The sequence below is a fragment of the Chiloscyllium punctatum genome, chromosome 16, assembly GCF_047496795.1.
Source record: "Chiloscyllium punctatum isolate Juve2018m chromosome 16, sChiPun1.3, whole genome shotgun sequence".
NCBI classification, from domain to species: Eukaryota; Metazoa; Chordata; class Chondrichthyes; order Orectolobiformes; family Hemiscylliidae; genus Chiloscyllium; species Chiloscyllium punctatum.
In genome coordinates this window covers 93868556-93940644 of record NC_092754.1, presented here as the reverse complement: position 1 = coordinate 93940644, position 72089 = coordinate 93868556, and the positions used below count along the sequence as shown (strand labels likewise).

At 44.6% G+C, this 72089-nt stretch overlaps 1 long non-coding RNA gene across 5 annotated transcripts; it reads left to right on the top strand.

Annotated features, from left to right (window-relative positions):
• The first annotated feature begins 30719 nt into the window (after positions 1-30719).
• Positions 30720-70367, top strand: LOC140487230 (uncharacterized). Of its 5 annotated transcripts, XR_011962810.1 has the most exons (11): positions 30720-30783; positions 31414-31520; positions 34255-34337; positions 37489-37575; positions 41203-41307; positions 46253-46359; positions 49150-49232; positions 54963-55071; positions 58150-58256; positions 66157-66249; positions 67948-70367. It is a non-coding gene; the product is annotated as an uncharacterized lncRNA (long non-coding RNA). The 5 variants fall into 5 exon arrangements; XR_011962813.1 differs by lacking the exon at positions 37489-37575; XR_011962812.1 differs by lacking the exon at positions 41203-41307.
• Positions 70368-72089: the final 1722 nt, after the last annotated feature.

Sequence of the window (72089 nt, the reverse complement as noted above, 5' to 3'; positions counted from 1 at the left end):
TTAGGATGTTCCAACTGGAACTGAGCTTGGACCAGTTTCCTGTACCCCTGGATATCCGGAATAGAAAACTTGGTCTTGGTGGCTGATGTATTTTCCCCTAAATGGTCAATCGGCCCTCTCGTATTCAGAGTCCCAAACTCCTGCCAAACTAGTTTAGACCCTTCCAGAGTAACACTCGCAAATGTCCCTCCAGGGATATTGATACCCCTCTGGTTCAAGTCCAATCCATCCATCTTTTACAGGTCACCTCTACCCAAGAAGAGATCCCAATGATCCAAGAACTGAAATCCCTGTCCCATCTACCTGTTCCTCAGCCATACATCCATTCGGCCTAACTTTCTATGTCTATCCTCACTCGCACGTGGCACTGGGAGTAATCCAGAGATCACTATCCGTGAGGACCTGCTTTTTAAATTCTTCCTGAAATTCCTGTACTAATTTCACAGGACACCATCCCTTTGTCTATCTTGGTCAATCGTACAAATGTGCAAAATGGCCTCTGGCTGTTCACCCTCTCCGTTCCAAATGTCCTTCAACTGTTCAGATACATCATTGACTCTGGCACACAGGAGGCAACACACAATCCTGGGTTCTCTTCTGCAGCCGCTCGGTCTCCTGTCTGTCCTCCTCACAACTGAATCTCCTATCAGTATCACGATCATTGGACAAGATGTGGCAAACATGGGCGAGGAAGAACCATCTGCGTTTGGGTCTATTTTTGTAAAATGGGAGCATTTTAAAGTGATAGAGTGAAATATCTGGGCCAGAGTGTTCATGAAGATGGAATAGCAAAGGCAGCAATTCCAGCAAATACTGATCAAACAATATTGTGAGTTTGATAAAGAAAATACAGTGCAATAACAACAGGTGAATCCCTTCACAAATATGGAGTGTGCAAGGGGGTCTTTAAAAATGAGGATCAAACAATGGTCACAAAATATCCTTGGCAGATACTGTTAAGGAAAAGACACAAGGTATTTTACAAGTAAAGTTAGAGTAAGATGATTACTGGGGAAAGAGTTGCGCCTGTTAGAAAACAAAGGGAAAATATGTGCCTGGAGCCAGAGGAAGTCGGGGAGGTCTTCAGTGAATACTTCCCATCTGTATTCACACAGGAGAAAGACATTGTTGCCAGGCGTTTGAGTCGGAATCGTGAAGTTCGAGAACATGATAAGATCAATTACCAGATGTTAAATGCTTTCGCTGGCATAAAGGAGGGGAAATCCCCAGTGCCCAATCAAATGTATCCTAGACTGCTATTGGAGGTAAAGAAGGAGATTGCTGGGGCCCTGGTGGAGATATGGAATACTTTTCTGGCCACAGGTCAAGTGCCAAATGACTGGAGGATCGCTAATGTGGTTCCATTATTCAAAAAGGGCAGCAGGGATAGGCCAGGTAATTACAGAGCAGATAGTCTGACAGCAGGGGGAGGGAAATTATTATGAACAATCCTGGGGACAAGATGTATTAACATTTGGAAAGGCAGCAATCGAATATGGAATGTCATCACGAATTTGGTAGAGGAAGATACTGTCTGAGGAATTCAGATTAGCTATTTGGAATGGTGTCTGAAAATATCGATAAGTGCAGTGCAGATAATGTGGGTTCCATGGAGTTCATTAAGGCATTTGACAAGATCACACATGGAAGGCTGGTCCAAAAGGGAAGAGCCCATGGGGTCCAAGGAAAGTTGCAAACTTGGATACAAAATTGGAGGGTTGTTTTTGTGATCAGAAGCCTTTTACCAGTGGGTACATTAATGAGTTGGATGTGAAAGCAGAAGGTATCATTATCAGGTCTGCAGATGACATGGAAGGTGAGGGCGGTGTCCACAGTAAGGGGATGGTCTCAGGCTATAGTCTGAAGATTGAGGCTGGGACAGAGTTTCAAGACAGTCATTTCAATCGACAAGGCAGGCAAGAACACAGCAGGCAATCAGGGGAAACTGATGAACTAAGCTACATTTATTTTGATGGAAAAGACCTGACAGTATAAGCACATGAACCCAACGCATGCATTAGAACATGGGACTGGGATACCATAGGTATTACAGAAACACAGCTGAGGGAGGGACAGGACTGGCAACTCAATGGTCCAGGTCGACAGGAAGGATAAACGGTGGCACAGTAGTTAGCACTGCTGCCTCACAGCGCCAGAGACCTGGGTTCAATTCCTGCCTCAGGCGACTGACTGTGTGGAGTTTGCACATTCTCCCCGTGTCTGCGTGGGTTTCCTCCGGGTGCTCCGGTTTCCTCCCACAGTCCAAAGATGTGCAGGTCAGGTGAATTGGCCATGCTAAATTGCCCGTAGTGTTCGGTTAGGGGTATGGGTGGGTTGCGCTTCGGCGGGGTGGTGTGGACTTGTTGGGCCGAAGGGCCTGTTTCCACACTGTAAGTAATCTAATCTAATCTAATCATAAAAGGGGAGGCAAGTGATGAGGGGGAGTGGAGGTTTAGATTCGTGAAAACATGACTGCAGCACTTAGAGAAGATATTCCTGGGGATCACCCAACGAAGATATACGAGTGGAACTGAGAAATAAGAATGGGTCAACAGTTTGATATGACTGAATTACAGGCCCCCAACAGTCAGCGGGAAATTGAGCAGCAATTTTTTTTCCGGACATCTCAGATATTTGTAAGAATGATAGGGCTGTTAAGGTCAGGGATTTTAACTTTCTAAACCGAGACTGAGACTAATAAAAAGCTCTGAGCTTGGATGGGAGGGATTTTTTCAGTATGTTCAAGAAAAATGGCTCAGTCAGCATGTAAATGACCCAACTGGAGAAAGAGGTGAAACCTGACCTCCCTTTTGGAAGCAAGGTCGGGAAAAGTGCTTGAGCTGTTAGTGGGGGAGAATTTTCGAAAAGTGACCACAATTATATTAGTTTGAAAATAGCTATGGATAATTGGTAGGCCTAGTCCACAAGTTAAAGTTCAAAATTGGCCTCACCCCAATTCAGAAGTTATTAATCAAGAGACTTTAAAAGTTGATATTTAAAGGCTATGTAAAGGGATCTCAGACATGTGGGAAGCTTGCAAAAGAGAGAAAATAAGAGTTCAGGGCCATCATATTCCTGTTAGTGTGAAGCACAATGCTGATCAGAAGTAGGAAACACTGGATAACTGGGAATATTGAGGTTATGGTCAAGACAAAAGTGGGCACGTCATTATATAGCCAGCTGGGTTAAGGGAATCTCTTGAAGGACATTGAGGGTGTGGTAATACACTTAGGAGGGAAATTAGGAGAGCCCAAAGGTGACCCAACAAAGCGTTGGCAAACAAGGTTCAGGAAAATCCATAGATGTTCTCCAAGAATATTCTTAAAAAATATTAACTCAGGACAAAATTTGGCCCCTTAAAGATCAATGGCGCCATCAATGTGTGGAATCACAGGAGTTGGGTGACACCTTAAACAAAAAATTCACATTACAACTTACTGTGGACAAAGGCTAGGGAAGTAAGGGAAATAAACAGTGATATTTTCAAAAGAGTCCACCTTACAGAGCAGGAGGTGCTGGGGGATTTAAAATCCATAAAAACAAGACAATTTCTGGGAACAAATCAAGTTTGTCCCTTGATATTGGAAGATGTTAGGAACGAAATTAAGGAGTCCCTCACACCAATATTTCTGTCACTGACATGCATAGGTGATGAGCTGGGAGCCTGGAGGGTGGCTAATGTTGTGCCAGTATTTAGGAAAGGAAGCAACTGAAAGGCATGGACCTAAAGACCAATTAGCTTGATGTCAATGGTTCAAATGTTGCTGCAAGTGATTCCACGGGACAGAAGTTAAATACATTTCAGAAAGTAAGGATTGATTTCAAATAGTCAGGACAGCTTTGTGTATACAAAGTCGTGCTCACAAATGAATTGAATTTGCTGATGAGGTGACCAAGAAGACAGACAGAATGTAGGAGTCATTGTTAGTAGGTTTGTGGATAATAGCATCTGTGTTATAGTAGGCAGGGAATACAGTTATCAAAGGGGCTCTTGAATAACAGGGACAGTGGGACAAGGAATAAAAGATGGCGTTTAATTCAGGTGTTGGACTTTGTTAAGACAAACCAGGAAGGACTAACACTTTTAATGGTAGGGCCCTGGGCTGTGTTGTCAAACAGAGAGAGACCAAGGGGTGCAGTTACACTGTTCCTTGGAAGTGTCATTACAGGTGGACAGGGTGGGAAAAGCAGCATTTGGCACACTTGCCCTCATGGGTCAGAGCATTGAGTACATGAGTTGGTACATCATGATCCGGCTATCCGAGACATTGCTGCGTCCCCAGTTGGAGTATTGCGTAGAATTCTGATCCTCCTGCTTTAGGAAGCATTTTCCAAAACTGCAAATGGAGCAAAGAATGATCGCGATGTTACTAATCCTGGAGGGTTTGACTTACAAGGAGAGGCTGGATAAGCTGGAAAGCGAAACAGGGAGAAAAGAGATAAATTCTCTGAAAAGGTTAAGGAGCATCCAAAGAGATCCTACAGCATACAAGTACAATAAAGCAACTAGAGAAACAATAGGGCCCCTCCTGTGTGGAACCACAGGAGATGGGTGAGATCCAAAACGAATATTTCATGTCAAAGGGAAAGAAAACGTGATGTCTTGAAAAGTGTTCCCCATTACAGAAGAGCTGGTACTAGATGTCTTAAAACACAAAGGTAGATAAAAACCCAGGTTCTGAACAAGTGTATCCCAGCACATTGTGGCAAAGTAGTAGCACTTACCATGGCAGAACACTTACCAAATGCCTGCAGAACACCACTGGTCACCGAGCTCCAGGCTGAATGCTTTCCATCTTTCATCACCTTCTCTCTTTTGTGAGCCAAGAATTCTTTAGCCATACAGACAGTTTTCCCTGTGTCCCATGCCTCTGTATTTTCTGAATGAGCCATAAACGTGTTGTGTCACATTCTCAAAGGATTTAATAAGATTTGTAACGCATGACCTGCCCCTTACAAAGCCATGCCTACTATCTCTAATCAAACTATAAATCACAAATCCTATCTCTCAGAGTCCTCCCCAATAATCTGCACACCACAAACATAAGACTGACAAGTCTGTAATTCCAAAGATTGTCCCTATTCCTTTTTCCTGAACAAGGAAATACCATTTCCCTGCCTCCACCATCTGGTAAGACTCCAGGGGATTTTGACGACGCAAAGATAATCGCCAAAGGCGCAACAATCTCTTCCCTCGCTTCCTGTAGTAACTTTGGACATATCCCTTAGGGTGCAGGAGATTTATCTATTCTTATGTTTTACAAAATTCTCAGCACATCCTCCTTCTTAACATCAACCTGTAAACATGCATCAGTCCGTTTCATGTTGTCCTCTCAAATGTAAACGTCCCTCTCAGTAGTAAATACTGAGGCATAGTATTAATTAAGGACCTCCCCTACCTCCTGTAACTCCAGACACAAGCTCCATCCACTATCCCTAATCGGCCCAACCCTCAGTCTGGCTATCCTCTTGGTCCACATATCAGTGGAGAATGCCTTACAGTTTTCCTTAATCCTTCCCAACAAAGCTTTTTCATGCCCCCTTCGACCTGTCCTAAGTACATTCTTCAGTTCCTTCCTGGTACCTTCAGAGAATCCCTACAGTGTGTAAACAGGCCATTTGGCCCAACAACTCCATACCGGCCCTCCAAAGAGTATCCCAACTAGACCCATTCTCCCCCATATTACTCTACATTTTCCCTGACTAAACTGCCAAACCTACACATCCTTGAACACTCTGGGTAATTTAGTATGGCTGAGTTACCTAACCTGCACATTTTTGGGCTGTCGGTGGAAAGCGGAGCACCGGGAGGGAGCACACACAGACGATTGGAGAATATGCAAACTCCACATACAGTTGCCAGGGGCTGGAATTAAAATCAGGTCCCTGGTGCTATGAGGCAGCAGTGTTAACCACGGAGACACCGTGCTTCCCCATGTAACCCTCCAGAGGTCTATTTGATTCTTGCTTCCTTAACCTTAAGACAGCATCCTTCTTCCTCTTGACTAGATGTACTATATCCCTTGGAACCTTATCAAATGTTTTGTTGAAGTCCATGTGGATAACATTGACAGCTCTGCCTTCATCTATCTCTTGGCAACCTCCTCATTCCTGATGAAGGGCTCCGGCCTGAAATGTCATTTTTCCTGCTTCTCGGATGCTGCCCTATCTGCTGTTCTTTTCCAGGAACATCCTGTCAAGTCTGATCACTGGCATCGGCAGGCCTCACTGTCTCCACCCCCTTGAAGAGTCAATCCGGTTTGAGAAAAACTGTAAACCACTCACAAAGCCATGCTTACTATCTCTAATCAGCCATTGCTCTTCCGAATATACTTAGATCCTTTCTCTCAGAAGCTCCTCCAACAACTTACCCATCACTGGGTAATTTCCTGGCGTTTCCCTGCAGCCTGAAATGATGGAACAGCTGTAGCCGCCTTCCAGTCTTGCGACACCTCACTGTGTCTGTTGATATTGTAATATCTCTCTTAGGGACACTGCAATCTCTTCCCTAGCTTCCCACAATGTTCTAGGATCGACCTAATGAGCCACTGAGGATTGATCTACCTTTATTTGTTTTAAGATTCCAGCACTTTCTATTCTCTGATGAGCATTCTTTCCAAGACATCACTATTTATTTCCCTAAGTTCCTGAGCTTCCGTGTCTTTCTCCACAGTAAATTCTGACATCACTATTTTGTCTAATATCTCACCCAACTCCTGTGGTTCCACACATAGTTGACTTCATTGATCTTTAACGGACCCTATTGTCTACAGGTTACTCATTAGCCCTTCTTGAAACTTGTGCAAAGGTTTCTGAAAATTCAGATTACCCTTAACCTCCGTACCACCACTCATCTCCGATACCCTTATCTACTCTGCCATTTATATTCACACCTCCAAATAAAATCCAACAGGCTCAATAACAAATTATCTCGTATAAAATGTGTTACTAAGGGTACAGTTATTGTTTATTGACATTTACTTTCTAACACGTTTCAGCACATTCCTGACTTACTGTCAGGCTAACACTATTTGGTTTCAGACTGACAGCAGAAAGGGTTGTGGGAGTTCTTGCTCATCTATCTGAAGAAGAGAGCTTACAGGGTCATCAGGGAATAGAGAAGACAAATCAAATACTGATTCCTGAAGAAGGGCTCATGCCCGAAAAGTCGATTCTCCTGCTCCTTGGATGCTGCCTGACCTGCTGCGCATTTCCAGCAACACATTTTCAGCACTGGTGTTTACTACAAAGGGAATGCGTCTACAAAAGAGGGAGATCTAGGGTAAGGTACAATCAGACCACATCTGGAATATTATGAGCCATCTGAGTGCGCTAAGGAACAACATTGTCACACTGGAGGCAGTCCAGAGAAGGGTCACTCGGCTCATCCTGCAAATAGAGGGATTTCTAATGGGAAGAGGTGGAGTAGACTGAGGTTGAACCCATTGACGTTTAGAAAACATGAGAGAGAAGTTGAATGAAACATTCAAGATTCTGAGAGGCTTTGACAGGTTAGATGATGGGAAGTTAGAAAACAGAAAAAGTACAGCACAGTAATAGGCCCTTTGGCTTACCATGGCTCTGCTGTCCATGATGCTATTCTAAAGTAGTCCCATCTGCCTCCACATGGTCCATATCCCTCTATTTTCTACCTGTTCATGTTTCTGTCCTAATGCCACTTCAATGATTTGCTCATATTTCTGCTTCTCCGACCTCCCTCAGTATCTTCTGCACTCTACGTTTAAAAAAGTGCCTCAAACATCTCGTTTAAACTTCCTCTTCTCACCTTAAAACTCAGCGCTCCACTGTTTGAACTGACACAGTGGAAAAGAGATTCTAACTATCCATATGAACTGTCCCTGTCCTAATTTTATTTTCCTGTATCTGGTCGCCTGTTAGCTTCTGATACTCTCACAAAACAATCCAACTTTGTTTAATTTCCTCTTATACCTAACACTCTCTTCAAAAACCTAACACAGGCAACGTGCTGATAAACTCCTTTCTCACCCTCTCAAAAGCCTCCACATTTTCCTATTGCATGGAGATGAGAACTGCACACAGTACTCCGAATGTTGCCAAACAAACATTTGATACAATTACAACATCAGATGCAAACCACTATACCCAACGTTGTGACCGAAGAAGGCCAGTTTTCCATTTGCTTTCTATCCCATCCGAAACACTTCTGTTGCCATTTTCAGGGAGTTACTGACTTGCACCAAGATCCGTCTGTATACCAATGTCCCTCAGGATGCTAACATTCTTCCTGAATTTGACATGACTTCAGACTTGTCCAGATTAAACTCTATTTGTCATTTCTCTGCAAGTCTTTCCTACTGATCTGTAACTTCCTGAAACCTTGGATCTCATGCTTATTAACCCCAACTCCATCAATTTTCACGTCAACTGGAATAAGTATCGCTGTCACTTCCTTTCCTTTCAATGGTGTGAGAATCTGTAATCAGAGGGCATACCTGAATGGCTCACCCATTTAAGATGGAGATGAGGAGGAATGTCTTCATTCAGATGGTAGTGACTCTGTGGGTATTCCTGACTGCAGGGGGCTGTCGAGGTTGGGTCATTAAGAATACTTACAACAGTCTTGGTCAGATTTTAATTAATCAGGGAAACAAGGGTTTTGTGGAAAAGGCAGGTAAATAGAGTGAAGTATCATCAGATCAGCCATGATCTGACTGAAGGGCAGAGCATCCTCAATGGGCCAGATGGCCTAATTCCGCTCCTCCATCTCATGGTCTGAACTCAAACTCAATATGTCCTGTATAACATTATGAGTCTCTATTCACAAAACACCTTTATACTGGGATTATTAAATATGTATTGTTACACAGCATTTGATGTGTAACAGACAATTTAGTTGATGGCTCCCTGATATGGCGTTATGGAAAACCATCTCCTTTACAGTCCATCCATTACAGCCCTCATACTCATTAGTTATCCAGTCGGGGTGGAGACCACTGCCACACACAGTTACTGTACTGCCCTTGCTGCAAGTACATTCAGTATCCTGACTGTAACCATATTGACATTACCATCACTGGTCAGCTCCTATAAAATAATTCCTGCTAATGGTTGCTGCTGCTTGCTTATTCTCAGTTCCACTCAAATAAGACTCCAAATTTTGATCTTCACTCCCAAATAAATGTCGCGTTAATACGTTCACCTCAACCTTTCTTCACAACTAGTTGAATTTTTGCCTAGCCTGCCTCGATCCCACAAAACCCTTCAGTATTCACTTCCCTGCGATGGCCATTCTGCAGCCACATCTCCGGAATGACAGTTTTATCATATCTGTTCTCTGTCATTCCATCTCTCTTATGGCGAATGCAGGGAGTCTTTCCTCAGTCGTGGGGGCTGAACAGATGGATAGAGGTTACAGAGATAGGGAGGCTTACAGGGGCTCGAGGATGTTAGAGTTAAACAGAGTTACATCTGGTCATGAATGTCAGTGGGACAAAGGGGTTTGGGGATTGGAGGAATTTACAGAGTTAGGAATAGGGATAGTTATAGGGTAGAGGCAGACAGACTGATAGGCACAGACAGAGGGCCATACAGGCATGGTCATAGAATGTACAGAATGGAAACAGACCCTTCGGTCCAACTCGTCCATGCTGAACACATACCCCAACCCAATCTAGTCCAACCTGACAGCACCTGGCCCATATCACTCCAAACGCCTCCAATTCATATACCCATTCAAATGCCTTTTAAATGTTGCAATTGTTCCACCCTACACCACTTCCTCTGGCAACTCATTCCATACACTTATCACCCTCTTTGAGAAATAGTTGCCCCTTAGGTCTCTTTTATATCTTTCCCCTCTCACCTAAACCTATGCCCTCTACTTCTGGACTCCCTGACCCCAGGGAAAAGATGTTGTCTATTTACCCTGTCCATGCCCCTCATAATTTTGTAAACCTCTATAAGGTCACCCCTCAGCCACCGACGCTCCAGGGAAAATAGCCTCATCCTGTTCAGCCTCTCCCTACAGCTCAAATCCTCCAACACTGGAAACATCCTTGTAAATCTTTCCTGAACCCTTTCAAGTTTCACAACATCTTTCGGATAGGAAGTAGACCAGAATTACACGCAATATTCCAACAGTGGCCTAACCAATGTCCTGCGCAGTCACAACAAGACCTCCCAACTCCTGTACCCATTCTCTGACCAATAAACGAAAGCATACAAAACACCTTCTTCACTATCCTATCTACCTGCAACTCTACTTTCAAAGAGCAATGAACCTGCACCCCAAGGTCTATTTGTTCAGCAACACACCCTAGGATCTTACCATGAAGTGTATCAGTCCTGCTAAGATTTGCTTTCCCATAATGCAGTATCTCGCATTTATCTCAATTAAACTCGTCTGCCACTTCTCTGCCCATTGGCCTATCTGGTCAAGATCTTGTTGTAATCTGAAGTAACCTTCTTTGCTGTCCATTACACCTCCAAATTTGGTATCATCTACGAACTTACTAACTGTACTTCTGATGCTTGCATCCAAATAATTGATGTAAATGACAAAATCTAGAGGACCCAGCACCGACCCTTGTGGCACTCCACTGGTCATAGCCTACAGACCGAAAAACAACTCTCCACCACTACCAAAGGAAGCCTTCTTCCTTTGAGCCAGCTCTGCATCCAGTGGAAATTTCTCCCTGTATTCCATGAGATCTAACCTTGCTCATCAATCTACCATGGAAACCTTGCCGAACGCCTTACTGAAATCCATATAGATCACATCTACTGCTCTGCCTTCATCAATCCTCTTTGTTCCTTCCTCAAAAAACTCAATCAAGTTTGTGAGACATGATGTTCCACGCACAAAGCCATGTTGACTATCCCAAATCAGTACTTGCCTTTCCAAATACATGTACAACCTCCCCCTCGGAACTCCCTCCAACAACGTGCCCACCACTGACGTCAGGCTCACTGGTTTATAGTTGTCTGGGAGTTTCAATGTGTTTCAGGGAGAAGAGCATTGTATATACTAACAGAGATATGGAAAGTTGTAGTGACTGAAAACATTTAAAGATGTAAGCCAACGTCTAGGCTCTAGAGGCGACGTAGATAGTAAATTAATGGAGAATGCCAGGTTGCGGGGTTGGAGACAGTTACACAGATGGGGACGGTTGCACAAACTAAAAGAGGTTCCGTTGGTCGGGAGGGTTGGTGGGGGGAGGGGGGCGGGGATGAGGGTGAAGTCTAAATAGATTAAGATCGAAGAATTGGAGAAGGATGAGGAGATTACAATGAGGAAGGATTGTATGGGCTGGAGAAGTTTTCACAGATGGGGACAGGCGAAGAGGGTAAAGTCAAATACATTGACATGGAGGGTGGTGTTGGTAGGAGGAGCTTACAGGGGTAAACAGCACTGTCAGGGTTTACAGCGATGAAGGAATTTAGTATCTACTGAAAGAAAATTAGGGATTAAGGTGTTAGGGATTGGACAACCTGACAGAGACAGAGAGCATTGCGTGGATGAGAGGAGATTCCAAACAGAGGAATTATTATTGGGACTGGAGGATATTTCACAGATCACTAATACAGCATGGGCCAGGATTGATGCCTGAGATCCTCTGTGCTGTCTTAGTGAGGACCAGTACAGCAGAGGTGAGAGCAGGACTCTCACTAGATGGTGGGGATGACGCCTAGAATGTTGAGGCTCTTTGTCCAGCACTGTGTCTATGTCCTTTCTTCCGGGTCTGAACACAGAAGGCCACTAACTCCTCCCTGTGCTGTTTACTGTGAGTGATCTTACCGGCTGCAGCATTTTCAGAAGACTCCAGATCTCACTCACCATCTCTCTCTTGCTAATCAATTGACTTCAATGAGACGAGAATTATGAATTCGGCTCAGTCAGGAACATTCAGATTACCTTTAGGAGACAGAGAAACAGATAGAATGGGAAGTTAGACTGAGGCAGTGAGGACGACTCGTGTCGAGTAGCACTGAGTCCAATCGAGACCTGGAAAATCCCAGTCTCAATCCCTAGCCTTTGCTCCTGTGTCTCTCTGGAGAGGAGGATTCTGTTGGTTTAGAGTGTCAGACCAACTGCAGGATTGAGACGCGCTGACAGAGGCAGCAATTAGACCCTCACAGTAAAGGAGAGATCACCTCGAGAGATACTGAGTGATATCACCAGAGTGCAGCAGGTTTTCAGAATCAAAAGATGGTGTCAGAAGAAGTGGGTCTGATGCAGTGCGAACTGCTACCCGCTCTCAGGGAGAAGTCAGATATTTTATTGGGATGGTACAGTGGTGGAGACAGTGACCTGGTCAATCATATGACCAGGATTATGCAGAGTGCTTTAAACTGACAGACATGAGGAGGGACAGGGCTCAGATGAAAGGAAATCCCAATTCCACGGGGAAAGGTTAAAATATTGAAACATGGGGACGTGGCTGAGGAGAAACAGAAAGAAACATTAAGGAAGTGAGTTTTACTAAAATTGTACATCAGCAAATATGTTTGTGGCAGTAAATTGTGATAAAAAGCAAATTACTGTTTCTAAATTTGAATGCACGAAGTATTTGCAAGAAAGGATATGCACGTGTGACTTGTGAATTCTATCTAATCACCATCAGGGGGACATGGTCACAGAGTGAACAAAAAGGTAGGGCATTAGTATTCACAGCTGCACAACATTGTAGAAAGTCAAGCAGGATGGGGATCTCTTATCGTTAGGGATAACAATAGGATGATGAAGAAAATATGTGGCCTTAGGTTATCAATCAGTCGTAGACCAAATTCTGGGTAATAAGGGTCATCACACAGAAGTGGAAGGACAGTGTTAAGGCTCCTTTGTAGCATTACATTGTGAGACACTGCATTAACAGGGAATTATTTGAATTTGTAACAAAGGCATTGGGATAATTGAGAGGGGATTCAACTATCCTCTCTCATCATCGCATTGGTGATGGGTCACAGATGAGGCTGACTCTCTCCCATTCTCAGCGGGAGTTTGTCGGTGGCTGTACAGACCGATGTGGCCTTCCACAGACTCTGTTACACTTGGGGCAGAAGGTGGTCGTGTGAATGGGGTGGGTGGGGCTTTGGGCTGAAAGCGCGCTCCTTGTGCTGTTTTCTCCTAGATTCCCCAAAGTAAATCCTAACACTTTCTTTTTTCAGGTCTCCCCCATCAACTGTGATTCCACATAGGTGGCCTCATTGACCTTTGAGGGGCTCTATTCTCTTCCCTCGTTGTACTTTAGCCCCTGTTGAAGCTTGTCAAATGCCTCTGAAATTTCAAATATTCCCCACCACCAATAGCCTCCCACACCCTTATCTATTCTGCCACTTACGCTCACAACAAAATAAAGAATCCAACATATTTTAAAATATTCTGCTTTTATAAAACCATGTTTCTCCCATTGTTTCTAAGCATCCAGTTATCATTTATTGTCATATCCTTTATCACACAGTCCAGCATGTTCCTGACCTACTGTCCGGCTAACACTGTTTGGTTTCAGGCTGAGTGCAGAAAGGGTTTTGGACGGCATGTTCATCAAAACATCATGGGCCTGTTCCTGTGCTGCATTGTTCCATGTTCTATGTAACTCTTTAAAAATTATGCATGAAGGAAGGATCTCGACCGAGAAAAGACTAGGGCCTCTCAGGGATGAAAGAGAAATAAAGGGGTTGTGGGGGAGGTGGATCGGTAAGAACAGGGAAGGGGACGTGGGGAGGTAAAAAAAGGGAAGGGAAGGGAATACAGTGTGTAGGAGGGACATGAAGAATAAAAGCAAGCAGGAGCATAGGGAAGTCTGAATGATGTTTGTGAGGGAGGCTACATAAACGAGTGGAATAAATTAACAGCACATAGCTTAGGGACATGAAGTGATGAAACCCTCACTTGAACATGACTGGGAGGAACAACAATAAACTATCACATCGGGTAAAAATCCACATGACTAAAGGTGGCGCAGGTTGGACAATGGAAAAGAGATTGTCATGGAGGACAGGGATGATACAGAGCAATTCATGGACATGGATTCAGATCCACAGTAAAGAGATCACACCAAGGCCTGGCCCAATGAACCACAGCAAAGCATGTTCAGTATGGAAATATAGATGAATGCTCAATAATATTCATCTCTGAAACAATTTCATCATCCTTCAATGTAAACTCTCGGCTGGACCTTATAGCAGAGAAGATAGCACAAAACTGGAATCAGAGAAACACTTCAATTTTCATTACTTCCACTTCTTGCAAAATGAGAAGAAAAAAGACACATGTTGAGAGACATTCAGAATAAACAAACGTATCTCTTGGTTTGAGTGCTAAACAGCCACCTGTTAAAGGAGTTTCCAAAATCCACCACCATCAATTCAGGACAGGAATTTACAAAATGATTCGAAAGATCTTGTACTTCAATGACAAGGTTACGTTGTGGAGACGATTTGAGAAATTTGATAAATGCATCCCATTTTAAGATGTTCTTCTAACCGCCAATTTTGTTCTTCCAAAGATTATTTGGAAAACAAAACGTTGGAATACAGGGGGAAAAAATCATGAACAGAAACTATCTTCTGTAATAACTAAATTCAATGGCGGGTGTAACTACCCTGCATGCCCTGCGGTGATGACTGCCCTCTATATGCACGACAGTCGAGGGCAACACATTGCCAGTTGTTGTGGTTCTGTTCGCCGAGCTGGGAATTTGTCTTGCAAACGTTTCGTCCCCTGTCTAGGTGACATCCTCAGTGCTTGGGATCCTCCTGTGAAGCGCTTCTGTGCTGTTTCCTCCGGCATTTATAGTGGCCTGTCTCTGCCGCTTCCGGTTGTCAGTTCGAGCTGTCCGCTGTAGTGGCCGGGAAATTGGGTCCAGGTCGATGTGTTTGTTGATAGAGTCTGTGGATGAGTGCCATACCTCTAGGAATTCCCTGGTTGTTCTCTGTTTGGCTTGCCCTATAATAGTCGTGTTGTCCCAGTCGAATTCATGTTGCTTGTCATCTGTGTGTGTGGCTACTAAGGATAGCTGGTCTTGTCGTTTCCTGGCTAGTTGGTGTTCGTGTATACGGATAGTTAACTGTCTTCCTGTTTGTCCGATGTAGTGTTTTGTGCAGTCCTTGCATGGGATTTTGTATACTACATTAGTTTTGCTCATGTTGGGTATCGGGTCCTTTGTTCTGGTGAGTTTTTGTCTGAGCGTGGCTGTTGGTTTTTGTGCTGTTATGAGTCCTAGTGGTCGCAGTAGTCTGGCTGTCAGTTCAGAAATGCTCCTGATGTATGGTAGTGTGGCTAGTCCTTTGGGTAGCGGCATATCCTCGTTCCGTTGTCTCTCCCTTAGGCATCTGTTGATGAATTTGCGAGGGTATCCGTTTTTGCCAAAGGGAGAGACAACGGAACGAGGATATGCCGCTACCCAAAGGACTAGCCACACTACCATACATCAGGAGCATTTCTGAACTGACAGCCAGACTACTGCGACCACTAGGACTCATAGCACACAAACCAACAGCCACGCTCAGACAACAACTCGCCAGAACAAAGGACCCGATACCCAACATGAGAAAAACTAATGTAGTGTACAAAATCCCATGCAAGGACTGCACAAAACACTACATTGGACAAACAGGAAGACAGTTAACTATCCGTATACACGAACACCAACTAGCCACGAAACGACACGACCAGCTATCCTTAGTAGCCACACACACAGATGACAAGCAACATGAATTCGACTGGGACAACACTACCATTATAGGGTAAGCCAAACAGAGAACAGCCAGGGAATTTCTAGAGACATGGCACTCATCCACAGACTCTATCAACAAATACATCGACCTGGACCCAATATACCAGCCACTACAGCGGACAGCTCGAACTGACAACCGGAAGCGGCAGAGACAGGCCACTATAAATGCCGGAGGAAACAGCACAGAAGCGCTTCACAGGAGGCTCTCAAGCACTGAGGATGTCACCTAGACAGGGGACGAAACGTTTGCAAGACAAATTCCCAGCTCGGTGAACAGAACCACAACAACAACCACCTGAGCTACAAATCTTCTACCAAACTTTGAACATTGCCAGTGCCGACTTTATTTTCGTGGGAAATGGGAAGAGATGCGCTTTTCCACCTGGTAAGGCTGCAGGAGTTGGAGAGCGTTTATAAACCCTTTCAGCGAGATGCGAGCACCTTGACAAATAACTTGCGGTTAAATGTATCGTGGCTCCAAGTTGAACAGTAACCATCTTGGCTGGAGACCTGGACGCATGCGCAGACGGGTCCGTGACTTCACAGTGCGAGGCGGGGCCTGATAGTGACTAATGCAGATGCTGAAAATCTGAGAGAAAATCAGAAGGTGCGAGAGGAGGTCAGCAGGAGATATGGACAGAAAAACCAAGTAAACAATTCCAGTCCTGTGTGCATCTTCTTCAGAACCCATTACCCTGGTCCTGCAGTGTCCTCAGCGATAGCTTTATAACAGCTTCACTCTCAGATGATCTTTGAAATAAACAGCAGTCTACCTGAATCTCTGGATTTTTCTGCAGGTGACATTTTTAACCAACCTGTTCAGACGTGTAATGTCCCAGTTGTGAATCAGATGGGGGCTAGAGAATCGAGGCCTTCTTAGTTAATTCCTCAGGGTCGAGTCTTTGGCCCAACCATCTTCAGCTGCTTTTCCAATCACTTTCCCTTCAGAACTAGGGATGTTGGTTGACGATTGGACAATATTCAGCATCATTTTCAACTGCTCAGATACTGATGTAGTGCATATCCATATGTTCATGTTGTAAGTTTGGTTTCTGAGCTGGTAGGTTTGTTCTCATTGAGAACAATCTTACAACCTGAACCACAGCCTAAGCTAAAAATGTTCTCAAAGATCGCATACTCACATGCAGCAAGACCTGGTCAGCATTGAAAATCTGCACAAGTGGCAAGTAACGGCTGTATCACATTTGTGCCTGGCAAAGACCATCTTCAACAAGAGAAAATTTGAGTATCCCTTGTTGACATTCAACAGCAATATCATTCTTGAATCCTCCATGAGCAGCATTCCGGGGTGTAATATTGATGAGAAACTGAACAGGACAGACCATACAACTGTTGATACAGGATCAGGGCAGAGGCAAAATGTCTTGCAGCGCTCAACTCACCTCCTGACTCCTCACCTTACAAGATGTAAGTCAGGTGTGATATGCAATCCTCTTCACTTGCCTGGTTGAATGCTGCTTCAACGAAGCAAGAAGCAGCACGGTGGCACAGTGGCTAGCACTGCTGCCTCACAGCGTCACAGACCCAGGTACAATTCCAGCCTCAGGTGATTATCTATGTGGAGTTTGCACATTCCCCCAGTGTCTGTGTGGGTTTTCTCCGAGTGCTCCAGTTTCCTCCCACATCTAAAAATGTGCAGGATAGGTGAATTGGCCAAGTTCAGTTGCCCATAGTGTTAGGTGTCAGGGAATGGGTCTGAGTGGGTTTTGCTTCGGCAGGGCAGTGTGGACTTGTTGGGCCGAAGGGTCTGTTTCCACCCTGTAAGTAATCTAAGGTTGTCAACATCTGGGACAAAACATCACTTTTGATTGTCAACAACCTTCACCATTGCCTTTCGTCACCATTGATGTCCAGTAGTAGTAAAGGGTATCATCTCTTGTGTAACATCGTTCTGTATAGGGGGTTGTGCTATCCACCAGTTGGCGAGGTACATTCTGGGCACACTATGTCTCAGGTTACTTTTTGCATTTGATGGTGCTTTTTGTATCTTTCGAGATGATTGGACCATGTGTTTGGGAGGAGGTGTGGAATGGAGAAAGGATGTCTTTCTGAAATTGGATTTGTTTGATCTGAGATTTTACACTGTATGGGCCGCGAAAATATTTGAAAATTATTTCACAGAGAAATAGTTGGAAAGAACCGAAGATCAGTGAGACAAATCAAACATGATATAAAGATCCAACAGAGTCACTAAATTCATTTGGACATGAAGGGAACATGATTATCTGGTATGTCAGTGAGCAAAGGTTTCAAACAACATTGTGTGAAGTCAAGCACCAACACAGACAGACAGAAAGACACACACACATACACGCACACACTCACACATATAAGAATGTGAGTGTTCCAGTGAACTGACTGCAGAAATTATTTAACATTATCCAGTTAACAATCTAAAAACATTCACAGACAGGCAAGCCACAAATCTGTTGTGTTTATGGGAAAGGATTCACCAGATCATCCAACTTGGAGATATGTGTGGAGATGAGCGCCATGTAAATGTCTGGACTGTGAGAAGAATTGCAAATTCGCAGACCAACTGGAGACTCATTGACACAGACATTCTGTGTGATGAGACTTATTTTGTCATCCAGCTTCATGTCACACCAGTGGCTTTACATTGACAAGAGACCTTACCCCTGACTGTGGAGAAAAAAAACTTTAAGATCTGTAAAGGTCTTAAATTCAATAGTCTTTATTTAACATCACCCTGTTCACATGGGGGAGAAGTCATTCAGCTGTTCCATATGTGGGAAAGTATTCACTTGAGGATCGAACAATGCCTTGCTCTTTTATCCTTGATAAGAGACTCATGAATTTTCCCCACCACGGATGTTACACTAACTGATCTATACTTATCCATCTTTTGTCTACCTTCCTTTTTAAACAGCAGTACCACTGTATTTCAATCTGCTGGAACTGCCACAGCGTCCAGCAAATTTGGAAAATTACTGACAGTGCACCTGTTCTATACCCCGCCGTCTCTTTTAGCACCATGGGTGCACTACACCAGGACCGGGAGACTTGTCTGTCCTTAGCTCCATGAGCTTGCACAACACTAGCGCTCCGTAATAATGTTTGTTTCCAGGTCCTCACCGACTCCACCTCTTTGTCAATCACTGGCATGTTATTAGTGCCTTCCACTGTGAAGACCGATACAAAATACCTGTTCAGTGCCTCAGCCATTTCATCACATCCCATAACTAAATGGCCCTTCTCATCCTCTGAAGGACCAACATTTACCTTACCCACTCTTTTTCATTAAAGTTTTCATAGAAACATTTGCTATCTGTCTTTAAATTCTGTGATACATCCTTTCTCTCCTGTTCTTTCTTACTGTTCTTTATTGCTCATTTTGTGGCTTTCTTTTGACCTTTAAAGCTTTCCCAAGCTTCCAGTTTCATGCTGTTTTTGAACATTTTGTATGCCTTATCTTTCAATGTGATCGCCTCCCATATTTCCTGAGACATCCAGGGCAGATTTCCCCTGTTCTGCGTGTCTTTCTTTTGAAGTGTAACATACTTTTGCTGAGCACATTGAATCATTTCTTTGGAAGTCCTCCACTGCTCATCAGCTGTATACCATATTTTTTTTGTTTTCAGTCTCCATTAGCCAGGTCCTCCTCATTGTGTTGTTGTCCCCGCTGTACATGCACAGAGCCCTGGTATTGGATTTTAACTTTACACCCTCCATCTGTATTCGAAATCTAACCCTATTGTGATCATTCCTTCCAAGACAATCCCGAACGATGAGGTCATTCATTATTCTTGCCTCATTACACAGGGCCAGATCAAGGAGAGGTTTCTCCCTGTCGCTTCCATTACATACTGTTCAAGAAAACTATCGCGGATACACTCAACGAACTCCTCCTCAAGGCTACCCTGACTGACCTGATTCGACCATTCAGCATGTAGATCGAAATCCCCCATGATAAGAGCTGGCCCATTTTGACAGCCATTAGTTATTTCTTTGTTTATTGCCCGCCCCAGGGTAAAATTATTATTTGGTGGCCGAGAGACTATACCGAGCAGTGACTGTTTTTCTTACCAGGCGTCCCGATTTCCCTAAAGCAGGAACGTTCAGGGGATCTGAAGGGCAGTGGAACAGCTGGAGCAATCACTGTTTTCAGAGTCTGTCACCAATTTTCCTACTTTCACCACCAAGAGTATCAGAGAGCTTGAGGGGTCTGCAAACACCGAGAGGAAAAGGAACCATCAGAAATTGGAAGATTCCCTGGCCCTTCAATGTGACTACCTGAGCTACATCACTATGACTCTGGGACTGGGATAATTCAAGACCATAGCTTGACAGAATCTGGTAATTAAATACAGCACTTCAGGTTGTTCAGTACAAATGTATACCATTAAGATATGGTGGGTATTGAATCCCTTCCATATAACCACTTCATCAAATCCTCCCTGTCAGTATATCCAAAATCTTAACTTTTGTTTATCATCGCCCATTTCCCCAGCTAATATGAACATCTTAATTTCATCTTAGTTATCTAAACCAATTATAAGCCAATAAGCTCCGTCGCATCTCACTTCAACTGCAATTGCTCCATTGCATCATAAATCACTCATTAAATTTTCTGGTAAATGAATCAGCCTATCCTCTCTCAGGACCCTCCCATCCTGCACAATGTGTGATGATCTCTGTTGTGAGTATGCTGATAACACTCGGCCAGGAGGAGGGATAATGTGAGTTTCTGAAATAAAAAGAGAGGGTGCAGGAGGAACCCAATTGACTGGCATGTTTTGGGAGATAGAAATAATGCTCATGTTTAAAGACAATTTCTTACTTTATTTTGATTATTCTTTTCTCTCTGCCTAATAGTGATGGATTTTGGAAGCTTCTTTCTCTGAGGATTGCAAGGAAGGATATACACACAAAAACAGCAAACAAAAGGGAATTATTTGTCTGCCTGATTTCTCTCCTAGACTGACACTGCCTTTATTAAACTTCTTTGAATATTTGAAGACGTTTCACAGACAGGAAACGCCAAACAAACATTTAATCAAAATCTGACATGATCAATCGATTAAGCAGAAGCTGAAAATAATTGGCGTTTGAGTGTTGCATCCTCAGTCATTACCAATCACTGCATATAATTTCGCCATCATATCCTCCCTGACGATCTGTACCAAGGTCTTAGGTGATTGCTGGTGTGTCCCATACCTGGGTGAGGTGTGTTCCAGGTAAAGGAATTTGGGATCTGACAGGATGAACTGGGTTGGGGAGGAGATGGGGTTTGAGTGACAGACCCTGGGAGTATTTGAACCTAGCTCAGTCAGCCATTACACTCACGCCATGCGGGCTGACCGGGGGAGTATCGACCTGTTACTGTTTCTGTCTTCCTGTGAAAGTGTGTGAGTTGGGGTTCACTTTTCCCTTTTTGCCTTTTCTGTCTCTCTCTCTCTCTCTAGCTCTCTCTTTCTCTGCTCTCTCCTCTCTCTCCCTCTCTTGTTTTCTCTCTCACACTCTCATTCTCCTGCTCTCTCTTCTCCACCTCTTCTTCACCTCTCTTCTCCCCAACCCTCTTCTCCCTCTCTCTCCTCCCCCCTTCTCTCTCCCCTCACTCTTCTCTCTCCCCTCTTTCTCTTCGCTCTCCCCTCTCCCCGTTCTCTCCTCCCACTCTCTCTTAATCTCTCTCTCATTAGGGTGGCATGGTGGCTCAGTGGTTACCACTGTGCCAGGGATCCTGTTCAAATCTTGCCCCAGGCGACTGTCTGTGTGGAGTGTGCACATTCTCCCCAGTGTCAGCGTGTGTTTCCTCACCCGGTCCAATGGCGTGCAGGTCAGGGTGGACTGGTCATGGGGGAGTTGCCTATAGGGTTAGGTGAACTGGTCAGATGGAGAAAGGTCTGGGTGGGTTAGTCTCCTACCCATCTTCCCACCCCTCTCTATCCCCCAGTCTCCTACTCCCCTCTCCTCTGCCACCCTGCCCGCACCCTTCTTCCAGATTCTCTCCTCACTTTCCTCCCCCTCTTTGCCCGTCCTACCCATCTGCCCTTCTGTCTTTCACCCGATCTCCTCCTCACCCTCCTCCAACTGCTCTGTCCTCCCGAAATCTCCTCGCCACCTCCTTCTGCTCACACCCCTCCTGCTGTCGACTCCTTATCTCCACGCCACCACCTTCTTCCCTCACCTCTTCTCTCCCGGCTAATATCCACCCCACCTCTCCTCCTCCTCGCCCCCACACTTCACCCACTCTCCTCCTCAGCGCTCTGTCACCTTCCGTTGCCCCTGCTGCTCTCTGCCTCATCCTCCCCTCTCTCCTCCCACTCTCACTCATCCCTCTCTCTCTCCTCTCCCTGTCTCTCATCCGCCCCACTCCTTCCTCCCCCTCTCTCCTCCCCCTCTCCTCCCCTCTCTCTCCTCCCCTTTCTGTCCTTCCCACTCTCCTCCCACTCTCTCTCCTCGTTCCTCGCTCTCCTCCCCCTCTCTGTCCTCCCCATCCTCCCCTCTCTCTACTCCATCTCTCTGTCCTCCCCTCTCTCCTCCCACTCTCTCCTACCCCTCGATCTCATCCCCTTGTCTCAATCCACAGATGGATGATAATCACCTGGGAAATATGTGCAGTTTTACGGTTAATAATTGATATTTTCCCAAAGACTGAACAATCCCACCAATCACAAATTGGAGTTTTAGAATAAATACTACTTTATTCGAAATTATTCTTCAATTACGCTTCAGTCTGATGCTTCAATAATTCCTGATCAACGTCAGTAAAAGCAGCTTTAGATAAGGATTGAAATTACAACTTCGGCGTTTTTACACACTGTTAAGTGCCATGCGCTGATCAGTTGCTCCACTGGAGCCGCAGGCAGCAAGCCTATAAAGTGCCCTACTCGTACCTCTGGGACCTTCGACCCGTCTGTTGTACTTTTGCTGTGGTTCTGAAATTAAAGCTAAGGCAGAGAAAAAGGAACTGATATGGACCTGTGACTTTTCCAGCATCAGGTTCAGGAAATGGGTCACAGAAAAATGTTGCGCAGAATAGACTTGATTGAAAACTGGGTTTCCGTGGGTCGCTGCATTGTTTATCTCTGTCACAGGGCTTCTCAATCTGACGGCTTCAATTTGTCACAGAATTCGATTCAACGACACTTCCTTCCGCAAGTTCCTACAGACAACATGAAACATATTGCACTCATCATCAATTTCACCATGGCTACATTCAAGGACATGTTGCACAGTTTTCATGAATACTGAAGATAGAAGAATGTCATGCAAGAGTAATTTGAATTTCATTTTAAATTGTAAAGTGATAAGAATCCAAAGTAAGATAGAAAATGCCCGAAATTCATGCTTATTGCCAGAACTCTCGCCAGGAAAAGGGGAAATCTGTTTCTGAATCGGTAATGTCCACACCGCCGTTAGCTCCATGTGTCCAGCTGTAAATCTGTGTGAAGGAGCATGCAGTCTGACAGAGCGCCGGGGAGAATTCTCCACTGTCTGATCTAAAGCTGCAACAAGAGCTATATATTCCCGCTGTGAGAGCGGTGGGATAAAGGGGAGAACCTTGATATACCGTGTTGTCGATTCACAGAGTCCTCATCATGTTATTGTTTAAAACCCTCTGTCAGAAACAGCACAGACAGAGAGGAATAGGAGGGGCCATTTCACCCGCCCGCGCTACCCCGCCATTTGACATCATTATGGCTGACCGAACACGTCAATGTCTTTTCCCAGCCCAAACTCATCAACCTGTCGCCCAAAGGGAAATAGACACAGAATAAACCGAACAACTCTGTGCAACTATGATCGGGAAATGTGTTTAGAGGCAGTGGGCTTCTGTAATGGGATTTGTGAATGAGCAGATGATTCTTGGCTGATCATGTTTCAAATGATACGATTCCCTCAAAACTCACCACCAAGAAGGTGAGGAATCTTCTCTGGTCAGGGACGAGAACTCCAGACGATGGGAACTGATGATGTGTCAGCAGAACAATCATTCATTCAGCTGAAATCTGTACTAAACTCCGATTCCGGTGGGACTCAAACCCACAAACATTGAATCGCTATCTTAACAATGCAGTAGAAGTCGAACACGTCTTTCATTGGGCTGCAGAGCTGTACCAGCCTCCAATTTTTCTGCACCCAACGTTTCGGTGTTCAAGTCTTTAATCAAACTTCTGTTTATCCTCGCCACACTTTCCAGTACCTGGTCCTTATCTGTGCATGTTCGAGATCCTCAAGTGTTCGGCTAAATACTCCTGAAGTGTTTTGATGACTCTTAGCTTTACCACAAGTTCAAACAGTGAGTTCCAGACAAACAACACTCTCAGAATGCAAACATTCTTCCTAAATCTTCTCTGAACATCCTCACTCTAGCTGTCCATCTATGTGCCTGGTCATTAACCCTTTCCATAAGAAGTTTATTACTGTCACACATATCTATTCTCTTTCTGTGCATATTAATCGATTTCTCTCTCAGCTTTCTCCGCTCTCAGATAAAGAGCCCCAGTCGAGCTCATCTATCTTTGCAGTGGTGTGAGTGCAGTGCTTTCAAAGCACAGCAGGTCAGGCAGCATTAGAGCAGCAGGATATTTGATGTGTCGGGCATAAGCCCTTCATCAGGATTGAGACTTTTGAGTAGAGGTTGAGTGAGGCGAATGGGGTTGGTAGTCAGGTATCTTGGAAAGCGATATATAGATGAAGGTGATGGAGAATGTGATAGTTCAGATGGGGGCTTGATGGCAGGATCCAGAGAGCATTGTCTCGTTGGAGGTTTTGGACTGTGATAATGTGGGGGGAGGTGAAATGAGGAAGCTGTTGAAATACACATTTATCCCAAGTGGTTGCAGGGTCCGAAGGTGGACTATGAGACGTTGTTCCTCCAGGCATCGGCTGGTAATGGAATGTCGGTGGCTTGTGCCCGAAACATCAATTCTCCTGATCCTCAGATGTTGTCTGACGTTCTGTGCTTTTCCAACACAACACTCTCGACTCTGAGCTCCAATACCCGCAGCCCTCACTTTCGCTTATCTTCACAGGGAGAATGGTCGAGCTCAGGCACCACATTGGTAAATATCCTCTGGCCACCCTCCCGTGCAAACACACGTTTCCTGAAGGCTGGCGATCAGAACAGGATAAAGTTATCAAAAGAAAAGCAGAAATATCGGAACAAAATCAGCAGGTTTAGTGCATCTGGGGAGAGGTTTTCGAGCCAAACGATCCACCTCAGGGACGAATGGTAAGTGTCGGTGGGGCACGAACGTAAAAGAAGGTGGACAGGGTCTAAAAAGATTGAACTCGATGTTGGGTACGGAAAATTGCACGGTGTCTCAGTAGGAAATGACGTACCACTCTTCCAACTCATGCTGTGCTATGTGGAGCTCTGCAGCAGACCAAACTGAAATGGAGGCATGGAAACACAGTGGGATAACATGAAACTAGAAGCTCAGGCTCTTTCTTTGCTTGCAGACAGAACGTAGGTGTACACACGTTTATCAGCCGCTCAGTTTTTCTCTCCCTCTTCCAGATGATATCACATTGTGACCTTGAAATGTAGTTTGCTAAATTGAGTGATGGGCAGAGAAATCACTGGAACCTTCCACAGTGAGGAGAGACATCGGAAACGGGAAGCATTACACCTTCTTGGATTTCGTGGAATGGTGACATATGGGGAAGTGCTGTGGTTCAAAGACAATGGTGTACAGAGAGAAACCGTCCTGCATATTGCTGGTAATCAGTGGTACCAACTAGTGGGGTATGGGCAGTGGAATGAATATCTTCCTGAGCTTCCTGCTATAAGTAAACACCTCACTACGGAGCAGAACTCTCTCATGATTTTAATTCCAACACAGACACTAGATACAGCTTACGGAAGTCACGTGTTTGCACTGTCACTGTCAGTCTGTCAACCCGGGAGCAGTGAGCAGTAGTTCTCCCCCATGCTGATTCAGACAGCGTAGTTCTTCCTGTGACATATCCCTTCGAGAATGGAAGGACAATAACCCGTACTTTGAACGGAGTATCTGTATGGTTCATTAACAATCGCTTAACTATCCGAAGTCCTTTTCAAATCACTTGACCCATAGCCTTGTATGTCTTGGCATCACAAATTCACATTTGAACACTTTGGAAAGTTATGTGGATTTCTGTGTTTCCTGGCCTTGCATATACTGTGTTCCAGATTACAACCACCCACTGTTTGAATATGTATGTCCACGCATTCACTGTAATCTTTCCGCCTCATCTTAAATCGATGTTGTCCTGTGATCGAAATCTCCATCAAAGTGAAATATGTATTTCACTCTAAGCTATCCGCATCCCTCCGTATTTTGTACATCTTAATCATGCCCCCCACCTCAATCTCCTCTGCTCTAAGAAAAACAACTCCAGTTTATCCAATCTGTTTTCTTCAGCCCAGACAATTTCCTGGCAAATCTCCCCTGCAACGTTTCCAGTGCTGTCACATCCCTGCTATAAAGTGAATTGCATAACTACACACAGTAGTCTCGCTAGAGCCGAATGAACAAGTGAAATAAATGATGCGGAAGTCCACAGAAACTGGTGTTTTTTGAATAAAATTTATTTTCCTCAATGTTGCCCTGTGCCCTTTTCCTGAGCCTGATGCTTCAATAATCGCTGGACCATGTCAGTAAAAGCTGCGCCATGAACATTGATCTCACAACCGCGATATCGAAATAAATCAACTGGTTTGAAGGTCCCGATGGTCAGCCTTGGTCACCCAGCAACAGTGAGTGCAGCAACACAGACTGAAAGGGGTCAATGTGAAAGTGATTGTAAGGGAAATGGGAGGGGGAACTTAAAGGAAGTAAGTGATTGCGGGAGGGAGGGAATTCTCCGAGAATGGGTGAGTCTGAATCCTGATATATGACTCGCAAAGATGTGTGTGAGAGAGGGGGGTGGGGGGTGGGGGGGGGGGAGGTTGATGGAAAAAAATCATAATCTCGGAGAATGCTTTCATGTAAAATCAACGAATGTGTTTCTTCGGCATGAGTCACAAGGATTAAAATGTAGTGTCTCGGATTTGAACGAGTTTACTGCGGCCACAATGCAGAATATTTTTAACATTCAAACCATCACTGAGTCATGCAGAGACACGCGTTTAAAAACAGCAATCATTACAGTGACAGAGGATATGTTAGGAAGAGGAGCAGATGTATAACAGGAATATTAGGCGAGGGATAGCAGACATGTGGGACCTCAGAATTAGCTGAATTTTTAATTCGATATCCCCAGACTTTGTGTTGGTTCCATCGAGGATTGCCAGTTGAAGACTGAGTTTGATAGATTTCCAGAAACAAAATTTTCAGGGCAGAGTGCGGGATATTGGTGCAATGTGTGTTTAAATAACAATGAGTTTTAAAACGGTTGCTTCACCAACTTCCCAACACAAGGAGGTACCCATTGCTGCAGTCAGTCACATAACCCGTGTTCCGAGAACAGTAATCAGACAAACTTCGTGGCACAGCCGCGAATACCAAACCGGAATTGGCGGTGGAAATTAGCACGTCAAGCTATTCTATGGCAGCAGTGACATGATTGGTAAAGCCACCATCATAGAGTCATAGAGATGTACAGCATGGAAACAGACTCTTCGGTTCACCTGTCCATGCCTACCAGATATTACAACCCAATCAGTCCCAGCTGCCAGCACCCGGACGATGTCCCTCCAAACCCTTCCTATTCATATAACCAACCAAATGCCTTTGAAATGTTGTAATTGTACCACATCCACCTATTTATCTAGCAGCTTATTCCATACACGCACCACCCTCTGTATGAAAAAGTTACCCCTTAGGTCTCTTCTATAACATTCCCTTCTCAACCTAAATCTATGCCCTCTCGTTCTGTCCTCCCCAACCCCAGGGAAAAGACTTTGACTATTTCTCCAAGCGCGTGAAATGCTGAGGCTGGGAGTGTTTCTGGTCAAAGGCGAGGTAGAAGGGCATATTGGTCTCAACTTATTATATTATTAAGAATCAGCAGCAGCATTAACCTGCATTGAGAATTGGCTCAGAGGAAGCGTGTTCGAGCCTTAAGTGAGAGGTCGAATATTGAAAGTATTCTAAGAGATTTTCCTTAACAAAGCGGTATTTTGTTACTTTGACAGGAAGAACTGCTTTTGCTCATATTGTCTCCACACCAGTCTCTTGCCCCAGTAAACACTCCAATCCAGCGTACATTGCTTCCATTCCAACACTGAAACGCCTCATATTCTCTCTACATCTGGGATCATCATTAATGGAGATGGAGAGGTCCAGGAAGGAGAGGGAGGTGTCAGATATGGTCCAGGTAAATTTAAGGTCAGGGTGGAATGTGTTGGTGAAGTTGCTCAACTTCCTCGCTGGAGCATGAGGTGGCGCCAATGCACTCATCAATGTAGTGGAGGAAGAGGTGGGGAGTGGTGCCAGTGTAATTACGGAAGATCAACTACTCTACGTAGTCAACAAAGAGACAGGCATAGCTGGGGCCCATACGTATGCCCACGATTATCAGTTTATTTTACTTTATCAGCACTTGAAATACTGACATTTTTTTCTCCCAACATTGGTTAAAGAAATCATAAGTTCATTCATCCAAGTTAATTTTGTAATCTTTCACAAAGAAACAAGTGAGAATAACATATAGCTGAGTGCAAAACAAAATACTGCAGCTGTGCGATATCTGGGAACACGCTAAAACTGAGACACTGATACTGCACAAGTTTGTCAGCACGGTTTCAATTACTGACAATAATTTAGACTTCACATAGTTAAGGTAAATGTGAGATATCTGAATTTCATGAATTGGTTCCTATTGCACTTTGAGATTAAACCAAGAATTAGTTTTGTTGATCAAAGGAGAAAGTGATGACCAAAGAAGCTGGACATCAGAGTCGAAAAGTGTCATGCTGGAAAAGCACAGCAAGTCAGGCAGCATCCGAGAAGCAGGAGAGTTGATGTTTCGGGCATAAGCCCTTCATCAAGAATCACAAGCTTCAGAAAAATAACTGGCATAGATTTATGCCAATACATATGTAGAAGGGTCAGAGCTTGTTAGTATCAGATTAGAGACTAATTTCAGATTTGGTACCATTCAGTGCAACATTTCAGTATGATACTTATATATGTTCCTAAAAGAGAAGTTGTCTAAAATTACAAGCTCTAGAATGATTATACAATTAAATCTGGAAATAAAGCTGGTGAACAAGAATGGCAAAGTGAAGTACCATCAGTATCACCTTGGGCAGTGTCAAGTAAGAATTTGACAACAGACTTGTCACTTTGGTGTAACCTGCAGTCTGGCCAAATTGCAGCAAAAATCTGTTCAATTTTATCTGCAAACTATTGAATGCAAAATCCTCCTTGCACACTAATGAGGCAGCATTTTGTGATGTCATTTTTAAAATATATTATTTTCAAAGTTCCTCACAATTAAGAGTGATCACTTGGTGCTGTCTGCATAACACAGTATGAAAAGGAACTAACAAAAAAAAATATAACCCCAATTCAGAGTCACTAATTCATTGATATTGCATGGATCCAGCATTTATAAGTAATCAGTTTTTAAAAATAAATACAGATACATTTACTAACTATATTGGAGTACAGTCAAGTTTCTTACTGAACAGTGACAGGATTGGACAGAGTCTGCATGGATTTAAGAGAGGGGAATCATACTTAGCAAATTTACTGAAATAATCTACAGAGTCAAATATTAAACAAAGAAATCGCAGGATATTTAGACAAGCTTATCATTAAACATGGTAGACTGGGTTTTGTGAAAGAGAAACTATATTTGACAAATTTACGACAGTTCATTGAGGAGATAACAAGCAGGGCTGATAAAGGGCAATCCAATGATGCTCTGTATTTGGATTTTAAAAATGTAAATGATGAGGTGCTACATAAAAGTTAATTGCACAATTTAGGAGCTCATGGTATCGGCGTAATGTATTAGTATGGACTGAGGATTGGTTAACCACACTGGCTGTTGCTGAGTCCTCACTTGGAGTACTGTATACAATGATAGCTCCCATATTTAATAAAGAATAAACTAACATCGGAGACCATTCAAAAAAGATTCACTTAGCTGCTTTGAGGAGGAAAGGGTTGACCTATCAAGAATAGATAAGCAGGAGTGAGATTATGGAAACAAGATTCTGAGGAGCTTGACAGGGTAGATGTTGACTAGATCTTTTAGCACCAGTGAAGTCTCAAACCAGGGGACATTACATCAGGGAACATTCATTTTAGAAAAAGTAAAGATTTTTTTTCTCAGTGAATGGCTAGAATTTTCTTGCCCAAAAAATTGTGAAAGTTAAATGTGGGAGGGGAATGGTTGCGTTACTCTTTGGAGGGTTGTTCTGGCTTGTTAGGCTGAAAGGTCTGTTTCCACATAGTAGGGAATCTGTGATTCTACCTCAAATTATTTTAAAAGAGGGCAGATATACTTTTGAAATATTGAGCAGTTGAGGGCTATGCGGATCAAGCATAAAAGAGGTGTTGAGGTCTGGGTTGGCCAAGCCATGATCTGATAGAATGGGGAAACAAGCTGGAGGGGATGAATGCCCTACTCCTGCTCCAATTCCTTGAGCCTCCGTTTAATTTTTTTTTTGTTTCCAAAGAAGAGCGTGATACAATGTGCTAAAGATCTCAGATGTTGTGAAAAGCAGTGAAAATGGGGTGTTTATGTACTGATTCAGATGGCATTGACTCATCAATCACAGCTATACAGTCATGAGTAGGAAAGCAATTCCCTCTATGAATAAAGGAAATCTCCTGCAGAGCTCACACAAAGGGAACTCTTACCCTCAGTAAACTCTCCCATCACATTACCCAACATATCAGTTAAGCGGGACGCACTGCGCATGCTCTCGCCAACAAAGTGACCCGCAGGTGATTGATGTCAGAACTGGACCAATGAAAGGTCGGTGGGCAGATCTGGAGGACCTAGTGGGATGTTGGTCCTCCAACCAATCAAAGTGAATGAAGGGCGGAGCTAAACTAAGCCATGTGATCACCCTCACGCGCAGCGTAGAGTCGTTGTAATGAATGCTCGGGAAGTTATGGAGAGAAAGGATACGGTAAGGAAAGAAATAAACAGGGAAACGGGAGAAAAACTGTGTTGCTATGAGCGGAGAGGTTTTACAAACAAATTGTGCACGTCGGAAAACACATTTGAACGTCCCAGTCCCGTGTTTGCAGTAAATTAGGAATGGCCTGATTGCAGGCCTGAGTGAGCGCCGCCATCTTTATTCGGGACAACGTTTCACTAGACACGTGCGGAGCCGCCATCTTTGTAGGGGGCAAGGTGCGGCCAGGCGCATGTGCAGCCTATCTCTAGTTCAGAGTCGTTGGGATCATAGCAGCCCATACTGCTCTGATTCACCTCTGGGCTCCCTCATAACCACTTTGTCAATATCTAGCTTCCTCAGTCTCGAACTATGGGTGTATTTTTTGTCTGTTTGCTACTGTATTATTACTTTTATAGACCCTTTGTAAATGAGTTTTTCACTGCTGCCCAGCCTCTGACCATGTACTGCTCTATTATCAGATTACTTTTTTCTTGAATATTTTTGACAGTTAAGAATTCTTTTTTCCAACAAGCAAGTGTATTTTCCTTCCATTTCTGACTATCAAATTCTGCACCATTTTCATTCCCTGTAATCCATTTTGCACTCCCTGAAACATCAACTGTGTTTCTCCTTCCACAGATACCAGTGATTAATGCCAAAGCCCTGTTGCTTGTGGAGAGGGTGATGTTTGACTTTCTTGTACAGCTGCAGTTTGTGTGGTGAAGGTGCTCCTACAATGTGGTTGGGTAAGTGGCATTATAGATTATTCATTCAGCAACAGTGATGATTTGAAAATAATGTCCAAATCAACAACAGTTTGTATTTTTATTATCATGCTTATAATTTCACAAAAATGCTATTGAGAACTTTAGACATAAGGCCAGAGATGGAGATATTAGGTCAGATGACCAAAAGCATTGCCAAAAAGCAGGTTTTGAGGGATGTCTGAAAGGTGGAAAGCAGACCTGAGAGGTTTTGGCTGCGAATTTCAGGCCATGCTGCTTCAGCAACTGTGGAAACAGCCACACAGGTGAAGTAATGAATTAACAAATGGTTGGGAGACTCAAAGAAAATAGGTTGTCGAGGTCTCAAAGTGTGTGTGGTGCAGGGACCTAGGGATTATCACAGCCAGGAATTAAATCAAGTGTGAGAATTTTAAATTGAGGGATATTGGCCAGGTGAGACTAGATTGGGTTGGGGTATCTGGTCGGCATGGATGGGTTGGACTGAAGGGTCTGTTTCCTTGCAGTACCTCTCTATGGCTGTATGCTGTTGATTATAATTAGGAGCCTTTTGATAAATCAACAAGCAGAGATTTTGACTTTCTTGATATTACAGGGAGGTTGAATGTGGGAAGCTGGCCAGGAGTGTGTTTGGAAAATGAAGTCTGGAGATAACGCACGATAGATGAGAGTTTTAGTAAATGAGCAGAGATGAGGGTGGAATCAGCTAGAATTAGTGATCTTGGAGTGGGACTGGGCTGTCACCCTCACCTCGCCTCTGGGATTCAGCTGGTGGCCAGATTGTGAATCAGGGCAGTAACACAATCGGGAGCTGAGTGGCCCTGGTGGAGCCTAAAATGAGTGTCACTCAGCTGGCTGTTGCTGAGCAGCTGCTGCTTGGTAGCCCTGTTGATGACACCTTCCATCACTTTACTGCTGATCGAGTGTGGACTGTTAGAGGGAAATTGGCTGGGTTGGGTTGCACTGTGTTTTTGTGTTGAACATCCCTGGGCAATGTTCCACATTGTCAATAGGTGCCAGTGCTGGAGTGGTACTTGGCTTGGTGGGTGGCAAGTTCTGGAGCACAAGCCATCAGTATTATTGCCAGAATATTTGCAGGGCTCGTAGCCTTTGCACTACTGAACCATTTCTTGATGTTATTCAAACTGAATCGAACTGGCTTAAAACTCACATCTGTGATGTTAGAAACCACTGGAGAATGCTAAAATGGATCATCCCACTTTGCACTTCTGGCTAAAGATTGCTGCAAATGCCGTCATCTTATCTGGTGCGTGGATGTGTGAGGCCCCTCCATCAGTAAGGGTGGGGATATCTGTGATGCTTCCTCCAGTGAGTTATTTAATTGTCCATCACTGTTCACAACTGGGTGTGGCAGAACTGCAGAGCTCCGATCTGTTCCATTGGATGTAGGATCACTTAGCTCTATCATTTGCTACTGATGCTGTTTGATGTGCAGATAGTCCTGTTTGATACCTTCAACAGGTTGGCACTTCATTTTTAGGTCTGCCTGGTGCTGCTCATGGCATGCCCTCCTTTTCTGTCCATTGTGATGGGTGAGAGCGGGATTTACAAACCCATGAGATTACAGATCTGCTGCTGTTGATGTCCCACAGTGCCTTAGAGATACCCAGTTTGAGATCCTACAGCTCTTCAAAGTCTGTCCCATTTAGAACGGTGATAGTGCCATTCAACGCAATGGAGGTTTTTCTCAACTATAAGGCAAGACTTTGTCTCCAAAAGGAATGTGTGATGGTCGCTCGTACTGATACTGTCATGGCCAGATGTATCTGCCGCTGGTCAATTCATAACAATGAGATCAAGTATGTTTTACACTCTTATTGGTTCCCTCACCACCCACTGCAGACTCAATTGAGCAGCTATATCCTTTAGGACCTGGCCAGCTCAGTCAGTAATTCTGTTGCCGAGTTAGTCTCGATTGTGGACATTGAAATCCTGTAACCAGAGTAAGTTTGACTCCATTTTATTGCCTTAGTGCTTCCTCCAAATGTTGTTCAACATGAAGCAGAAGTGATTCATCAGCCAAGGGAGGACGGGACATGGTAATCAGCAGGAGCCATGAGATTTCCTGGTCTCCGGAGCCAATGCTGTGTACTCCCAGGGCAAATCCTCCCTGTCTGTACACCACTGTGCCACCACCTCTGCCTGATCTGTCCTGTCAGTGGGACAGGACATATCCAGAGATTTTACTAGAAAGTGAAGACTGCAGATGCTGGAGATCAGAGTCAAGAGTCTGGTGCTGGAAAAGCACAGCAGGTCAGGCTGATGAAGGGCTTAGGCTCGAAACATCGATTCTCCTGCTCCTCGGATGCTGCCTGATTGTTGTGCTTTTCCAGCACCACACTCTCGATATCTATGGATGGTGATAGTGGTGTCTGGCCATTATCTGTAAAGGATGATTCTGTGAGTATGACTATGTCAGGCTGTTCCTTGACTAGTCTGTGAGACAGCTCTCCATGTTTTGGCACCAAAATCCATATGTTAGTGAGGAGGAGGTTGCACCATCGAGAGAGCTGATTCTGTGGTTGTAATTTCTGGTGCCTTGTTAGTTGCCAACTGGTCCATCCAGTTTCATTCCTGTGTTGAGACTTTGCAGTGATTAATACAGTGAGTAGCTGGCTGGGCCGCTGTCAGGTTGGCAGGATTTGTTTCGCCATTGACAATGGTTTCATGGAGATCAGGACATTCCTAATACGTTGTTTTTTTTTCTTGAATTCAGATTGCACCATCTGCCAAGATGGGATTCGAACCAGGACTTCAGTCGTTTGTTTTAATATTCTGGATAAAACCTAAATACATCAGGTTTGTTCACTCATTTTAAATATCACTAACCCTGGTTTTGTTTCTTTGTAAAACACTGTCCATCATCCTGTCTCCTCCATCCTCCCCTCCAACAACGAGTGAGGAGCACATGGAGTTTCTCTGTCACTAAGACTGAGATAATCCGATCTGCTGTTTCTCTCCCTCCCGCTAGCCCACTGAACCCAACTGCCTCACGTGGTGTTCCTGGTTTTTGTCCTAAACCTACATCTTTCTCCAGTCTCTTGTCAAGCCTTATCAGAGCTCACCTTGACCCTTTACCCTAATCTCGCTAAACTCACTTTCCAACTCACTTTCCAACTCTCTTTCCTCCGCTGCCGCCTCATCACTCCCCCTCGCCAATTCATAGATATTGTTCCTTGTTCTGTCTGTTGGTCTTTTCTGGTTATGTCCTTCTCTCCCATTCTGTGAAAAACTAATATTTGACCTCAAGGTTGTTGGAAAATCCTGCTCCATCTCCATTCTCCCTTTCCTTTCTGAATTCCTTGCATTTGGTGTCCCTCAACGATCTATCCTTGGTCTCTCCTGTATCTCACGTACATAGTGCCAGGAGGTGATATCATCCAAACACAGTGTTAGGTTTGACATGTACACTGACGATGCCCAGCTCTCCCTCCCCATCATCCCTCTCCATTACTCCACTGTTACTCAGTTATCAAACTGCTTATCACATTCCCACTACTCGATTAGCTGCAATTTCCTCCAATGAAACATTGTCATGGTTAAACCCATTGCCTTACCTTTACCTTTCTGCTGAGCCCCTCCCTCCCACTGGGAACTCTCTGAGGCAGAACGACACTCTTCACAATATTGCTGTTCTATCTGACCCCAAGGTGATCTTCTGATCAGACATCCACACAATCACAACACCAGGAATTCCAATCTCTTAAATGTTGCTTTTCTCCACCTAACCCCAGCTCTATTGCTACTGAAACCCCTTACCCATATCTGTGTTGCTTTAAACTTGAATCCAAAATAGAACCCTTGATTCTGTGACTCAGAATCTGGTTTCAGACTCCCCTCTCAGTATTTACCCTCAGACACATCCTCTCAATATTTATCCTGCCAAACCCCTTAAGAATCCCATCTGTCTCAATAAGATCACCTCTCTTTCTCCAAAATCCAGTGAGTAGAGTCCCAACCTTTTCAGCCTTTATTTAAACGATAATCCCTCCAAACCAGGGATCATCTCATTGAATCTTCCCTGAAATGCCTCCAATAAAGTGACACATTTCCTTATCTAAAGGGACCAAACCTGCTCTCATTACTGAAGATATGGTGGTCTCACCAGCACTTCCACACGTTACTCTCAGGTATATACTCCAAACTCTAATACTGAAAAACTTTGAAGCAAAACATTCCATTCCCCTTCCTGATTCCCTGTTGTAAGTGTGTGATAGCTTTCTGTGTTTCCTGAACAATTATCCTTGGTCCCTTTGTGGTGCAGCTTTCTACAGTTTCCACCATTTAAGTAGTACTTTGTGCTTTTATTATCTCCTCCAAAATGTGCAACTTCCCATTTTTCCCAAGTTACTCCCCATCTGGCAACTTGTTGCTCCCTTCTCCTGTGTATCTCTCTCTTTTCATAATCCTCTTAGACCTTTACAGTTATGCCTTTTCTAGGAGATATCCCCCCTTCCCATTCTTCCAAACATTTACTGGGAGCAGTGGGAAGCAGACAGAGTTGCTATCTTTTTAGGGATACGCTTTGGAGTGATTGGGAGGATCTTCCTACCCATTGGTCAGAATGGAGACAACTTGCCCATCATTAGGCATTAGCCTTTCACACCCGTGTCTTATTGATGAGGCAAAGCGGCAGCACAGAATGAAAGAAAAGAAAGTAATTCTTGTTCCCCATATCTCACTGACGCTTGGATCATTTTCTCCAATGTGTCAAAGAACTGCTGTGTTCAGTCACATGAGATCTCAAGTTGGAATCTCCTAGAAACCCACAGATTTCCCCCTGAGTTTACTGCTGATGTCCTCAAGGGTAATATGTACAGTAATCCTGGGCCACGAGGAGGGGATGCTGTGAGTTTCTAACTTGAACTGATAGTGACAGATTTTATAAACTTGTATTACAGGATATTACAGGTGGACATTCAGTTGGTAATCTCAGTAAATATTCTGCTAAACTCTAATTGAATTACTCAGTATATCAGGATCTGGATATTCGCATTGTGTGTGTGAGTATTTTGTTCCAGATCAATTCATTTGCTGCTTAAGAATTCTCCTTTGAATCATCGCATTCTCTCAAAAGGTCTCCCCAAACCTTCAATGTGTCATGTAATCCTTTTATGATGACCGAATGAGTGTAAGGCTTATTATTCGAATGTGTAATTTTTGTATAAGGATGTCTCAGAGAGGGAGCAGAATATTCTTAAAGGGGAGAATAACCATTTTGAGGGGAGGCTGTTGTTTATTGGTATCAATGACATAGGAATCGAAGAGTTCACATTATTGGTTCATTGGAATCTCTTGTGGGGTAGAATTGACCTCCATCAGAAGGATGGATTGTACTGGCACTGGAAGGGAACAGTTGCTAGTGCTATTCAGGAGGCATTAAACCAGTGAAGGAATGTGGGTAAACCCAGAGAGAGAGTGAGGGAAGAGCTCAGTCTGACGCTGGTACAGTTCAGACGTCAAACAGTCAAGGCAGGCAAGGGCAAGGCACAGAATGAGCAGTTACACTGCATTTATTTCAATGCAGGAGGCCCGATAGGTCGGGCAGAGGAGCTCAGGGTATGGTTTTGAACATCGCACTGGGATATTATAGCAATTACAGAGGCATGACCTAATGATGGATAGGACCAGCAGCTTAATGTTCCAGTGTATAGATGCTATAGCAAAGATAGAAAGGGGGCAACAGAGCAGGGGGAGAGGTATTTTTGATTCAGGATAACGTTACAGCTGGGCTTCAAGAAGGTATTCCTGGGAGTACATCCAGGTAGGTTATACAGGTGGAACTGAGAAATAAGAAAGGGATGATCTCCTTATTGGGATGGTACTATTGACCCCTACCCCCCACTTCCCCAATAGTCAGCAGGGAGTTGAGAAGCAAATTTACTAAGAGATCACTTATCTGTAAGGACAGTATGGTTGTGTACAAGACTCCTTTGTTATTCATTCACAGGATGAGGGTGTCACTGGCTGGGCCCAAAGGGCAGTAAAGAGTCAACCACATTGCTGTAGGTCTGGAGTCACATGTAGGCCAGACCAGGTAAGGATGGCAGATTCCTTCCCTGAAGGATATTAGCGAATCTGATGAGGTTTCTTTTTGCAATAATCAATAATGGATTCATGGTCTTCAATAGATTCTTAATTCCAATTTTTTATTGAATTCACATTCCACTGTCTGCCATGACGGGATCCAAACCCTGGGCCCCAGAACGTTATCAGGGTGTCTGGATTATCCATCTAGTGATAATCTCACTCGGCCATTTGACAGGGTGAGTGACTGAGGTATCCGTGGAGCAGCACATCAGCACCAAAGATCCCATGGTCTCTGCAGAAGATAGAAAGGGCTGGGGAGGGAGCTATATCCCTGGTGGTGGGGTCTGACTGTAGGTAGCGGACATAGCAGAGGTTAATGGAGATTAGTGGGTGGCAGGTGAGGACCAGGGGATTATATTCTTATTGTGGTTGGAGGGGTGGGGGGAAGGCGGAGATACAGGAAGTGGAGGATATGCGTTGGAGTGCATTGTTGATCAAGTGGGAGGGAAATGCGGTCCTTGAAAGAGGAAACCTTTCTGGGATGTCCTGGAGTGGAATTGCTTCTCCTGAGAGCAGATATGGCAGAGGGGGAGGAATTGGGAGTACAGGATCACGTTTTTACAGGAATATACTCAAGGATAATCAGGAGAGCAAAAAGGGGACTTGAAATATCTCTAGGAAATAGTTTAAGGAGAATCCAAAGAGATTCTACAAATACATTTAAGGATAAAATAATAACCAGACAGAGAATAGGACCCCTTAACGATCAACAAGGCCATCTATGGAACAACAGGAGGTGGGAGAAATACTATGCTATTCTATTCTGGAGAGTTTGGAGAAATAAATAGTGATAACTTGAAAAGTGTCTATATTACAGAGGAGGAAGTACTGGAAGTCTTAAACAGTAGCAAGGTGGATAAATCCCTGGGACCTGATCAGGTGTATCGCAGAAATTTGTGGAAAGCTAGGAAGGTGATGGCCCCTCCCTGAGGTATTTATATCATTGTTTGTGACAGGTGAGGTGCTGGAAGATGGGTGCCATTATTTTAAAAATGTGGTAAGGAAAGGCCAAGGAACAAGAGAACAGTCAACCTAACGTCAGTGGTAGGTAAGTTGTTGGAAGGGATTCTGAGGGACTGGATTTACATGTATTTGGAAAGACGAGGATTGATTAAGGATAGTCAACATGACTTTGTGTGTGGGAAATTCTCTCTCTCTAACTTGATTGAGATTTTTTTTGAAGATGTGACAAAGATGATTGATGAAGGCAGACTGTGGATGTAGTCTATATGTACACTGAACGATGTTCCACAAAGCAGACTGATTAGCAAGGTTAGATAACATGAAATGTTGGGAGAACCAGACATTTGGATACAAAACTGGCTTGAAGGTAGGAGGCAGAGCGTGGTGATGGAGGGTTGCTTTGCCAACTGGAGGCCTGTGTTCAGCATTGTCCTGCTGGAATGAATATGGGTCCTTGAATAAGTGAATTGGATGTGAATGTGAGATATGGGCAGTGGGTTTACAGAAGACACCAAAATTGGGGGTGTAGTGGACAATGAAGAAGGTTAGTTCAGAATGCAACAGTATCTTGACCAGATGGGCCATTGGAGCGAGGAATGGCAGACTGGGTTCAATTTAGACAAATGTAAGCTGTTGGATTTTGGAAAGGCAAATCAGAGCAGGACTTGTACACTTAATGGTAAAGTCCTTGGGAATGTTGCTGAACATAGAGACCATGGAGTGCAGGTTCATTGTTCCTTGAAAGTAGAGTCAAAGGTAGGCAGACTAGTGAAGGTGGTGTTTGGTATGCTTATATTTATTGGTCAATGCATTGAGTACAGAAGCTGGGACGTCAAATTGTGGTTGGACAGGACATTGATTAAGCCATTTCAGGAATTATGTTTTAAGTTCGAAATTCCCTGTTCTGGAAAGGATGTTGTGAATCTTGAAAGAGTTCAGACAAGATTTACCAAGACTTTGCTAGGGTTGGAGGATTTGGGCTACAGGGAGAGGCTGAATAGGCTAGGGTTAATTTGCCTGGAGAGTCAAAGACTGAGAGGTGACTTCATGGAGATTTATAAAATCATGAAGGGCATGGATAAGGTGAACAGCCAGGGTCTTTTTCCCCCAGTTAGGTGGGTTCAAAATAAGATCACATGGGCTTAAGTTGAGAGGGCAACGATTAAAAACTGATCTAAGGGGCAAAGTTTTGTATGTGTGGAATGAGCTGCCAGATGAAGTAGTGGAGGCTGATACAATTACAACATTTGAAAGGCATCCGATTGGGTACGTGAATAGGAAGAGTTTCCAATGATATGGACCAATAGCTGGCAAATGGGGCTCCGTTTGTTGAGGATTCCTAGTTGTCATGGACAAATTGGACCAAAGGTCTGTTTCTGTGCTGTACATCTCTATGACACTAATAAATGAAAATAAGATGTGTTCCTCTTTTGTGGAGAGCTAGCAGAAGCACAGATAATTGTCCTTGGAGCTGAGAAGGTTAAGCAGTGATTTTGACCAGGTGCAAATTTGTTTCTAGGATATCTAATCTGCAGAGAGAGGGGAATTGTTAACAATGTCACAATTTTAGTAACTATTTTCAGGTAATTGGCAAATAATGTGAATATGTGAACATTTTTTTATTCAGTAAGTTCTGAGTATCTGGAACAGTCTGAATCGCAGCTGGGCACAGACTCAGCAGTTATTCATAAACAGATTTGCAGCATCTCCAGAGGGAGAGGGTACATCCCAAGTGGGCTGAATAGCCCCAGCCCCTGTGTTCTGTGATACTGCCCCATTGACTGTGAATGCTGAAGCTCATCCCAGGGCAGAGAGAAGGAGGATCCCACCACTCACCTCACAATGGGCTCCAATAATTGATGTCAGCGCAGGCCAATAGGGGGCAGAGGCAGTACTGGAGGACCAGGTCGTACCAGTTTGTCCTCCAACCAATCGGAGTGAATGAGGGCATCCTCAAGGCTGGAACTAAAGAAAGGCCCATATCGCAGAGATTTGAGAAACTGGACGACATGAGATAGGTAGCGTTCTGTGGCTGGTGAGGAATTCTATAAATAAGGAAGAGTTGTGAGGCTGGATGAAGTGACAGTGATCGGGAGAGTTGAGGATGGAGGAATTTAGAGTTATTGAGGATTAGAATCATAGTGTTATACAGCAAGGAAACAGGCCCTGTGGTCCAACCAGTCCATGCCGACCATAATTCCAAACTGAACTAATTGTACCTGCCTCTGGTCCACATCCATCCAAATATTTCCTATTTATGTATTTATCTGAATATCTTTTAAATATTGTAATTGTATTCACAGCTACCACTTCCTCTGGAAGTTCATTTCACACGTATAATTTTTTTTAAAACCCTGATGTCTTTTCTCAAATCTTTCTAATTTCTTCTCAAAATGAATGCACCACAGTTTTGAATCCCCCTCTCCCCCGGCCATTCACCTTATCTACACTCTTTCTGATTTTGTAAACCTCTAAGAAGGTCACCCCTCAACCTCGTGCACGCCAGTGAAAAAAATTCCCAGCCTTACAACGCAATCCCTCCATTCATGGCAACATGCTGGTAAATCTCTTCTGAACCTGCTCCAATTTAATAATATCCTTCCTATAACAGCACAACCAGAACTGGACAGAGTATTCCAGAAGAGGCCTCCCCAACGTCCTGTACATCCTCAACATAATGTCCCAACTCCTGGACTCAAAGGTCTGAACAATGAAGGTAAGTGTGCTGAGCACCTTCTTAACCACCCTGTCTACATGTAACACAAACTTCAAAGACGTTAAGCCCTCGGTCTCTTTGGTTCCATATCACTACTCAAGGCCCTACTTTTATTGAGTGTAAGTCCTACCCTCATTTGTTTTGTCAGGATGTTATATTTTGCATTTATTCCAACCCAAAAAATTTTTGTGTATAAAGGCAGTAGGAGTATAATTAAGAGGGAAATCAGGAGGCAAAAAAGGGACGTGAGATAGCTTTGGCGAATAGGGTTAAGGATAATCCAAAGGGCTTTTGTAAATACATGAGGAACAAAAGGCTAACTAGGGAGAAAATAGAGACCCTCAAAGATCAGCAAGGCAGCCATTGTGTGGAGCTGCAGGCGATGGGCAAGATAGGGAAACAAGTATTTTGCATCAGTGTTTACTGTGAAGAAGTACATGGGAGATACAGAATATGGGGAAATAAATGGTGACATCTTGAAAAATGTCCATATTACAGAGGAGGAGGAGGTGCTCAATGAGTGGCTAAGGAGCTGGTGCAGGGGAATAGGATTCACGTTTTTTGGATCATTGTGATCAACTCTGGAGTAGAGTTGACCTGCATAAGAAGGATGGATGGTATCTGAATTGGAAGGTGTCTAATATCTAGGCAGGGAGACTTGCTAGTGATACTCGGGAGGCATTAAACCAGTGAGGGAGTGGGTGTAAACCCAAGAAGATAGTGAGGAAAGAGATATGTCTGAGGCTGGTACAGTTCAGAAGTCGAATAGTCAAGGCAGGCAAGGGCAAGGCACAGAATGAAGTCGGACTGAGCAGTTGCACTGCATTTACTTCAATAGAAGAGGCCTGACAGGGAAGGCAGGTGGGCTCGGTATGGTTTTGAACATGGCACTGGGATATTATAGCAATGACAGAGGCATCACTCAGGGATGGATAGGACTGGCAGCTTAATGTTCCAGGGTATAGATACTATAGGGAGAATAGAAAGGGGGACAAGAGAGGAGGTGGAGTGGCATTTTTGATTCGGGATAGTGTTATGTTTTTGCTTAGGGAAGATATTCCTGGGGGTACGCCCAGTGAAGTTATTTAGGTGGAACTGGGAAATAAGAAAGGGATGATCACTGGGAAATAAGAAAGGGGTTTTCTGCATGGATTTCGTCCGGGCGCTCTGGTTTCCTCCCATAGTCCAAAGATGTACCGGTTGGGTGGATTGTCCAGGTTGAATTGCCCACAGTGTTCAGGGATGTACAGTTTGGGTGGATTATCCAGGCTGAATTGCCCACAGTGTTCAGGGACGTGTAGGTTGACTGGCCCTGGGAAATGCAATGTTACAGGGGGAGGTTAGGAGGCTCTCCAAGTCAGTTTCAATGTGATGGACTGAATGACCTGCTTCCACACTACTGGGAGTCTCTGATAATTTTACTAGTTTTAAAATAGTTACAGAAAATAATATACCAGATCTAAAAGTTAAGGTTCTGAATTGGACAAAGGCCAATTTTGATGGCACAAGGCAAGAACTTTCATCTGGCCCCTCAAGCCTGCTCTGCCATTCAATAAGATCAGGCCTGAGCTCCACATTCCTGCTCACTCACCATAACTCTTAATTCCTTTCCTGTTCACAAATCTACATTTTGCCTTAAAGGCATTCAAGTTGATAACATCAAATGCTGCACTCGGCAGGGAATTCCACAGATTCACAACCTTTTAGCTGAAGAAGCTCCTCCTGAACACAGTCCTAAACCTGCTCCCCCTTATTTTGAGGTTATGCTCTGTAGTTTGACCCGCTCCCCCCAGTGGAAATAGTCTCCCTGCTTCTGTCTTATCTAATAATTCATAATTTTATTGTTTCCTATCCAACTTCCCATTCTTCTAAATTACAATGACTATAGAACCAGTTTTCTCAATCTCTCCACATACACCAACCCTCTCAACTCCCAACTCAAACTAGTGAACCTCCTCTATACTCCCTCCAGTGCCAGTACATCCTTCCTGAAGTAAGGAGACCAAACCTGTACACAGTACTCCAGGCGTGACCTCCCCAGCACCCTGTACAACTGCAGCATAACCATCCCTCTAGCAAGGAAGGACAATATTCCCTTCACTGCCTGAATTACCTGCTACACCTGTCAACCAACTTCCTGTGATTCATGCACAAGGACACCCAGCTCCCTCTGTACAGCAGCATGATGAACGTTTTCACCATTTCATCATCCAGTTTGCTGTTAGTCCGACCAAAATGGATGACCTCACATATCCCAACATTGAACTCCATCTGCCAGATCCTTACCCACCCACTCAACCTATCTGTATCCCTGTGCAGACTTAGTGGCCTCTGCAGACATTGCTCTACCTCATCTTTGTATCAAATGTGAACTCTGACACCGTACACTTGGTCTTCAACACCAAAACATTTGTGTAAATTGCAAACAGTTGTAGTGCCAACACTAATCCAAACACCCGTTTATCCCCATTCTTTATTTTTTGTTGGTTAACCGATCCTGTATCAATGATAATTACCCATAATGCTGTGCATCTTTACCTTATTCAGCAGCCTTTTATGTGGCAACTTATCAAATGCCTTCTGGAAATCCAGGTACATCACATCCACCGAGTCCATCTTGTCCAACGCACTCATCGTATCCTCAAATAATTCCAGTAAATGCGTTAAACGTGACCTGCCTTTCATGAATCCATGCTTTGTCTGCTCAATGAGACAATTTCTACCCAGATATCTCACCTCTACTTCCTTGAGGGATTCAAGCATTTTCTCCATTAGACACGTTAAGCTAACGGGTCCTTTTTGAAAAATAGTGGCACCACATTTGCAGCTTCCAGTCTGTCAAAACCATCCCAGAATCCAACAAATTTTAGTGAATTATCACGAGGTCTGTTTGTTATTTCCCTCCCCACCTCCCCACCATCTCTTTTAGTCCCTGGGATACATTCCATCAGGGCCAGGAGACCCATCTACCTTTAGGCTGTTATCTTTCCCAACACCACCTCTTTACTGAGAATGATTGCTTCTCTGTCCTCATCTGCCATTGCCTCCATAGGCCTGCGACAGACAGTGTGTTCCTGTTAAGGCCAAGGCTGGTAGGTGTAGAGAATGCTGCCTATTGAAAGAAATTGAGGGCCTGGTCAAGAAAATGAAGGAGGCATATGGCAGGTACAGACAGCTGTGTTTGTGTAAATCCCTAGAGGAGTATAGGAGCAGTAGGAGTATACTCAAGGTAAACCAGGAGGGCAAAAAGGGGACATGAGATAGCTTCAGGAAATAGGTTTAAGGAGAATCCAAAGTGATTGTACAAATACACTAAGGACAAATGAGTAACCAGGCAGAGAATAGGTACCCGCAAAAATCAAGGCTGTCTGTGGAACCACAGGAGGTGAGAGAGATTCTGTATGAGCGGAGAGGTTTTACAAACAAAATGTGCACATCGGAAAACACAAATTTGAACGTCCCAGTCTCGTGTTTTCAGTAAACGGGGAATTGCCTCAGTGTGGCTGCAGGCATGGGTGCGCGCCGCCATCTTTATTTGGGGCAAACATTCACTGGACACGTGTGGAGCCACCATCTTTGTAGGGGGCAAGGTGCAGCCAGGCGCATGTGCAGCCTTTCTCTGGTACAGAGTCATTGGGCAGGATTTACACAGAGCACATTCAAACTCCGAGAAATGGATGTTTATTTCTGGATTTGTTTCGTCATTCATTTAAATGATTTGGTATCGTAAATGAGTTTGCAAGTCACACAAATGAAGAAGGTTACCTCAGATTACAATGAGATATTGATCAGATGGGCTTTAATTTAGATAAATGTTAGGTGCTGCAGTTTGGAAAAGCAAATCAGGGCAGGACTTGTACACTGAATGGCAAGGTCCTGGAGATGTTTGCAGAATAAAGAGACCTTGGACTGCAGGTTCATAGTCCTTGCAAGTCAAGTTGCAGGTAGATAGGATGATGAAGAAGGTGTTCAGTATATTTTCCTCTATTGGTTAGAGCATTGAGTATAGGATGTGGGAGGTCATGTTGCTGTACAGGACATTCGTTTGGCCACTTTTGGAATATTGTGTGTAGTTCTGGCCTGCCTCCTATCAGAAGGGTGCTGTGAAACTTGAAAGGTTTCAAAAAAGACTTAAAAGGATGTTGTTAGGGTTGGAGGATTTGAGCTACAGGGTGAGGCATAAAAGGCTGGGGCTGTTTTCCCTGGAGTGCCATAGGCTGAGCGGTGATGTTATGGAGGTTTATACAATCATGAGGAGCATGAACAGGGTAAATGAACAAGGTGTTTTCCCTGGAGTAGTGGTGTCCAGAAGTAGAGAGCATTGCTTTAGGGTGAACAGATAAAATTTCAAAGGGGCCTAAAGGACAACTCTTTCATGCAGTGGGTGGAATGAGATGCCAGAGGAAGTGGTGGAGGCTAGTACAATTAAAACATGTTAAAGGCGTCTCAATGGACACATGATATGATTAGGAAGCGTTTCCAGGGATATGGGCCAAGTGTTGGCAAATGGGAATAGACTAGGTTCGGATTCCTGTTTGGCAAGGATGAGTTAGACCGAAGGATCTGTGTCGGTGCTATACATCTCTATGACTGTGGGATCATAACAGCTTATACTGCTCTGCTTCATCTCTGGGCTCCCTCATGACCACTTTGTCAATATCTAGCTTCCTCAATCTCGAATAATGGGTGTATTTTTGGTCAGTTTGGTATTTTGCTATTATTTTTACAGACATTTTTGTAAGTTAATTTTTCACTGCCGCCCAGCCCCTGACCATGTGCTGCTTATCAATATTTTCTGGAAAATCTTTTAACAGTCAATAATTCCTTTTTCCAATAAGCAACTGTATTTTCCTTCCATTTCTGACTATCAAATTCTGCACCATTTTCATTCCCTGTAATCCATTTTGCACTCCTTGAAACATCAACTGTGTTTCTCCTTCCACAGATACCAGTGATTAATGCCAAAGCCCTGTTGCCTGTGGAGAGGGTGATGTTTGACTTTCTTGTACAGCTGCAGTTTGTGTGGTGAAGGTGCTCCCACAATGTGGTTGGGTAAGAGACATTACAGAGTATTCATTCAGCAACAGGAAAGATCTGAAGATAATGTCCAAATCAACAACAGTTTGTATTTTTATTTTCATGCTTATAATTCCACAAAAATATTATTGAGAATTTTCAACATCAGGCCAGAGATGGGGATATTAGGTCAGGTGACCAAAAGCATTGCCAAATAAGCAGGTTTTGAGGAATGTCTTAAAGGAGGAAAGCAGACCTGAGGTTTTGGCTGTGAATTTCAGACCTTGTTGCTTTGGCAACTGTAAAAGCAGCCACACAGGTGAAGTAATGAATTAACAGATCATTGGGAGTCTCAAACAGAATGGGTTGTCGAGGTCTCAAAGGGTGTGTGACGCAGTGAGCTAGGGATGATCACAATCAGGAATTAAATCAAGGGTGAGAATTTTAAATTGAGGGATGTGGGCCAGCCAGATGCTGGCAGGTGAGACTAGATGGAGTTGGGATATCTGGTCGCATGGACGGGTTGGATTGAAGGGTCTGTTTCCATGTTGTACATCTCTGTGGCTGTATGTTGTTGATTATGAATAGGACCTTTTGATGGATCAACAAGTTTTGGTACGAGGGAGTACTTGGGCAGCGGAGATTTAGATTTTCTTGAGATTACAGGGAGGTTGAATGTGGGAAGCTGGCCAGGAGTATGTTTGGATAATGAAGTCTGGAGATAATACACGATGGATGAGAGTTTTAGTAAATGAGCTGAGACAAAGGTAGAATCAGCTAGAAATAGTGATCTTGGAGTGGGACTGGGCTGTCACCCTCACCTCACCTCTGGGATTCAGCTGGTTGTCAGGTTGTGAATCAGGGCGGTAACACAATCGGGAGCTGAGTGGCCCTGGTGGAGCCTAAAATGAGTGTCACTCAGCTGGCTGTTGCTGAGCAGCTGCTGCTTGGTAGTCCTGTTGATGACATTTTCCATCACTTTACTGCTGATCAAGTGTGGACTGATAGAGGGAAATTGGCTGGGTTGGATTGCCCTGTTTTTGTGTTGAACATCCCTGGGCAATGTTTCACATTGTTGGTAGATGCTAGTGCAGGAGCGGTACGTGACTTGGTGGGTGGCAAGTTCTGGAGCACAAGCTATTGGTGTTATTGCCAGAATGTTGGCAGGGCCCGTAGCCTTTGCACTACTGAACCATTTCTTGATGTTATTCAAACTCAACCGAACTGGCTTAAAACTCACATCTGTGATGTTAGAAACCACTGGAGAAGGCTGAGATGGATCATCCCACTTTGCACTTCTGGCTGAAGATTGCTGCAAATGCTGTCATCTTATCTGGTGCGTGGATGTGTGAGGCCCCTCCATCAGTAAGGGTGGGGATATCTGTGATGCTTCCTCCAGTGAGTTGTTTAATTGTCCATCACCGTTCACAACTGGGTGTAGCAGAACTGCAGAGCTCCAATCTGTTCCATTGGTTGTGGGATCGTTTAGATCTGTTGCTTGCTGCTGATGCTGTTTGAAATGCAGATGGTCCTGTTTGGTAGCTTCACCAGGTTGGCAATTCATTTTTAGGTCTGCCTGGTACTGCTCTTGGCAGGCCCTCCTTTACTGTCCATTGTGACGGGCGAGTGCCAGACTTACAAACGCATCAGATTACAGATTGTGCTGGAGTACAGTTCTGCTGCTGTTGATGTCCCACAGTGCCTTAGAGATACCCAGTTTGAGATCCTACATCTCTTCAAAATCTGTCCCATTTCGAACAGTGATAGTGTCACTCAACACAATGGAGGTTTTTCTCAACTTTAAGGCAAGACTTGTGTCTCCAAAAGGAATGTGTGATGGTCGCTCTTACCGATACTGTCATGGACAGATGTATCTGCAGCTGGTCAATTCATAACAATGAGATCAAGTATGTTTTTCCCTCTTGTTGGTTCCCTCACCACCCGCTGCAGACTCAGTTGAGCAGCTATGTCCTTCAGGACCTGGCCAGCTCAGTCAGTAATTCTGTTGCAGAGTTAGTCTCAATTGTGGACATTGAAATCCTGTACCCAGAGTACGTTTGACACCATTTTACTTCCTCAGTGCTTCCTTCAAATGTTGCTCAACATGAAGGAGAAGTGATCCATCAGCCAAGGGAGGACAGTACGTGGTAATCAGCAGGAGCCATGAGATTTCCTGGTGTCCGGAGTCAATGCTGAGTCCTCCAAGGGCAAATCCTCCCTGTCTGTGCCTTGACCACTGCCTGGTCTGTCCTGCTGGTGGGGCAGGACATATCCAGAGATTTCAGGAGAAAGTGAAGACTGCAGATGCTGGAGATCAGAGTCAAGAGTCTGGTGCTGGAAAAGCACAGCAGGTCAGGCTGATGAAGGGCTTAGTCTCGAAACATCGATTCTCCTTCTCCTCGGATGCTGACTAACCTGTTGTGCTTTTCCATCACCACAATCTCAATATCTAGGGATGATGATGATGATGGTGATGGTGGTGTCTGGTCATTGTCTGTAAGGGTTGATTTCATGAGTATGAGTATGTCAGGCTGTTCCTTGATTGGTCTGTGAGACAGCTCTGCACATTTTGGCCCCAAAATCCAGATGTTAGTCTAGAGGACGTTGCACCATCGAGAGGGCTGATTCTGTGGTTGTATTAAATGGTGCCTTCTTAGATGACGAGTGGTCCATCCAGTTTCATTCCTTTGTTGAGACTTTGCAGTGATTAATACATTGAGTAGCTGGCTGGGCCACTGTCAGGTTGGCAGGGTTTTTTCTGCCATTGACTATGTTTCCATGGAGATCAGGAGATTCCTAATTCCAGTTATTTTTTCTTGAATTCAGATTCCACCATCTGCCAAGATGGGATTCGAGCCAGGACTTCAGTCGTTTGTTTTAATATTCTGGATAAAACCTAAATACATCAGGTTTGTTCACTCACTTTAAATATCACTTACCCAGGTTTTGTTTCTTTGTGAAACACTGTCCATCATCCTGTCTCCTCCATCCTTCTCTCCAACAACAAGAGTTTGGAGCACATGGAGTTTCTCTGTCACTAAGACTGAGATAATCCAATCTGCTGCTTCTCTCCCTCCTACTAGCCCACTGAGCCCAACTGCCTCACGTGGTGTTCCTGGTTTTTGTCCAAACCTACATCTTTCTCCAATCTCATCTCATGTCAAGCCTTATCAGAGCTCATCTTGACCCTTTACCCTAATCTCACTAAACCATAGACTTGCCAACTCTCCTTTCTCCTCCTCCTCATCAGTCCCCCTCACCGATTCACAGACATTGTTCCTTGTTCTGTCTTTTCTGGTTATGGTCCTTCTCTCCCATTCTGTGAAAAACTGACATTTGACCTCACGGTTGTTGGAAAATCCTGCTCCATCTCCACTCTCCCTTTCCTTTCTGAATTCCTTGCATTTGGTGTCCCTCATGGATCTATCCTTGGTCCCTTCTGTATCTCACCTACATACTGTCAGGAGGTGATATTGTGCAAAAGCACCATGTTGGGTTTCACATGTACACTGACGATGCCCAACTCTTCCTCCCCATCATCCCTCTCCATTACTCCACTGTTACTCAGTTATCAAACTGCTTACCACATTCCCACTACTCGATTATGTGCAGTTTCCTCCAATGAAACATTGTCACGGTTAAACCCATTGCCTTTCCTTTCCCTAACTGCTGAGCCTCTCCGTCTCACTGGGAACTATGCAGTAGAACTAGACTCTTCACAATACTGCTGTTATATCTGACGCGAAGCTGACCTTCTGATTAGACATCTACACAATCCCAAACATCAGGAATTCCAATCTCTAAACCGTTGCTTATCTCCTCTTCACCCTTGCTCCATTGCTACTGAAACCCCTTACCCATGTCTGTGTTACCTTTAAACTTGACGAATCCAATGCAGAACCCTTGATTCTGTGACTGGCTGAGAATCTGGTTTCAGACTCCCCTCTCAGTATTTACCCTCAGACACATCAGTATTTATTCTGTCAAACCCCTTAAGAATCTGGTGGTGCGGTCTGATTGTAGGTGGTGGAAATGACAGAGGATGATGTGTTGTATCTGGGTGGAAGGTAAGGACTTGAGGGGGGGGGAGTTCTTTCCTTGTTGCAGTTGGAGGTGTGGGTTTCAAAGACAGAGGTGCGGGAAGTGGAGGAGATATAGTGGATGGTATTGACCACATGGAAGGGGAAATTACAGTCCTTGTAATACGGGGCCATTTGGTACGTTCTGGCCTCACTGGAACACTGCAGTAAGCGTGAGATAGAGATGTTGGCCAGGGAACAGGCTCGTGTGTTAAAGTGGCAGGCAGCTGGAAGCTCGGGGTCTGTCTTTGCAGCAGAACGTATATCATCAGTCGCCATTTCTGCCACCTCCACTGAGATGCTGCCAGACACAGGTTCCTGTCCCCTCCATTAACAGCTATGCACCCCCCCAGCCAGATGGTAATCCACTCCTTTGTCTTTCCAAATGTTCTGGTCTCTCTTTGGGTTCTGTCCCTGCCTATTATTTACTCTTTAACCCCTATCTCCTGCAGTACAAAGATCTGCAGGTTAGTTGAATTGGCCAAGCTAAATTTCCCATAATGCTTAGGGATGTGTAGGTTAGGTGCATTAGTCAGGAGAAATATACAGTAATATGGTAGGTGAATGGGTCTGGGTCGGATACCCTTCAGAGGGACACTGTGGACCTTTTGGGCCAAATGGCCTGTTTCCACGGCGTCAGAATTCTAATTTTCCCAGCTTCCATCGGATCTGAGGAAGGGCCACTGCACAGATTTCTGTTCCCAGATGCTGCCAGACCTGCTGAGCTTTCCCAGCACCTTCTGCTCGTTGTTCCTGATTGACCCCATCCATACACCTTCTGGGTTTGATTCAGACAGGGGGAGGATCCCACCACTGACATCACAATGGGGTCCAGCTGATTGATGGAAGCTTCGGACCAATAGGAAAAGGTGGTGGGACTGGTGGACCAAGTGGAACGAGTTGGTCATCCAAACAATGGGAGTGAATGAGGGGCGTGGCCAGTGGGATGACACGTCACCAGTAACTCGGCCGATGCAGTGCCACGTGACACGGCCATTGGTGAATGTGGGAGACGCAAACAGGGAAGGGGAGAGTGGCCTTGGAGACGGAGATAATGAGTCACTTTAGACTGGAAAGTTTTAATTACACTCTGTGCGGTTTGTAAGTCTGAACTAGAAACTCTTAATCCCCCGTTTGCAGCAGATGGGAAAATGGCTGCGGCCCTCAGGCGGTGAAAGGTCCTGGGATATGGCCGCCATTTTTATTGGGGGTAAGGTACAGTGAGGCGCATGTGCATGTCCCCTTCCTAGGGTGGCGGGGGGGCGTGCAACTTGAAAAGAGGCATTTACACATCAAGCACATACCAAGAAAAAAGTATGTCTTTATATTCTTCCTGCACTGACTGTGAGTTTTGTTTTGTGAATTCATTTCATAGGATATTAAATCAGAATGATTGAGGCGGGGATCTCAAAAGCAAGTTTTTACAGTCAATGGAGTCATCAGGATCTGAATGTTATTGGCATTTAACTGTGGAAGGAGAAAGGTTTCTCTGTTCTGTTTGTGGGAAGATATCTCCAATATTTTTGTTAAGCAGAAAGGTGTACAAATTCATGATTGGGTCACCCTTTGGGTATGTGCTCTGTTCTGGGCCCTACAGCTGAGGAAGGAGATATAAGCCTGAGAGGGAGCACAGATTTATCCAAATTACACCTCGTCTCTTTGTAAGAACTCTCAGATTTAGACCCAATCACCCACTTCGTGATGTTAACCTGTAAACTTCATATTTTTAATTACCTGTAAACTTCCCATTAAAAATCCTTTTGGACTCAAATTCCAGTACTTTTTCATGTGGAATGTTCCAGCTTCTGACAACTCTCTGTTCATCCAGAAACTGCTGAGGTCCATGTTGACTCTGGGGTTACAAAGGGCTGAATTGAAAGATGAGGTGCTTTCCCTGAGCTCCCATTGAGATGCATTGGAACAGTACAGGAGGCTGAGGGCAGTGTAGGTATGACAGACAATGAAAATGAGAGGGCTGCACTATGAGGGCTGCTTGGCTCAATGAGAGTGTTTTGGAGTTGGGTGTAAACAGACTGATGTGAGACAGGGAGAAGGTGAAGCTGAAACTCCGTTTTAGTTCAGGCCGTTCAGAAATTCACATGGTCCCAATGGGAACAGCCAGTTTTTAAGTGATACCTGCGGAGTATTTGTTAATAGTTTTTAAAGTATTTTTCCTGAGGGCAGTTGAGAGTTGACCACATTGCTGTGGGTCTGGAGTCACATGTAGGCCAGACCAGGTGAGGACATTAGTGAACCAGATGGGTTTCTAACAATTGACAATAGTTTCATGGTCATCATTTGCCTTTTCATTCTAGATTGTATTGAATTCCGATGCCACCATCAGCCATGTTGGGATTCTATCCCTAATACTCGGAACATTGCACATATCACTCATCTGGCAGGAATACCATTAAGCCATTGCCTCCCTATTTAACAATGTTTAAAAGAAAGTTCCATCATTCTACGTGTACAATGTGAGATAAAATACTGCAACGTCCATGTGTCAGCCTCTCCAAAAGGTCATTCAACAGAAATTTGTTTGGGGGCGAAGTATTTCACTTTTTCGGGGGGGGGGTTTATTAAACAAAAATGAATCCAAATAAAAATCTTATGCCACGGACATGTAATTTCTGAAGCCGGAGGGGGATTACAGAGACAGGGAGGGTTGTGGGGCTAGAGGGGGATTGTTGTCCAAACATCACTATGGTGTACATGGACTGCAGCATTTCAGGGAGGGGGTTAACCACCACTTTCTCCAAGACAAGTAAAGGTGACCAATAAATACTGCTCTGGGCAGCAAAGGCAACCCCCAGTGAATAAAACCAAGCAGTGACCTCTCTGAGCTGACTTGCTCTGAAGTTAAAAACCTCTCTGGAAAATGGAGTGTGCAGAGAAGAGAAACAGTGACATTTCACAGCTGCCCTCAGAGAGACCTCATTCTTGGAAGTACTCAGAGCCGGGGATCAGCTCAGTGAGTTTCAGTCTCTTCAAATATCAATCTTAGTCCGTTTTATTTTATTCAATCTACAATAGTGAGTCACGTGAGGATTTCTTTTTAATGTCTTATGGTCTCTTGATTAAATGTTTAAGATATGAACCGTAAGCATTAATTTATTCACGGGCAGTATTTTTCGAGCAGTAAGACTGTGCCTTTGTCTTGGTCTGTAGATTGTTAAGGCGGAGAGATGGCCTGTTGTAGAGTGGTGTGCTGTTCCTGTCGGATGTGGGAGATTAGGGAGAGTTTCAATGATCCTGATGATTATGTCTGCAGGAAGTGAGATTGCAAATCCTGTTGGAATGGATGGATTGGTGGAGGAGTGATTAAAGGCAGTGAGGAATTGACAGGAGCCGGGGGGGTGATAGGTGGCAGTCTCAGGAATGCAGGATACTGCAGATACAGTCAGGTAGGTGGGTTACCACCAGGAAAGCTAGGAGGGGTAGGTCGGTACTGCAGGAGTCTCCTGTGGCTATCCCTATCTCAGACAAGTATACTGTTTTGGAAAATGTAGTTGGTAATAGACTTTCAGGGGAATGTTGCACTGACAGTCATGTTACTGGTACTGAGACTGGCTTCTAACATAATGTGAGGTATATCCAGTTCCACACGATCGATGGTGATCGGGGACTCTCTAGTCAGGGGCACAGTCTGCTGTTTCTGCAGCTGACAGTGAGACATCAGAATGGGGTGGTGCTGCCCTGGTGCCAGTGTCAAGGATGTCTCTGAGGGAGCAGAATATTCTCAAAAGGGAAAATAACCAGTGGGAGGACATTGTACATTGGTACCAATGGCATAGGAAGGGGAAAGCATGGGGTGCTGACGAGCAGGGAGATTTGCTAGTGCCACTCGGGATGCATTAAACCAGTGAGGGAGTCGGGGTAATCCTAAAGAGATAGTGAGAAAAGAGGTGAGTCTGAGACTGGTACTGTTCACAGGTCAGACTGTCAAGGCAGGCAAGAGCAAGCCACAGAATGAGGTGGGACGGACCAGTTGCACTGCATTTATTTCAGTGCAAGAGACCTGAAAGGTCAGGCAGGTGGGCTCAGGGTATGGTTTTGAACATGTGACTGGGATATTATAGCAATCACAGAGGCATCACTCAGGGATGGATAGGATTAGCAGCTTAATGTTCCAGGGTATAGATGCTGGATAGAAAGGGGCCAACAGAGCAGGGAGAGAGGTGTTTTTGATTATGGATAACATTATAACTGGGCTTCCGGAGCATATTCCTGGGAGTACATCCAGGCAAGTTATTTCCTTGGTCCTGAGAAATACGAAAGTGATGACCATCTTACTGGGATGGTATTATAGACTCTCTCCCAATAGTCAGCGAGGAATTGAGACACAATTTTACCAGGAGACCTCAGTTATCTGTAAGAATAATGTAGTTGCAATGATAAGGGGTTTTAACTTTACTAAGATGGCCTCGGACTGCTGTAGTGTTAATGGCAAGATGGAAAGGTATTTCTTCAGTGTGTACGAGAACACTTCAGATTCAGTTTGTAGGATGTACCTCCTAGAGAAGGGACAAAACCTAACCTGTTTTCTTTATTCTTTCACAGGATGAGGCTGTCACTGGCTCGGCCAGCATTTATTGCTGCGTTTACCCAGAGGGCAGTTAAGAGTCAACCACGTTGCTATAGGTCTGGAGGCCCATGCAGACCAGACCAGGTAAGGATGGCATTTTCCTTCCCTAAAGGTCATGAGTGAACCACATTGGTTTTTCCCAACAATTGACAATGGATTCCTTGTCGTCACTAGATTATGTTTTCCAGATATTTATTGAATTCATGTTTCAAACTCTGCCGTGATGGGATTCAAATGCGGGTCCCCAGAACGTTATCTGGGTCTCTGGATTAACTGTCGAGCGATAATTTCACTCCGTCATCACTGCCTCTTATGACATGAGGCAGGGTGAGTGACTGAGGTATCAGTGGGGCAGCGCATCAGCACCAAAGATCCCACAGTATTGTGGCTCAGTGGTGAGCACTGCTGCCTCAGCACCAGGGACCTGGGTTTGATTCCAGCCTTGGGTAACTGTCTGTGTTGGAGTTGGCCCATTCTCCCCAGTGTCTGTAAGGGTTTCTTTCCGGTGTTCCAGTTTGCTCCCACAGTCCAAAGATGTGTAGGTTAGTTGGATGAACCATGTTAAATTTCCCATAGTGTCTAGATGCAGTATATGAGGTTTTGGGATGTGCAGGCAAATCTCTGCCTGATGTGAAAAGATCTTGGACAGAGGTCAGAGGGAGATGTGGCCGCATGTTTTACATCTCCCATGGCGGCAAGGTTGTGTCAAGGGTGTGGAGCGTGGGTTGGTGGGTTATTGGTCAATGCATTGAATACAGAAGCTGGGGCACCATATTGTGGCTGGACAGGACATTGATTAAGCCACTTCTGGAATTCTGTTTTGAGTTTGAATTACTCTGTTCTGGGAAGGATGTTGTGAAACTTAAAGGTTTGGACAAGATTTACAAAAACATTGTCAGGATTGGAGGATTTGGGCGACAGGGAGAGGCTGAATAGGCTGGGGCTATTTTCTCTGGAGAGTCAAAGACTGAGAGGTGACTTCATGGAGATTTATAAAATCACGAGGGGTGTGAATAAGGTGAACAGCTGGCTCCTATTTCCTCAGGTTAGGTGGGTCCAAAACTAGAGCACCTGGGTTTAAGTTGAGAGGGGAAACATTTAAGAGGGATCTAAATGGCAACGTTTTCAAGCTGAGTGTGGTGTGTATATGGGAGGGGCTACGAGATGAAGTAGTGGAGGCTGATAAAATCACAACATTTAAAAGGCTTCCAATTGGGTACATGAATAGGAAGGGTTTTGATGGATGCAGGCCAATAGATGGTAAATGGGAATCCATTAGTTTAGGATTCCTTGTTGGCATGGACGAATTGGACCGAAGGTCTGTTTCTTTGATTTTAATAAATTAAGATGCATTCCTCTATTTTGTGGAGAGCTAGCTGAAGCACAGATAATTATTCTTGGAGCTGAGAAGGTGAAGCAGTGATTTCGATCTGGTGCAGATTTGGTTCCAAGGTCTTGAATTTGCAGAGAGAGAGAGAGGAATTGTTAACACTGTCACATTTTTTAGTAACTATTTTCAAGTAATTGGCAAATAATACAAGGTGAAAATGTGAACACTATTTTACTCAGTAACTTTTGAGCATCTGGAACAGTCTGAATGACACAGATTCAGCAGGTATTCTGAAACAGACTTAGAATTTTACTTTTTAAGGAAAGATTTGGGGGCTATGGGCACATGGGAGGGGACTTGGGACAGATTTGCAGCATGTCCCGTGGGAGAGAGTACAGCCCCAATGGGCTGAATAGGCCCCAGGCCCTGTGCTCTGTGATACTGCCCCATTCACTGTGAATGATGAAGCTCATTCCAGGGCAGAGAGAGGGATGAGCCCTCCACTCTCATCACAATGGGGCCCGGCTGATTGACGGCAGCTCCAGACCAATGGGAGGAGAGTCTGTGTGGTCCTACAGCCAATGGGATTGAATGAGGGGTGTGGCCAGCAAGCCAACACCTGTCCATGAGCTGTGCAGGTGCAGTGTCACTGTTTGGGGGTGGGAGAGACAGCAGAGACTGGGACAGAGGCTGTGGGACCTGAATTACAAACTCCCGGTAAATTAGAACCAAAAGAACTGCGGAAGATGTAAATCAGAAACAACAACCAGGAGGTTCTGGAAAAGCTCAGCAGGTCTGGCAGCATCTGTGATGAGAAATCAGAGTTAACGTTTCAGACCCAGTGTCCCTTCCTCAAGACAGATGTTACTGAGAAAAAAAAGTCAGTTTATGTGCCGAAGTTCGTGTGGGAGGGAGGATAAAAGGAGTAAAGGATAGGTGGGGATAGAGTGAGAAGAACGATCTGGGTAAAGGAGTGGATAACGATCTGGGTAAAGGAGTGGATAACGATCTGGCTGGGGAAGGGTGATTAGCTGTTAATAGAGACTGTTCGTGGCTAACCATAGGCAGTTTGTCATGGCAGGCTGTGAGAACAAGGCCTGGTGTGTGGGGTAGTGGGCAACGACATGAGGTTGTTGACTTATGGTTAGCCACTAACTGTCTCCACTGTAAGCTGTTGCCCGCCTATATCACTCCACGATTGGAGCTGCCGAGGACACAAACCTTTGGAATATCCTCCCTAACTCCCTCTCTCCGCCTTAAAGATGTATCTAAAAATCGTTCTCTTCAATCAACGTTTCCATCATTCATGAAGCATTTGAGGAGATTTGTCAGTGTGAAAGGCTCCATACAATGCAGGTAGTTGTTGTTATTGTCTGACATCGGGAGAAACAGGGATGAGCCCTCTCTCTCTCACACCTGATGAACAACAGCAAAAGCAGGAGGCACTGAGCATGCTCCAGCCCACAATGGGCCTCGGATTATTGATGTCAGCGCAGGACCAATAAGAGTGGGGGAAAGGGGGCTTAGAGGTGCTAGTTGGTCCTTCAACCAATCGGAGTGAATAAGGGGCGGGAAAATACTTAACCACGTGACAGCAGAGTGTTGTTGTACCCAAGGCATTGGAAATGTGTGAAGGTGCAGGGCAGGGTGAAGGAAAGACATATTGACCAGGGAGTGGAGGAAATTTTCATGGTATGGGATGAGAGGTTATACAGAACTTAGTACACATTGTAAAACACAAATTTGAAAATCCTGAATTCTGCACCATTTTCCCTCCCTATAATGCATTTTGCACTCCCTGAAATATCAACTGTGTGTTTCTCCCTCCACAGACACCAGTGATCAGTGCCAAAGCCCCATTGCCTGTGGAGAAGGTGATGTTTGACTTCCTTGGACAGCTGCAGTTCGTGTGGTGAGGGTGCTCCCACAATGTGTTTGGGTAAGAGCTGTTATAGATTATTCACTCAGCGACAGTGAAGAGTTGACAATATGTGTGCAAATCAACAGCGGTTTGTTTTTTTTTATCGTGTTTATAATTCCACATAAATACTATTGAGAACTTCTGACATAAGGCCACAGATGGGGATATTAGGTCAGATGATCAAAAGAATTGCCAAATAAGCAGGTTTTCAGGAATACCTTTAAAGGAGGAAAGCAGGTCTGAGGGGGTTAGGGTTGGAATTCCAGACCGTGTTGCCTTGGCAACAGTAGAAACAGCCAGACAGGTGAAGCAATGAATAAACACATCGTTGGGAGTCTGAAAGAAAATGAGTTGTCGGGATCTCACAGGTTGTGTGGTGCAGGGCGACAGGGATGTTCACAGCCAGGAATTACATCAAGGGTGAGAATATTAAATTGTTGCTTGTTAATCGGAGCCTTTTGATGGATCAACAAGTTTTAGTACAAGTGAGCACTTGGGCAGTACTCTTGAGATTACATGTAAGTTGAATGTGGGAGGCTGGCCAGGAGTGAGTTTGGATAATGAAGTCTGGAGATAACACAGGGATGGACGAGTGTTTCAGTAAATGAGCTGAGACTAGGGTGGAGTTGGGTGATGTCACTGATGGAGGAATAGTGCTTTTGGAGTTGGGCTCCTCCTCCTCCTCATCACTCCCCCTCCCCAATTCACAGATATTGTTCCTTGTTCTACCTGTCTCTCTTTTCTGGTTATGTCCTTCTCTCCCATTCTGCTACAAACTAATATTTGACCCCACTGTTGTTGCAAAAACCTACTCCATCCCGACTCTCCCTTTCCTTTCTGAATTCCTTGTATTTGGTGTCCCTTAAGGATCTCTCCTTGGTCCCTCCTGTTTCTCACCTACATACTGCCAGGAGGTGACATTGTCCAAAAGCACCGTGTTAGGTTTCACATGTACACTGACAATACCCAGCTCTCCCTCTCCATCATTACCCCCCCCTCCCCCCCATCACTCAGTTATCAAACTGCTCATCGCACTCCCACTACGCGATTGGCTGCAATTTCCTGCAGTGGAACGTTGCAATGGTTAAACCCATTGCCTTCAGTTGCTATTACAAATTACTTTCCCTTACTGCTGAGCCCCTGCCTCTCCCTGGGAACTATCTGAGGCAGAACCACAGTCTTGACAATATTGCGCTTGTATCTGACCCCAAGCTGACCTTCTGATCAGACATCTACACAATCACAAACACCAGGAATTCCAATCTCTTAAATGTTGCTTGTCTCCACCTCACCCCAGCTCCATTGCTACTGAAACCCCTGACCTGTGTCGGTGTTGCCTTAAACTTGATGAATCCAAAACAGAACCCGTGATTCCGTGACTGACCCAGAATCTGGTTCCAGACTCCCTCATGGTGGGAAACATCCTCTCAGTATTTACCCTGTCAAACTCCTTAAGAATCCTACATGTTACAATGAGATCACCTCTCATTCTTCCCAAATCCAGTGAGTAGAGTCTCAACGTCTTCAGCCTTTTCTTAAAAGATAATCCCTGCAAACCAGGGTTCATCCCAGTCAATTTTCTGTGAAATGCCTCTGATGGAATGATGTATTTCCTTAAATAAAGGGACCAAACCTTCTGTCATTACCCCAGATGTGGTCTCACTCGGACTTTATAAAGTTCCTCTCAGGTATATACTCCAAACAACTCCCTTTAAACTTGCACAGATGTTAGAAATTCTCAGCAGGTCATGCAGCATCTGTGAAGAAAAATCGGTTCAAGTTTCGGGTCTGGTCACCCTTCCTCAGATACGTTAACTCTAATTTCTTTTCACAGATGCTGCTAGACCTGCTGAGCTTTTCCAGAAACTTCTGTTTCTCTTCCTGGTTTACAGCATCTTCAGTTGTTTCAGTTTTCATATCCTTTAACCTTGCCATCTCTCCTCTAGAATTTGTCAGTTCCACCTTGGAAAAAAGATTCACATTAGTTTGGTCTCCCCTACCCTGGGAAAAAAGAAACCATGACTAGTCACCCTATCATTGCTCCTCATAATTTTATAAAGTTCGATAAAGCCACCTAAAGTGTCCAGTGCTGCTGGGAAATAGCCTCAGCCTATTCAGCCTTTCCCTATGGTTCAAATGTTCCAATGCTGGCAACACCCTAGTAAAACATTCCTGAACTCTTGCAAGTTTCCCAACATCTTTCCTGTAACAGGGAGACTGGAATTGAAAGCAGTATGGGGATTCCAAAAGCGGCCGAGCCAATAAACTGTACAACCGAAACATGATTTCCCAGCTCCTATCCTCAATGCACTGCCCAATAACAGCTAGCATACCGCACACCACTTTCACTGACCTGTCTACCTTCAACCCCACTTTCAAGGAACTATCAACCCACACTGCACAGTCTGTTTGTCTGTCAACACTTCCCAGGAACTTGTCATTAAGAGGTTGAGTCCTATTCTGGTAACATCTTTCTGAAATCAGGGAGACCACAATTGAATACGGTATTCTAAAACTGACCTCACCAATGCCCTACTCAGCCACAACGTGCCCTCCTAATCCCTATACTCAATGACAGAATCCCTACAGTGTGGAAGCAGGCCTTTCCCCCCATGACACCATACCAACCATCGGAACAGCATTCCACCCAAACTCTGCATCCTGCCATTACCCAAAGCTAATCCAGCTAACCTGCATGTCTTTGGATTTGTGGGAGGAAATTAAGAGCACCCAGAGGAAGCCCACGCAGACACACAGGGAGAATGTGCAAACACCACACAGACAGTGGAATCGAACCAGAGTACATTTATTGATCAGCACATTTCATTCAATGGTAGTGTCCCAAATGCCACATTCAGCACCTGATCTCCCTGAAACTTTACTTTCCAAGAACTATGCAGTTGTTCTGAGCCCTTCAGAGGGAATTAAGGTGAGGAGGAGAAAACAGGAACAGGGTTGAGTTTTAGATCTATAAAATAACTCTCCATCTTCCCCCTCTGTTTCCCCTATCTCCCCCCGCTCTGTCTGCTCCCCCTGTCTCTCCCCGCTCTATCTGCTCCCCCCGCTCTGTCTGTACCTCCCCTCTGGCCTGTTCCCCCTATCCCCCCCCACCGTTGGCCTGTCCCCCTCCCTCTGTCGGCCTGTTGTCCCCCCTCCCTCTGTCGGCGTGTTCCCCTCTCTCTCTCTCTCTCTCTCTCTCTCTCTCTCTCTCTCTCTCTCTCTCTCTCTCTCTCTCTCTCTCTCTCTCTCTCTCTCTCTCTCTCTCTCTCTCTCTTCCCCCCCCCCCCCCTCCGGTCTGTTCCCTTCGCCCTCTCTGTCAGTCGCAACCCCTGTTCCCCTCCCCCGTTCCCCTCCCCTCTATTCCCACTTTATGTCCAGATCCGGCTCTGTGCCACCCCTCTCTATCCCCCCCTCTCTTTCCCCATCCATTTCGGTCCCACCCCTCTCGATCTGCCTACCCTCCCTCCCAGTTCCCTATTTCTGTACTCCCCCACTGCAGGGCAAATATCTTGTCTATTTACCCTATCCATGCCCAGCCTGATTTTAAAAATCTCTTTCAGGTCACCATTCAACCTCTGACGCATCAGGGAAAACAGCCTATCCAACCCTGGCAACATGCTATAATTCGTTTCTGATCTCTTTTAAAGTTTAATAACATCCATCTGATAGGAAGGAGAACAGAATTCTATGGAATTTTGATTTGGCAACTTTTGCAATGTCCTGTACAGCCGCAATATGATCTGCCAACCCCTCTACTCAATGCTCTGACCATTAAAGACAAGCAGACCAACTGTGGCCTTCACTATCCTATCTACTTGCTACTCTACTGTGAAGGAACTATGAACCCGCACTCCAAGGTCTCTGTTTAGCAGCACTCCCCAGGAACTTACTATTAACTGTATAAGTCCTGCTAAAGTTTGCTTTTCCAAAATGCAGCAGCTTGCATTTTTCTAAACTGAACTCCTCAGCCCATTACCCATCTGATCCAGATCCTCTTGTACTCTGAGGTAATCTTTTTCACTGTCTACTGCACCTCCCATTTTGGTACTATCTGCAAACTTACTTACAATACCTCTTATGTTCACATCCAAACTATGGATATAAATGACGAAAAGTAGTGGATCCAGCACCAATCCTTGTGACACTCCACTGGTCACAGGCCTCCATCCTGAAAAGCCCCCTCTGCCTTCTACCTTCGGGCCAGTTCTATACTCCATGCGATCTAACCTTGCTGACCAGTCTCCCATGAGGAACCTTGTTAAACACGTTACTGAAGTCCGTGTAGATCATGTCCATGCTCTGACCTCAGCAATCCTCTTTGTTACTTCTTCAAAAAAACTGAGTCAAATTCATGAGATATGATTTCCCATGCACAAAGCTGTTATTCGTATCCAGGATTTAACTCTGTACCTTGGGGTCTGCATTGCCCAGTTATAGGTGTTAATATTCTGGATGAAATTCAAGCACGCCAACATTTTGTCAGTGACTCTGTATTGAGTCTTGTTAATGTCACCAACACAGATGAGTTCCTTTTGAAAGGCAGTCCCTGTATCCCTTGCCCACCAGGAAATAGTGTAAGTGTCCTTACCCCTGGACCAGGAGGATCGGGTTTAGAGTTGAGTGACAGCATCTTTGAAGAGGCTGATTAGTAAACCTGCCCAAGCCCCCAGGCCATACTGTCTCCCAGCTGTCCCTGCCTGAGCCTCCAAACAGAACCTTCCTGTAGTTTCTCTCCTGTCAGACTCTCCCATTGCTCAGTTTGCTGCACTGCTCCTGTCCCTCACTGACCTGTCCATCCCCCAGTGTCCTCCACATTCATTCATTGTTTACAATCCTGTTATCCCAGTCCTCCAGCCCTGCCCCCTCCCGTCGATAGAGACGGCTCAGTGGTTAGCACTGCTGCCTCACAGCACCAGGTACCTGGGTTCGATTCCGGCCACAGGCGACTGTCGGTGTGGAATTTGAGCATTCTCCCAGTGTTTGAGCGGGTTTCCTCTGGGTGCTCCGGTTTCCTCCCACAATCCAAAGACGTGCAGGACAGGTGAATTGGCCATTCTAAATTGCCCATAGTATAAGTTAGGGGGCATGGGTCTGGGTAAGTTACTATTTGCAGGGTCGGTATGGACTTGTTTGGCCGAAGGGCCTGTTTCCATACTGTAGGGATTCTGATATATGGGGCAGCAGCTGCTGTCAATCACCCGGACTCCTGTATGATTGGGAGCACGTGCTGTAGGAGGGGAGACAAGTGCACGGGCACAGCGTTGGCCAATTGTGGCACTATGTGCAGCATAGGTCAGTGCCTGGGAAGGAGGCTGTGGGTGTGAGGGATTAATCTATCATTAGCAGCTTCATCCCTCTGGGAGCAGGACCCAGGGGAATGACCCCTTTCTTGCTACCCTGACATGTGATCAGACTATCAGTGGTGCAGCGTTTTGCAGAAGGTTATCAGAACTCTTTTGTGAAGATTCAGGGTTGTTATGGAAAGGGACAAGGATGGGTCTGCAATTAGAATTCTAATTTGGTTCATTTTAGTAAGATGGGTCTTGGCCAGAATGTGCAGGAAGCAGTGTATGCAGGATGGTTCTCATCAGGAGCTAGGAAACTGAGTTCGAAGAGAGAATGTGTGAGAACTGGGTGTGGAGGAAAGGAGTGGGGGGTTTGGTTTGGATTTCAGTTGACAGAAGAGAGAAACTGTGAGACTGAGGTTTAAAGCTTTGTGGGAACAAGGAAACTACAATTTAATACTACAATTGTCTTATGGATTTCCATCCTGTATTAACAGTGGTAACTTGTGACCTCTATTGTATGGTACTGAAAGGGTGGATTTCCGGATGAGAAATACAAATTGAACTTCATGTTCAGATCTGATTGTTACTTGATCTGTGCCGATCTGAATATCATTGGCCTTTTCATCTGGAAGGAAAGGTGTGTATTCTGTCCGTGGACGAATATTTCAAATGTCAGTGTGACTGCAAAAGAACTGAGACACAGCCAAGTCCATGACAGCATGGTGAGTGTGGAGAGAGATTTCATTTGTTTTTAAAAGTCTGAAAAATCATGGCACATTTCCCAGGAACAATTAAGCCACAACTTTGCTTTGTAGAAGGACAAGTCTTTAATGAACCATGCAACCAGAAAGACACAAGGATACCTGCACCGTGGGAAACACTATGAAAACGGGATTGTTGTAAAGGAGTTCATTCTCGATCATGGATTGTAATCCATTGGCATTGTCACGTCGGTTCCAGCCCCACGGGGAAACACTGGAAATATGATGAATGTAATGGAGGTTTCAGTTATTAAACTGGAAAAAGTGCAGAACAATTTACAAGGATGTTGCCAGTGCTCAGGGGTCTGAGTTATAGGGAGAAGTTGGACAAGCGAGGATTTTATGTTTAGAGCAGAGGAAACTGAGGGGTTTCTTTTCTAGAAGTGTATAAGACCATGAGAGGCATGGATAAGGTGAATGCACTCAGTCTTTTTCCCAGGAACTCAAGGATTGGATGGCTTGATTGGATCAGTTTAAGGTTAGAGGAGAAAGAATAAAAGGGAAGCTGAGGGGCAACAGTTTTACACAGAGGGTGGAATGAGCTGGCACTGGAAGTGGTTCAGGCAGGAACACTCACAACAGGTAAAAGACATTTGGACAAATACATGGAGAGGAAAGGGTCAGAAGCAGATGGGCCAAGTGCAGGGAAATGGGGTTCGCGTGGATGAACATTCTGGTCGGCATGGGCCAGTTTGGGCCAAAGGGCCTGACTCTGCTGTAGGACTCTACAACTCCTAAGTGCATCTACTATTTCTCCCACTAACTCTGGTATCCTGGGATGTATTCCATCAGGGCAATGAGACTTGTCTACCTTTAGCTCCATTAGCATATCCAGTTCTAACTCTTTCACGATCATGGTTATTATCTAGGTCCTCACCTTCCTCAGTCTCCTTATCAATTACTGCCATGTTCTTCGTATCCTCCGCTGTGAAGACTGACTGCTGTGTCCTCATATTCCTGAACCCTGCAGGATAGGAAAAACTAGGCACAGAACTCTGAGAGGTCTTCTTTGAGTCTTTATTGATGAAACATGGCAGTTACATGGATAGTGCACATGCAAAATACCTTCAGGCAGCATCAGGTAACTCCCCGCCTGTCCGATGTACAGCTCCCATTCTTATACCTTTATGGTTTGGGACTTTGAATAGAGACTGTCTCTCAGTATTATCTCCATGGCAACGGCAATTAGAAAGTCTAGTTCAGTTCAGCACTTTGTGGTTAAACCACACACCCCTCCCCCACGCCCCCGTGGCTCCCTCAAGTATGTGACAGGCACTTCAGTTTCAGTGGGGTATCTATCAGGATTCTGATGTGGAGGAGCCGGTGGTGGGGTGGACAAAGTTTAAAAATCACACAACACCAGGTTAAAGTCCAACAGGTTTATTTGGAAGTACAAGCTTTTGGAGTGTGCTGTGATTTTTAACTTGATCAGGATTATCTCTATGGTAGCAGTTAAGTGCTTCAATAATTACAGAGGCCATATGTTCCCCACACAATAGGTTCCCCTCTAGCAGTGTAAACAGCTATTCTGGCCCTGGGGATAGGTACTCATCACTTTTCTCCCCCAATCCCATCTAGTTTTCTGTTGATCTTTAAAGTTTTTCTAATCTCCGAGTTTCTCCTTGGTCTTTGCCAATCTGTGTGCATTCTATTTCAGTTTGATAGACTCTCTTATTTCCTGAGCCACCCACGGCAGATTATTCCTTTTCCTACAGTCCTTCCTTTTCCCTGATATATAATTTTGCTGAGCACTTCAAAAAATTGCTTTGATATTCTCGCACTGTCAACTTTCCCATCATAAAGTCTTTGTTTCCAGTCTACATTTGCCAACTCCTGCCTCATCCTATTGTCATCTCCTTTTGTTTTAAGCACTGGATCTTGGGAGTGGATCTAATCTTCCAGCTTACCATCTGTATTCTAAGTTCAACCAGACTTCTCAGAAGCCTTTTATCAGATTACGAGGTGAGGCGATGTTACCTGGGTGTTTTGGTTTTCATTGTCAGTGACCTTGGCTTTGAAATAAAGTACAGGATAGATATTCACAACAGCATACTCTGGACGCTGCGAATGTACGACGCAATCTAAAACCATAAATCACCGTCTCCCCTCAGTTTAAAATTACAAAATCATTATCTCCTACATGCTTCCTCACTATCTAAGCTTGGAATGCTAATCCACCTGACTGTGTCATTTTCCGAAAACCTCCTTTGGTGAAGATGGTGAGTTTTGGATTCACCTTTCCAGTTATTACCGTAAGAAGATAAGCCCTGGGCCCAGGAGAGGTAATGCAGCCCTTCGAACCAGCTCCACCATTTAATACGGTGATGATTGAGCTCACCTCGGTCTCAGCTTGATTTTCCTGCCTGCTCTCTCTCACCCTTCAACTCATTGCAAATTCAACATCTGTATCTCTTCATTAAATTGACTCATTGTCCTGGCATCCACCGCATTTTGAAAAGGGAATTCCACAGATTCACAACACATTCAGACAAGTACATTCTTCCTCATGAGAATAGAATAGAATCCCTACAGTGCAGAAACAGGGTATTCATCCATCGAGTCCACACCAACCTGTGATGAGCATTCCATTCAGACCCACTTGCATTTCCCATGGCTAATTGTCTAACCGGCACGTGCATGGACACTGTCAGCAATTTAGCATGGGCAATCCACCTAACCTGCACATCTTTGGACTGTGTGAGGAAACTGGAGAACTGCACGAAACCATGCAAACATGGGGAGAATGTGTAAACTCCACACAGTCGCCTAAGGTCCCTGACGCTGTGAGGCAGCAGTGCGAGCCACTGAGCCACCTCTGCTTAAAACCTACTGCGCCTTATTAACCTCCCTATCCCCCAATTGGCTGAATCTATGTTCCTTACGTCAGAAATCAGGTTGTCTAAGCGGATGTCTCAGTAAATCCCAGTGACAGCTCACATGTCCCGCGTGTCTGAATGGGGATCCGATACACAACATCCTCCATCCCACACTTTTCATTCACGTTCCAGAGACAGGGCTCCAGTGGCTGCATGAGGACTGCAACTCCCAAATTCTGAGGCAGGGACCGCACGTCTGTGGGGAAACCTGCACACGTACAGAATGTGGGTGGGTTTTGGAGCGTGTGCTTTGGGGTGACTAGTGGAAAGTATTTCACACTGTGATTGTCTGGAGGAGGAACGTATTTGCTTGTAGTATGATCTGTTGGAGGGTCAAAGTGTCACCACACCCACATGGGATGAAGTTACATTCCCAACTTGTCATAACACTGGAATCGACCAATGAGAAACAAAGAAGGATCTGACCCATTCTCCCAGACTGAAGGTTCCTCTTCTGTCCAGGATCTGCCACCTCCCTTTCTGTTTCCTTTTGTTTCATTCTGCTGTTAGATTATTGACTTGCAGCAACTGAAGGGAAAGGAAGTGAACCCAGAAAGGGTGCAGAGTATAACCAGGGACGGGAAGTGGTGTCATAGATCTGTTTATCAAAAATTCCATGAGAATGGGGAGGGTGTTCATTAGGGGTTAGTAGAGTCAGAATGGTGGGAGAGTGGAAGTGGGCTGGAGGGTTACAGCTTCGGGGGAAGAAAGGGGAAAAAGATATTCCAGAGAAACTAGAATTGTCTGTTCTGAATTTCTAATCTGCACATATTCCTTTATACAGGGTGCTAGATGGTGAAAATTCGCAGACTGAAATCTGAACATCATGTGCCGATCGTGATAAAGTTAACCAGCATTTGAGGAACCAAAGATGGGGAATCACTCGGCTAAAATTCTGCAACACTCTCCCTCCCAGCATTGTCGGTCTATCTGCGCCAAATGGACTGTGAATGGTGCAAGACAGCAGCTCACGACTATCTTCTCAAGGGTAACGAGAGATGGGGAATAAATGCTGGCTGAGTCAGTGATGCCCATATCCCGGAAATGGGTTCTATCTCTAGTTGCTGAAACCCAATTGAAGTTACTGCAGGATGAAGAGGGATACTGAGTGCATCCTCCAGGAGGCAGCACCATCACATTTCCCCTACCTACACCCACACAGTAACACAGCAACATCACTGGAGCAAAAGGCAGTGAAGCCAAAGGAGGACTTAGATATAGTTCTTCGATGTAACGTCATGAAAAGGGATTGGAACACAGCAGGAAGAGGAGACTGAGCTGGATGGTCAGCTGTTTCCCATTGAATGGTGGAGCAGGATAGAAAGGCCGAATGGCCTCCTGCTGCTATCTCCCAGGTATGTATATAGACATGGAGCCCGGGTAGGAAGACGTGGGCAGGGCAGGGATTCTCCAGGAGATTGCACCTCCACATCAGTTTTCAGTGAGGGACGGTTTGATGGATTTTATTTAACATTTGTCTTTAACACAAGGTTTGTGAATTTGGTTTTAAAATATTGTAGCTATTTATTCCACAATAAATAAAACTAAAAGAAAAGAAATGAAACTAACAGTTTTAAAAAATTTTGAACGCCCTGTAAATCAAAATCCTGTCTATTCCCAGACACAATTACTTTCCAGTTACTCAAACTCCAGGGAAATATTCCCTCCCTGTCTGAACCTTTGGTTTGATTTAACTACTTTTCAGTTCTCCTTCTGTGAGCTGTGAAGTGTTCTTTTTCCCCCCATTTCTCCTACCTAGAAGTGTTATCACACACAGCTGAGCAACCTTCCCACGTTCATCATTACGCCATTTTGGGTTTTGTTAATATATAATCACCAGCAGTAAACCACCCGTGTAACCAATTGAATGTTTACAAACAAAGTCCATTACGGGCAAAGCAAACCATTACAAATGACAGAGTGGGAAGGGACCAAATCAAAGTAGAGTTAGGGGTGAGGGGGCAGCAGTGGAGATAAAGCACTGTAGCCCCTGTGATGCCCACCTGTATCTAAAGGCATCGAGAGCATTGATACATACCACATGCTCCTTCTCCAAGGACACCCTGCTTTATCCTCAATCATAGAATAGAATCCCGACAGTGTGGCATGAGAGAATTGGCCCATCAAACCCCACCAACCTTCCAAAGAGCATCCCACCTGGAGCACTCCATCCTGGTAACACTGCATTTCCTATGGCTGATCCACCGAGTCTGCACAATCCTGGACACTGTGGACAATTTTGCACAACTGATCCTCCTAACCCACAAATGTTTGAACTGTGGGAGGAAACCAGAGCACCTGGAGGGGCCCCGCACAATCATAGAGGAATGTGCAAACTCCATGCAGGCTGTTGACCAAGGCTGGACTCCAACTTTGTACCTGGTGCTATAAAGCAGCAGTGCTATAATCCCAATTTAAATCAAAATAGATGATCCCTGCTCATTGTCACATTGCTGTTTATTGAAGACTTGTTGTCCAGAGAGACATCCTGAGATTCAAAAAGAGACAATATAAATTCAGTCAACTCCAGCTGAGTTAATTCGATTAACAACAACAGCAATACTCCAACAGTGCCATCAGACCTCGTACCTACTCTATCATTTACGATTTTTAACCCACAGGAAGTTTGTTACCAGATTCGATGACAGCCATAATGCTCTGACCACTTTGACGGAGCCAGTGCAAGTCAGTTCTAATAGTTATCAATAGATTGAATCTAAACAGGATGTCCCACAACAGGAAGTGCTCTGACACTCAATGCCTGTAAGCCAAGGTCATTTTCCTAAAACCACTCACGTCTGGCAATACCATTGAAGATATTTTATACAGTAACCTTTCAGTGTCAATTTCCAGTTCCAGTTCATGAAGCAGCCAGTAACATGCGCCAGTGAATTGAATTCTAACAGCAGCATTGCCCTGGCAGGAGAGATTGAGGAGCTTGAAGCTGTCTTCTCTGGAGTATCTAAACATGAAACACTTCAAAGGAACAAAAATCTTCAAGAGCTCGAAAGGATAGATACAGGAAGGATGTGCTCCCTGACTGGTGTACCTGGAATAAAATAAACACTAACTATGGTATCTTTACCCAGCATTCCCTTTAGCTGCATCAATGTTTAAGATTTATTTGCTGCTTTAATTACACTCCCAGTTTTAACTGCTGTAATGTTGATGACTATGCAAATGTATAAAATATAATTTAATCCATCCCAAAACCTCTCTGTACCTGTGTCTCACTTGTGCTCACCGAGACACTCATTCAATCTGACCTCTTTATAAACCCTGCCCGGATATTTCCTCAGATGGCTCAGAATGAAATATTCACTGAATTGTTACTGTGCAAAAGGAGGCTGATTGGCTCATCAGCTCTCCAAAGGATCACCTCACTGAATGCTATTCTTCTCCCTTTACCCCATAAACCTTCCCATTCATCCTCTTCCAATAACACTGGCGAGTTCACAACTAACCACAGCGATTGGATTTGTTTTGTTTGTTCGTGGGATCACGGCATCACTTGCTGGGTCAGCATTTGTCAACCATTCTAACTGCCCAAGAGATGGTTCAGAGTCACCCACGTTATTCAATCTCTAGATTCACATGTAGGCTGGACCAGGTCAGAATTAACAGTTTCTCACACCCAATGACATGAAGAGTTTATTTATGGCCTATTATCTTATTTCTGAAATGTTAATGAATAATTTTTGCAGTTGAATTAAAAGTGAAAGACCAAAATGTGTTTTATTCTGATTGAGCACATCCTCCTGTTTTCTCAGTTGTTATTGACAGTCTCATTCCCCCCACACCAGAACCTGTTCCAGACAGTGTTACAGAAAAGGCAGAATGGTCAGCTGCAGCTGGTCACCTGACCGGTCACTGGACCCAAAGGTTCACTCTCCACAGATGCTGCCAGATCTGCTGATTTTTTTCGAGCAATTTCTGTTTTTGTTCCTGATTTCCCAGCATTTGCAGATGTTTCGTTTTTGAATATTGATCTTGTCTGTTGCAGAGGAGTTTATTGATGAGTTTGGAGAGTTTTGAACATTGCAACTTAGGCCACAAATCAGCCATCATCTATTGAATGGCAGAGCAGGGTTGAAGGGCTGAATGGCTTCCTCCTGTTCCAATGAAAGTTATCCATCTGCAGCTTGTGGTAACATTTCCCCTCACTGCTCCCTTCACCTCCATGTCTAACACACTGTTACTGACTGAACAAACCTCCTGTGTTTGAACTAAACCTGCTCATGTTCAGTGGCTCCCTCTCCTGCCACCCGGATTTAACTCTCATCATGGAATGCTGTCTCGTGTTACTGCGGGAATGCCCACAAGGACTAATCCTGGAGTCTGTATCCCCTGGGATCCAAAAATCCCGTTTATTTCCTTCTTCCTATTTCATTCTGGCATTGAACTCTCTGTTTCAATCCATTCTCCTGTCATGCTCTTCAACATGCCCATGTTTGTGGACTAGAGGCAGCTGGCACCTGAGATTGTGGGGGGAGGCAGATTCAATCAGAGATTTGGGAAAACACTCAGACAATGACACATCCATCTGATTGTTGACTCAGACAGATAGGCAGAAAGAAAGATGCACATTTAGATAGCACTTTTGATAACCTGGGGCAATGAAACATTCTTCAACCCAATGATTTCAACCTCAAATATCTGAAAACACAGACACAAAGCTTCCTACTTTTACCAGGTTGTCTCTCAGCCTCCTTTCTTAAGAAAATAGTTTTACGCTGTTAAGCCTTTCCTGGTGATTATAACCACTTTTTCTGTCAGATTTGTGACTGAACCTTTATTTTCCTGTTGTGAGTGATGCTAGTAGCAGAAACAGTTCCTGACTTGTGAGGGGTTTCGGTTGGAGTATTTATATTTACATATTCATTCCCACCCTCACATACAGTGTAAAATTGATGTAAAACAGAAGGA